Source organism: Spea bombifrons, chromosome 2, assembly GCF_027358695.1.
Source record: "Spea bombifrons isolate aSpeBom1 chromosome 2, aSpeBom1.2.pri, whole genome shotgun sequence".
Taxonomy (NCBI): Eukaryota; Metazoa; Chordata; class Amphibia; order Anura; family Pelobatidae; genus Spea; species Spea bombifrons.
The window spans coordinates 45,961,726-46,033,814 of NC_071088.1; the positions used below are offsets into that span (position 1 = coordinate 45,961,726).

At 39.6% G+C, this 72,089-nt stretch overlaps 1 protein-coding gene across 1 annotated transcript; it reads left to right on the forward strand.

Moving 5' to 3' along the window:
* Positions 1–5,574: 5,574 nt before the first annotated feature.
* SLC16A1 (solute carrier family 16 member 1) lies at positions 5,575–17,995 on the forward strand. The gene is made up of 5 exons (XM_053457741.1): positions 5,575–5,689; positions 12,679–12,922; positions 15,408–15,551; positions 16,192–17,049; positions 17,571–17,995. The coding sequence occupies exons 2-5, from the start codon at positions 12,706–12,708 to the stop codon at positions 17,822–17,824; spliced, it is 1,473 nt and encodes a 490-aa protein (XP_053313716.1). The 5' UTR covers positions 5,575–5,689; positions 12,679–12,705; the 3' UTR covers positions 17,825–17,995.
* The last annotated feature ends 54,094 nt before the right edge of the window (positions 17,996–72,089 follow it).

The following is a 72,089-nucleotide window of genomic DNA, read 5'->3' on the forward strand; positions in this document are numbered from 1 at the left end:
GTGAGGAAAATAGTTTGAAATCCTGATCTGCTTCAGCAGATGGGCGCACAAAGATTAGCGTCATCCTCACTGTTGTCAGTTGACCCAATGGAAAGAATTGAAACAAAGCAATATGGAAATATGTGGAAAACCACAAAAGCATGGGTGTGTAAGGCACAAAGAGGAAAAGGGTAGAACCACGGAGGGGAGACAACTAAAAGCCACAATGGAAGAGACAATAAGTGCTAAAATGAAACAGCAAATACATAAGAAGCATATTTGTTATTACTGATTATTTATTTAACAAACAAATAGATTGGTTAAAAAATGACTGGTTCCTAGTGAGGTAACAGTGAGGTGGGAAACAATTCCTATGAGGAAATGGCTTTTGCTATCTGTGAGTGGATAGACTGAACAGGTTGCCGTTTAATGTGTGGTTGTTTCTTTGTCGAGCTTATACATGCCAGAAAAGTAACAGAAGCTAAATAAGAGCGGTAAGAGCTAAAAATGTGATTGATGTAATGTAAGCGATATAATTGACTCTTGTAAAGCTATAAAATAAATTATGAAAATGAAATTCAACTGCTATCTTATTAAGGAAATAACTGTCATGAAATACAGAATCACAGAAGTCAATGGAGTGGATTAACATAGATCCAAGCCACGTAAAAAACAAATAAAGTTTTTTTTCCAACTTAATTGACTAACTTTTGTTATTTTGTTCTTACTTCATGAAAAAAGCTTAGTCTTGATTTTTATTTAATATGGTACTTAGAGTAATTATGCTCCAACAGTAACATATAATTTCACTATACTACTGCCTACTATATTCTTATGAAGATGATATAAAATGGAGGCTCTGAATTCAGACTTTCAGAACATTACTTATCTTTGAAGGCTTCTGAATATGTTTCCTTTGTTAAATCCTTTCTTAGGAGGATATAGCAAAGTTATTGGCAAGAGAAAACAAACAAAAGATAAAAAAAACACATTTAAGTATGTTAAACATTAAAGGATACAAGATTAGCGCATGCAAAGATTTTATATATTATGCGCTAGACGTGCATATGGACCAAAAGGAATTCGGACAAATCCCTCATTCCTACAATCCAGGGAGATCAAGGTGTGCCCGGAAGCTTCTCCATTTTGAGGAAATTCACCAGGAGGCCAGAATAATTAAGACAGATTTGTTAAAAAAAGGAGGAGCAGCAACTATAGAAAGAAGAACAAGAAGATGCAAGAGATAAAGTAAAGCTGTGGGCAAGGAGACAGGGACACCGAAGCACTCCGCTGAGAAGGTAGGGAGGCATTCAAAGATGGTGTGAGAGAGAATGAATAAGAGTGTCAAAGAGAGTGGGTAAGGGAGCATGAGTGAAATTCAAAAGAAAATTCTGAGCTCTTTACTTCAGTTTCGTTTGTCTTGTTCCCTCCTCGCTTTAAGAGATTTGTACAAATTGACAAAATTGGTAAAGTTTGCTAACCTCTTAAGGACCAGGCTGTTTTTTTTACCCATTGTGTCTAAGACTGTTTTAACATTTTTGCAGTGCTTGTGTCTAGTTGTAAATTTGTACCCACACAAGTTTTGGGAAAAGAAGGGCTTTCTTTAGATATCATTTTTTGACTATATCATCTAATTTCCTATATAAAAAAAATATGGTGAAATTTTTTTAAAAAAAGGACTTTTTCAGCCTTTTATTTGAAATACTTTTGCAAATGATAGGGCAAAGTAGTGTTTTGCTATTTCAAAACCGTTTACCATTTTTTTCAAATCTGGTAACCCTGTCCCCGTGTCCTCTTTAGGACATCTTTGCAGCCAGTCAATTCAATTATCTCCATCAAACCATATATTTTTGACACCCGAGAAAATATGAATTGCTGTTTTTTGTAAAGCTTTTTGTGTACTAATTCTACTAGCCTTTTTCACACACATTGTAATTCAAGTAAAAATTCATATGCTCCTGGCATATGTCACTGTTAAACAACACCCCAGTGTATGTTCAGCAACATATCCTGAATACAGCATTGCCACCCATGCATCAGTTTGTCGGGTTGTTTGGGGACTAAAAGGCCACATTTGGAGGATGCGCATTTTTTAACTTCATTTTGACATCTGGTCAGTCGGTGCCCACCCCCTATTTAGCACATTTAGCACATCATTCAATTTACTCAAACCATTTTTGGGAAGATTCTACACTAGCACTTGCTCATAAAAAATAAACCTTTTCTTTCCTTCTTTTAATATTTTTGTACTTTTTTCTTTACATTGGATGGTTCCCTGATTGTGACATCACCAGCATCCCAGGCAAGTCGTTGGTCGTTAAGGGGTTAAACTTAATTTAACGTACAAGTTTACTATCTGCTGGCCAGATCATGATAATAACAAATGTCTGGCATATATAAAACATATGTAACTTAATGGTTACCTTACTACTCATTTTCTTAAATATTTTCTTCTGGTATTAACCACTTCAGGAGAGGGCTTTTTTACGCTATAGGATCAGAGCAATTTTAGTGTTTTTCTTTTCTTTCTCATGTAGTGTACCCACACAAATACAATGATATTTTTAAGTTTTTAAGGACATTTAAAACAACAACAACAAAAAAAAACATTCTTTTAAAAACCTGTACTGCAGCATGGAAATGCTTTTATTAATAATCCCCAAGAATGAAATGTTTCTTTACATAAAATGGAGTCGTGAAGGAATTCTTTTAAATTATTATTGTAAACATGCGTAACAATTATGACTTTTATAAGTTATTTCAAATTACATATTTTCAGGTAAATACACAGAACTGGGTCACGTCTAGGAAAAGGTAAATTGGCCAAAGTGCAGCATACTAAGAGGTATAAACACTGATTGAAGAAGGTTGTAATCTATAACATCTGACACAGAACAAGAAAAGGTTCATATACCTTAAGGCCTTAATTAAAAAAAAACACTGACCAAGCCCCATTGCAATGACCAATTAGCCCAGAAGAGTAGAATATTTTTCTACCACCAGATACCACTTATCCACAAAATCTTATAGAGAACAGCCACCAGGGTCACACCGGGGTGACGAAATTCATAAAATGATCATAAAGTCAAAAAATATGCTTATGATTTCATACTAGACATGAATATGTGTTCTATGATCTGACAGGGTGTTCTCGTTAATATTAATACATTTGATGGGAACTTGTTAGAGAGTGCCTGAGAAATAAACAAGGAAAGGTTATTTAGTATCTTAGTAAAGCTGGTAACAACTTGAGGGATCTAGTGAAACCAAACTTATTAACGTAAGAGGCACTGTAACAGTTCCATAGGAAATATTATCTGATGAGCCAAGGTTTGGTAATACAGTTTACAAACTGAATCATTAATATTATCATAAACAATCTGAGCTCTGCACTCTCCTCCCACATTACAACAAATGGGCAGCCACCTAAAGACAACTTTTTTCTATAAAAGTCGTGAGGGAAAGTTCTCTGAGGAAACTTTGAATTTCTTTAATTCAATTTGGACAAGGCCTTTAACATCTGGAAATTCCTGCAGACTTCCATTAGACTAACTGGTAATTGAATAGGCTTCTGTGTTTACTCCATGCTTATTTTTGAATTGGCTCCTACTTGTTCATTTGTATGTCTTCATTTTTAGCATCTTTGAAAAAGCATTGTGACTATTTTTAATCAGGGTAAACATAAAATCAGTTCTTTGTACTGTAAATTGAAATGTTAACATGTTTCTATTGTTTTCCTGGAACAATTGTTATATACTGGTTTGATTAAATAGTATAGTTACCAAAGCCTCCTTAGATATGTTTTAATATAAATATGTGATGGCATTGAGTTCATTTGGGGTTTTAGGTAGGGTGAGCACATCAGCTATGCTTTCCAGGACACATTTAATTTTTATATATTGTTGACCAGCACATGTAATCTACTGCCCTGCTGTATATGGGATGGATAACTAATCAATTACCCAGTTATACATCTCCAATACTGCAGTATTTTAACTCTTCTGGTAAGCAATACGTGAAAATTAAGTGTCCTGAAAAACAATGCCAGTGTGGTCACCTGAGCGGGATGGTGAACTGTTTGTAAAAATGTGTCCTGCAAGGAGAGTGTGACTGGTTAACAAGAGGACTAGTTAGTGTTAACACCATCATCTTCCCATGTCTGGCTGGTCTTTCACAGACCTGGTCTGAGCAGTTCAATGACAAGGTGCACCCTACACTTAAGCAGGGTTTTCTGAAGAAACATACAAGATTTTTCATGTGATCCTAGTGGCGTAGTGATCTGTTTTACACCACTAAGTCATATTGAAACTGCATGGTTTATTCACTAAAGAATGAGTTGCAATTTCAATTTATAGACTTCACTATCCACTTTTAACATCTATCCCGATTTTCCCAGCAAATACCCTTGCATTATGCATAGTTCACTCGATGATTAATATTTTGAATGCTCAGGCCATTTAACAAGACCAACCAAGCTCTTCTTGTAAGAGAAGTTCATTATGGTTAGCCATTTATAAAGTGTAGTACTACGAGACAGTTCAAATGTTCATCTCTCCTGCAAACCCCTGTTCTGATATTTAAGTCCCTGTGTGAGTATCTTCTCTTGCTCCTTTGGACTGCAGTAAAACTATAGTGTTTCAATGTATATACATGTCTATACGCCCAATCAATAGGAGCACTTGATGGCTCTGACTGGTGCTTATGCACCGGAGCTAACTGGTAGTGAGTACACCACATGTTTGCAGGCTGCGGGACACGTGTTCGGCCATGTATGCATTATGTGGCATTCTGTAGAATTCTTTAATGCATCGTCAAGGACACATAACAATTAACAAGGACCATTAATCTATTACATGAATTAAAGTGCATATGATGGCTGGTATTAAAGTATTCTGCAATTTCAGATTTTACCTCAAAGCTTTTAATACCATAAAACACATTTACTACAGCCAATGGAATTTAAAAAATGTATTTTATTGAGCATCACCCTTAGATAGAGGGTCGGTTCTAAACTGTAAGATTTATAGTGCCTATCTAGATTAAAAGAATACGAATAATACTTTTATATAATTAAGTGGCACAATACTTAATCACTGAGTTATTTTTTTAAACATAGGATGTAGATATAGCAATTAATTTTGAGGTGACTGCTACATTATTCCTGTAAAAGGGGCTAATTGGTGCCCTAAGCACATACTTAGACCAATTTCCCTTGTTCTTAGGCATTTTATTATGATTTTGATAATACAATGTGACGCATTTATACCCAGCAAACACTGTGAGCTTCTTCACACGGACATTTGGCAGGAATAACCATAGCCATAATAATCTTTTTAACACTTATATGCATTCTTATTGAACATTTATTTCGGTTTCTGAAAAACCAAAAACCGTAAGAATTGGCAGCGCCCTCATAACTCGCCACACATACCGCTCTAAATTATTAACAAGAGGTTCTGAGTTATGTATCCCAGATGGAAGGACTGCGCATGCCCGGTGAGTATAAAATAGCCTGTGACGTGAATAAGTCACGTTCAGAGGGGCCAGCTGTAGTCTGTATCTCCGCCTCCTGTGGGCGAGGCTGGCCGGTGATACGTTGTAACCAGAGGTGGGTTGGAGTGGAGTCATTGTGGTTTTTCAGCCCGGGGGCTGAGCGGAACTGGTGGTATCGCGGCCGGTTGCTAAGGGTTCGTCTGTGAAGCTTTCTTTGGTAAGAGGTTTTCGCTATCTTTGTTTGAGGAGATTAGAGCGGATCTGGTAATGCGCGGCATATGTTGGGATCCACCGTTCTTGGAGGACATGTAGGGGTTGCTGAGCGCCACGTGTGAGACGAGCCCACGTTTTTGCTTGAGAATGTGATGTAATTTATTCACCATAGGAAGCCGGGGCTTTAATTCGCTCTCCCCCGCTCTTTAAATCGTGTGGGTGAATGGGTGCCGTTTACGCTGTGTAAGCGGCTCTTTTAACCCTGTAAGCTTTGTTACAGGAGTTGCGTACTTCAGAGATCTATCCTGATTACCTGGCGTGTATCACGTGTGTAGCGAGTACCTTAATGCAACATGGATGGGTACTAGTGATGGTTCACTGTATTTCACCATTCAGTATGTGTTTTTAGGTCTGCCCGGCTCCCATAAGGCGCATTTGCAACAGTGGAGTAGGAAGTATGTCACATCTATCAGTACATTTTGGGCTGATCAGTGCTGAAGCTCTTAAACATGCATCTCGTGTGATTTTTTTTTTTTTTTATATAGCGCCATCATATTCCGCAGCGCTGTACAATTTTTTTTTTTTTTTTTTGGGGAGGGGGCGTCCTGTAATCTCTAATGGCTGATCTAGAATAGTTTGCCTTGATTTGTAGCCCTTACCTTATCCCCCCCCGTGGTAGAGCAGATGTCCATAGTAAGCGTATTCAGTGATATAACAGCCTGTGTAAATGCCCCACATGTTTCCATTTACTCCTTAGTTTCCAACTTCTGGCTCTGAAGGAGTTGTTTTGATGGGCTCTATCTATTCATTATATATAGTGTTCAGACATTACTTCAGTTTTAAAAGGTCTGTCTGATATGGGCAATAAACAAAGTCTTCAAGGGGATGTATTATGTTGCTGGTTTGGACTTCTCTTTGATTAAACTGTTAATGAGCGCAGCCTAATACAGTGTTAAAATGGGCTCACTTGACCTTGAAATCCGTCTTGATCTAATATCGTAGAAATTTAGATTTATATATAGATCTCTGAATGTAGTGTTCCAATGGCTAAATGGTTTTGGAATTTGTTGATAAGCTTCAGAAACTTAACATGTTACAATCGCGAGCATCTTTATCTCGGAAGGTCATCAACCTATGCTGAGCGTTCATAGAAATATCAGTCTGGCAATTACCCACGTGCCTGTTTTTTTTTTTTCTCCCCCTCCCGTTACACTGTAAAGTTCTAAGTGCATCTGTGAAACATCACTAAAAAAAAATTACACATACAGCTTTTCCTGGGCTGATTGGTTTAGTCTGACGCTTTGGTGCTTCTGTTCTGTAATGGAAACCAGCATGCCTGTACTGCTGGGTACTGAGAAATCCTTAAACTGTCCCTCCAGAGCATAAAAGAAACTTGTTGGTTATCAGGCAAACGTAAGATTTACCCCCCCCCCCACCACGAGCATTTCATTGAATTGGTGTGTACGTGTTACTGCATCACTGCATTATGGAACAGCATCCAGGTAACATGGCAACACTGTCTATGGTGTGTGACACAGTGTCTGATAAACCTGTTTTATCCGGCCACTTCTTTCCATTACTATTTAAGAAGTAAACTGTAAGGATGTGTGACTCACACTCTTTCTATGCCGAATACATGTGTTGCGTCATGTTTCTCATGCAGGAGGCAGCAATTTTTTTTTATCTGATCCGTGGCCCAAGTTTGCAAAATGTACGTAACACCCCGCATCTTCTGAAGCGGAAAGGGTTATTATTTGGGTTCCCCTTGTTCCTGTGATGTACAGTTGGTGCTTCCTGTAATATGTCTGAGCTGTAACGTTAATAAACATTTAAAAAGCACCAGCATGCATACTATTAACACTACTTTTAAAGTAGGTTCCTATTCATTTGCTAAATTGGCAGCCGAATTGCAAACTACCCGTGCTACGCTATTATATGTTTAGGGGTAACCTTGACAGTGGCCTCCTGCTGTTTAGGACAGAGTCTCGAGTCACCTTGTTGATTGACTATATTGTCCTAGATTCCTGAAATGCTTTCCATTTGTATCACATGCAAGACCTGATTTCGTGAGTCCATTATAATGCATACTGCTAACTGCTTTAGCAACAGTTAATTCTATTGTAGCCGCCCTTTCAATAATTGTTAAGCAGACCAGAAATGTGACCAGCCAGTGGAGACTTCTTCGCCCCAAGCTTTCAAATCATCTGGAGACTGCAATTTTTCCAAAGTCATGCTGATGGTATAGAGGGGAGGGAACGTACCATCATGATGAATATTTTTTTTTTTTTTTTTTCTTGGAATCCTGAAGCGTCTTCAGTGTTATTGCCAGCAGACTGGAAGGGTGTCCTTTCATTTCCTTTTACCTCAGAATTGCTTTTGTACTGCATGTAAAGTGGCCATTTTAACATGTGGAGCTCCTCTAAGGAGTCTAAGGTAGATAAGTCTGCTTTGAAACTGATGTCTGCATCAAGCTGCATGACCAGATAGGGTAACTGCAGTAAAGGCCCTGTCAATGGCTTTCAGAAGGCAAGAGTGCTTGGCTTAATTAGCCAACTCTTATTTGGGCCTTCTTCAAAAAGGACAATACCAATATTAACGCTCATGTTGGGTTGACCAATAGTCTAGCAATAATGAATCCAGCTGTATCATTATTAACTCTGACTTCTGGAAACCTTTGTGGGTTATACCTCTTGGCTTAAAGGGAAAGATGTTTTTACGTCACAAGTCGCTATGAAGTGCCAGTGCTGGTTTCTCCATCAATATAAGAAGGCAATTTTTTTTTTTTTTGTGTCCCCCCCCCTTCACCTTGTTGGAACTGTTAACCTGAGTCTGAGTACATTCCAAAATACTATAGCAAAGCTGTATTTATTTACTTAGAATTGCTTGACAGGTGAAGAGTGTTAAATCGGAAAGTAATCTCAATAAAATTAGTTTTGGTTTGCTTTGTATATCTTGTGTCTATACACATGCAGTGTATAGTTTATCAGTGGCTAGAAAAAAAGTACCTTGGTGACGTTGTCCGTTGGTGTAATGTTTCTAAAAGATAAGACATGTTTTACATTTAAACAAGGGGCTGTTTAGTGATCCTCTGGAAACAATCTTTGTAACAGTCTAACAGTACAGCTGCAGTTACTATCGTTGCTGGTTAACATAAGTGTGTGTGTGACACTACATGGAGAAAAGTATTGGGACACCTGACCGTTACTCCAACAGGGACTTTTGTGACACGACATTCTAAATATATACATTAATATGTAGTTGGTCCTCACTTCCCTGTTCTGGGAAGGCTTTCCACAAGATCTTGGAGTGTTTCTGTGGCAATTTTTGCCTTCTAGATTGCAAGGCTATTGGAGCAGCACCCTGCTCGCTTGTTCTGTAAGTCAAAGTGTTATACTACTTCTCATCTTATGTCTACCCGTTGGACACTGCTATGGAATATGATGGCGCTATATAAAACAAATTATAATTCATCCAGCAGGGCATTTGTGAGGTCAGGCACTGATGTTGGACGAGAAGGCCTGGCTCGCGATAGCTGTTCTAGTTCATCCCAAAGGTGTTTCAATGGGGTTGAGGTCAGGGCTCTGCTGGTCAGTCAAGTTCTTCCACACCAAACTCATCCAATTGTTTCTTTATGGAACTTGTTTTGTGCACTGGGGCATAGTCATTCTGGAATATAATATTATAAGGGCCTCCTCAAACTGTTTCCAAAAAGTATAGCATTGTCCAAATGTCTCAGTATGCTTCCAACTTTTTTTTCCCCAAGTGTCACAATACTTGTGTGTGTGTGTTTTATGCTTGGGTTTAGGGAGGACAGATCTGTTTTTGTTTGTTTAAAATGCCTATTGACCCTTAGGGTCTTCAGGCATACTTATAAGTAAAATGAGTGGTCTTTTCTCACAATGTACTTTAAAAATGTGTGACCTCTTAACTCTGCCTGTTATTCTTTGTCCTTCCTTTCCATTTGCTGACTTGCAGCGGTTCTGTGAAATAAGCTGAGCATGCAGCTCCAACTGCACTTTTGTCCTACCTTAAATATCCCATCCCTTTATTAGCTACTTTATACATAACTAGCATTTATGTTTGGCTATTGACAAACCTGTCCGTGTCACAAGACTTGCTGTTGACTTGAACAAGTACACAGATTGTTTCCCCCTCTACTCTGCTCTTTTGGGTGCCAGCCAAAACCTGTTTCAGCCAGAAGAAATGCAGGAGCTATCCAGCCTTTTTTTTTAAAAAAAATTTGTATTAAATCCATTGGCTATATTGTACTATTTTGTAATAGTATTTACATATACATTTTTGTTTTTTTCCCCACTTATTCTTGATTGTGGAGCTCTTTAAAATAAAATGTTTTGGATTACCTTACTCTCTAAAATATTAAGTTGTTTGTCATACATCCTTTTATTAATCAGAAAAGTCCCCCCCATTGACTACCCTTGCTTAAACTCTATTTTAGGTCTAAATTTGCCGGCTCAATGGCTTTTCTGGTTTGGTAACTGGACGTACCGTTCTTTATTGCTAACCAAGGTTCCCGTACTCTGCAAATTCCCTGCAGGTTCATGAAACAGTTAGTTACTAATTGTGTGGGGTTTTTTTGTTTTTTTTTTGCTAACTGTTTAGTTTTGTTGCTGACTGTTAAGAGCACTGATTAACACCCATAGTTGGCAAACCTATTTTTTTTTTTAAGTGTACTCTTTTAAAACATCGGTAAGCCCATCTTGCCAAAGGGACCTATGTATATGGCATGCCTGCCATCCATACTGGTACAGTTTGAACACTAGTTGTAAAGGTCAAGCAGGAATCCAGTTGTGGGACAGAAACATGGTGACCACTCTTGGCAGCTGCCTGCAGTAGTTCTGCCAGGTATCATGTCCAGGCCAGTAGTGTTGGGTCGGATGCCGGGAACACAGTCCAACATAGTAGATGGCAGCAGGCAATCTGCCACATCAAGGCACACTTTCAATAGGGTGAAGAACCTACTCTCACCTCCTACATAGTGGGCACACAAAGCGGTTTATACTGCTACCAAAACCTTATTAATGTATTGGGAGGTGCAATTAAACCTCCTCCCTATTAACCCCTGGACAGCAAGCTGCAACCAGACTGATGAGGAGCCAACAACCTCAAATATGTGCAAACGGCGAGAAGAAAAAATGTTGGTGCGTTAAGCTAGCCACAGGCTCAAATAATACAAATGTATAATACGAGGCCTACCAGACAGTGCGAGCATGCTGCAAATACAGTGTCTTGGCTGTACAATGTATACAAAAAACAAAATACTGTCTGCGCTTCTCACCCTAATAAAGTTGGCAAGAAATATATAAACATAATTGAGAGGTTTTGGTTATATGAATTGGCCAAAGCATAATTAGGCTCACCCGCCACATCAAGGAACACTCTCAATTGGGCTTTGTGTGCCCACTCTGTAGGAGGGGGAGAGTAGGTTCTCGCCCTATTGAGTGTGCCTTGACGTGGCGGGTGAGCTTTAATTACGCTTTGGCCAATTCATATAACCAAAACCTCTCATTTATATTATGTTTATATAATACAGCCAATCCTGCTGGAGTATTTCACTGTGTAGAGGCATCTGCATTTTGAGCTTTGCCATAACATATATAGAAGTCTTGAACATTGTGCTTTGCATGGGACAACCCACATTCACAAATTTAGCCACATCATATGAACCCGCTAACATGCTAGTTGAAAGTTGGCTAATAATTTGCTACCCTTTTAGAGTCTATTACGTCTATAACTGGCAGTTACAAGTTAATTACAGCAAACTTGAATAGCAACGATACACATCAAATCATTGGCTCGTCTTGGGCATTCTGCCTAGTGTCTGAATACTTGCTGTGGCTCATACTCGGTCTGTTGCTGACTGTCGTGTATGTGAATGCAGCTTTCTCTGTTTAGGAAGTTGTGGCTTCAACTGCCAGCTTTTTACTCCCCGTGCACGTCCGGCACGTACCACTGCAACAGTGGTGTCATTTAACAGCGCCAAAAAGCTACTTCTCTCTGTCCTAAGTAAATGGTTCAAGACCTCACTCGTTGTAGACTCTGAAATGCTTTTCGACTAAACTCCTTGTGCTATTTCTATTTTAAGCGTACCTGTCATTTGTGAAGTTACCATGTGTTTTCCTTTTAAGTATTCATTGTATCTATTCCCCAGGGTGTTGTTTAAAGCTAGTTATGCACTTTGTACTAGAACAATGTTCGACTGGACAAACATGGCCCTCTGTGTTTGTGGGTTTTTCTTTCTTTTTTCCTCTGTCTGCTAGTGTCTTTATTATATAGTCAAGTGTTCTACTCCCTAAATGCTTGCCAAATACACGGTCAGGACTTTTTTTTGTTTCTTTTTAGAATGTAGAGCAATTATGTAATGGCAGCTTGCTTTTTAACCTGTTAGTATATGACCTCCTGAATATCATCAGGACGCCTATAATACCAATGACATAACTGCTGCCTCATTTAGAGCACATGACAACGTAATGTGATCTTCGGAAACATGGTTGAGACACCGTGCCATCCAGCCATTTTTTTTTTCCAGTATTCTAAATTGGGTTTCCCTGAAGTGACCTTGAACTTGTGCTTCAGAAGTGGCGGCCTATGTGGTGACAGTACTTTGTTCTAATTCTGTTAAGCAACTATGGTCCTATTAATTCATACTTGCACTGAACGTAGAAGATAGATCAACGAATGCATATACCGTATTTGCTCGATTATAAGATGACCCCCCCCAAAAGAAAATACATTTGAATATTAATTTGGGGGAAAAGCCTTAATATAAGACTACCCTATAGGAAAAAAGTTTCACCAGTAAATATTCACTTGTAAACTTTTATATTTAATAATTATGATTGAGATTTGCTATGAAATGCATTTTGTCCTTGACTCAATCTGGTGGAAGATTTATGCTACAAGTTTGTTTTACAGTGTCTAAACTTAAAACACACCAGAAAACTAACCTTTATCTTATTTTTTTCCTCCTCCCAGAAAAGGAGTCTTCAAGAACTCAAGAAAATGCCACCTGCAATTGGAGGTCCAGTGGGTTACACCCCACCCGAAGGCGGCTGGGGTTGGGTGGTAGTTGTAGGAGCATTTGTGTCCATTGGCTTCTCCTATGCATTCCCCAAATCAATCACAGTATTCTTCAAAGATATTGAAGTGATCTTTGGAGCGACAAGTAGTGAAGTGTCCTGGATATCTTCCATTATGCTGGCTGTGATGTATGCAGGAGGTAAGCCTTGTTGCTAGTATACCATTTTAATATTAAAAGCTTATGACTTAATCTGGTTTTCAAGATCAGCCTGCATATGCCAGGTTTATGTAGAATTTTATTAAATGGCTTGTAAAAGTAAATTTAAGGGATACCCGAACACTCGATTTTCGGAAGATGACAATTTAAAGATTGTAACCCAAGCAAGAGTACATGGAAATTAGTTTCATTCTCGCCAAATTATTCTAGGACAGTAGTTTTGTCATTTTATTAACTTTGCATAATTCCTTTGACACTTGATGGAGTGTCTTCTGGCACACACTGGAGAGATTCTAAAGCCCTCTCATCTTGCCTACATTGCCCCATAGCTTGTGTAACAAACTTCCATGCTAGCAGCATGGGCTGTTATTCTGATCTTTGTTCCACCCAACATCATGGGTAATGCCCTGGTAACTCGTTTGCCGTGGCCTGACTGTCCATCCCTGTACAGTGATGTCAGATGGCAACATGAGATAAAGGTAAGAGCAGTATTACTTTGTGCAGGCAACGTTAGTGTAACAAATGGCTTGCTGTACTGATCTTTTCAGCAAAGTGAATGGCTGGCCCTTTTTAAATTAATGTCTTGCAGCCACTATTTCAGGATTTTTTTTTTTGTGCAATGCAGGAATCTGTGATGCACACCAGTTGCCTGTTTATCATGTGAATATAGCCTTATTTATAGGACTCTGTCGCCCTTCTTCAGGATCACTAAGTTTTACTATGCTTGCAGCTGAGCACTTTAATGTGAAACAATGCTGTGGAGTAGGAAGACTCGAGCCATAAAGAACATGGTGGGTTCTCTAGCCTTCTGTAGGGTGGTGTTTGTAGATGTAAACTGGTTTTGGCGGTGCTACAATTCCATCCTTGCTAAATGTTTCAAAAGTAAATCATTGCACACTTTTTTTTACTGGTAAATTTATAATCTACAAAGTTGTTGTCCACACCAGACCATCAAGTTCTCTGCTTGGCAAGATTTTTAGTTGTCTCCCATTGATGGATATCCCCTGGTCAGTAAGTTAAAATAACTTTCTCACCTTCTTCCAGCAATTGACCTTGGCACGTACCTTTTCATAAGTGCTTAATTTGAAAGCAAAGTGAGTTTATTGGCCATGGCTAAGAGAAGTGTGTATTGACAAAGTGTTGCTATTCATATTATACCTGTAAAGAAGTGGTCAGTGAAGCCTGGTATTATTTCGCCTTTTATTAATCATATCGTACTAGGAAAATAAGCATCAGTTGTTGATCCCTTTCCTTTGTTAGGCAAGTTCATGCTGCTTTAGTGGTATTGGTCCCAGTCCATGACTAGCTGTGTAGACACGGGCTTTCCCGCCCCGTGGACAAAACTGCACAGTTCAGCTCCTGTCAGATGGAAAGCTATTGGGTTGAAATCAGACCTCAAACTCTGATTATCTGTCTGACCTGAGTTGCCACTGATTATGCTGAGCTGTTTTGTTAACTGTGCATGATTAACAGACTGTTGCTTTTACTGCTGTGGGAGATCTTTAGAAGGCTGCTTTAAAGATAACAAAGCTCTATGTTCTCCATACTAATGAATAGTAGAGTGTCACAGCAGCTGTGAAACACAACCTTTGACAATTGCCTTAAAAGGGAATACAAAGAGTTCTTCAGGTATGAGTCCTATCCATTGAATGCAATCCAAAGCCCCACACAAAACTCAGACTAAAGTACTATTTCTTGCATAGGAAATCGGCATCTTGGCCTACAAGACAAACGGCTTTTCTAAAGATATTTTTATATATTATAATATCTCTATCTGAGGCTCACAAAGTCTCACACAGAACAATCTCTCTCTGTAAAATGCTCAGATGCAGCCAAACAGCGTCACGGTGAAATGAACTGATGCACTGCCGGTTGTGCTCCTATGTAGGCTCTCTTCTTAGTGTAGTTAAAATGTCAGCAGCAGCGATGGAATGACTGAACAAAAACTTTCCTTTTTGTTTCTTTGGCCTGATGTTGCACTTATTTGGACAAAACGGTAAAATGCATTCGTACGGAAACAAATGCACTTTAGAAGGCACCATGCAAAAGAGTCTATAAATGAGTTAATATTTGTCTAAGAATCATAGTGGTGCTCCATGAACATCAGGCAACGGTGTTTATTTGAACCTGTTTGCAGACTTGGTGTAAAGCGTTAAGTCTCCCTGTGAAAAATGTGCATTTCCATCTGTAATTGAAGAAAAACAACAAGCTTATGTGTGATCTAAAAAAATGTTTGGTTCACTTGTATACTTCCGGTGTATATTAGAAACGGCATGGTGTGAATTTTGATGTTGGCAGTCGCTTAAAAGCCCTGTTCTTGATAATATGGAAGATATTTGAAGATGACTCTTTGTACTTTAACACTCAATATATGAAAAAAGTTTCTTACACTTACACTCGCCAAATAGATGACTGTATTTGTAAGTCCACCAACACTACAGTCTCAAATTCTTTTCTTTCTCCCTAGGTCCTATAAGCAGTGTCTTGGTCAACAAGTATGGAAGTCGACCTATCATGATAGGTGGTGGCTGTCTTGCTGGAACTGGATTAATTGCAGCCTCCTTCTGTAACACTGTGACAGAGTTGTACTTCTGCATCGGTGTCATTGGAGGTAAGTTAATTTAATTTCCTAGTAAGTCATGTTATGGTTACATAAAACCTCTTCACATGACTCGCTGATATCTTGGTTTCATCATTTTATAGGATGCAATTGGCTGAAAGGAACAATATAATGTCCCTGACAATTCCACCATAGAAGAATGCATATTAAAGCACTCTGTTCTTTAATATCTGTTCTTCTTAAATCAAGGGGGGGGGGAACGCAGAAGAAGCTGCCTTGTTGCTGCAACAGCAGCTCTCTATGATCTGTTTGCTTTTGCCACTGATTGGCTGCTTCAAGCAGCAAAAGTGTTCCCATTAAAATTGCAGAACTTTCCACACATGTGCACTTTGGTCTCAGCAGGCTTTACAGAGCCAGTTCTGGAGCTGACTGGAGGCAAGTGTACAATGTGCAGGAAGATCTGTTCTGATAATCGCATCTCATGCATGCCATATACATAGAGTACATAGAACGCATTTGACCCTTTCCCTGAGAGCTTGCCGTTAGTTTCCAGAAAGAGTTTAGAAATACTTTACCTGCATTTATGATTTTTAAAAAGATGAAGAAAAGGCTCCAATTTAAAACATGTCCATTCATGACTTATGAAACCCTTTTAAATGCATACATGTAATTTTTTCTTTTCTTAAAATAGGGTTTGGACTTGCCTTCAACTTAAACCCAGCCTTGACAATGATTGGCAAATATTTCTTTAAAAAAAGACCGATTGCAAATGGACTGGCTATGGCAGGTAGCCCTGTATTTCTGTCCACATTGGCTCCCCTGAATCAGTACTTCTATAGCATATTTGGCTGGAGAGGAAGCTTTTTGATCCTTGGGGGACTCTTGCTAAATTGCTGTGTTGCTGGGTCCTTGATGCGCCCTATAGGGCCAAAACCTGATCCAAAAAAGAAAGTGACCAAAGAGGTTTTGGAAGAAGCTGGAAAATGTACCTCTAAAGAAGATGGGGATGCAAACAAAGACCTTATTCAAGGCAAGGCAAAAACAAAGCCAACATTCTTCCAGACGATCAACAGATTCTTAGATTTAACTCTTTTCCTTCATCGAGGCTTCTTAATATACTTATCTGGGCACATGATTATGTTCTTTGGACTTTTTGCCCCTTTAGTCTTCCTTAGTAATTATGCAAAGAGCAAGGGCATTTCCAATGAGTCGGCAGCCTTCTTGCTTTCCATCCTTGCCTTTGTTGATATGGTTGCAAGGCCGTCCATGGGCATGGTTGCAAACACCAAATGGGTAAGGCCAAAAATTCAGTATTTCTTCGCAGTATCGGTGCTGTACAATGGAGTTTGCCATCTATTGGCTCCTCTGTCAACCTCATATGTTGGCTTTTGCATTTATGCTGGGTTCTTTGGCTTTGCCTTTGGCTGGCTCAGCTCTGTTCTCTTTGAAACCTTGATGGATCTGGTCGGAGCCCAGAGATTCTCCAGTGCTGTTGGATTGGTGACCATTGTCGAATGCTGCCCTGTGCTGCTGGGTCCACCGCTGCTAGGTAATGTAACCTTGTCTGTTTTTGTTTTGTTTTTTGTGTAATTTTATTATTTTACACATACACACAGGTATGAATGGCTCAATATAAACTTGATAACACTAGTGTTTAGCTTAGAACTACTAGGTTACTAACTGACTAGGTCACATAGACAATCATTTTGTCATATAGTGCATAACATAATTTTACATACAGACCTAAAAATAGACCAAGATTGTAGTGGGTATTTCCTTCTCTGGCCTAATAGAATTTCAAATGATCTATCGGTTAGTGTGCTTTGATTTATCTTAAATGATTATCTTAGAGATTGATGAGCAGCAAGGGCAAGAAAAACTCTAGTATATGGATTGTCGAGTTCAGGTACATCTCTGAAAAAGGCTGTAGTTGAATAACTTAAATGTTTTATCAATTATAAATTGAATTAATCCACCCATTCCTATAATTCCTGCTGTGAGATTTTAAAAATTCCACAAATGTATACGAGTTGAAAGACTGAATTTTTTTTCTTTTTAATGCAATTGTAGGTAAATTAAATGACATGTATGGCGACTACAAGTATACGTATCAAGCTTGTGGGATTGTACTGATCGTCGCTTCAGTCTACCTCTTCATCGGGATGACAATTCACTACAGACTTGTGGCGAAAGAGCAGAAAGCAGAAGACAAGAAAAAAAGCCAGGAAGCTAATGCCGATTCTGAGCACAAATCAAATAACGAACTTTCTGTCCTTCCTCAAAATTCTGATGAGGTCTTGAAAGAAGATGAGAGTCACATATGAGACTTTCTTCTTGGGTTTTTAACTTGGACTGTGTGGGTTACTTCAGCAAATGACACTATCATGTTAGTCCCTCGTTTAGCATGTTTTTATTTGGTCCCCCCCCCATTGTTGACACTTTAGATAGCCGTTAAACATTTCATTAGATAGAAACTGTACTTTGCATTTTTTTTTTTTTTTTTTTTTTTTTGTGTCCCTTTTTAATAGCTCATAATATAAACGAGGTGCCTTAATGCTGTGTTTCTGTTTTTTATCTGCTTTTATTTAAATTCACTTTTTTCCTTCAGTGACTGGAAGACTTTATAGTGTGTGTCTCCTCTATCTTCCTAAGGAACAAGTGTGAAACTTAATTAACCCTTATAGGCAATGCTTGGATTAGGTCTTCCAATAACTTTAACCAGATGAAAATCAGTGCTGCTACAGTATATCAAGTCTGGACTCAATAACAACCTGATGTAGTCTGCTTTATTCACACACCCAAAGCTTTGCAAAAAGTCATCTTGGGATCTATGCCTTGTGATTTTAAATAATGAATAGCTGCATATATGCGATTTATTTTGAATGGTCCAAATGTGGTTTGTAAGTATACATTTCCAAGGATCATGTCTGCCACTACCACGATAGTATGTAACACTTAAATGCTTTGTATGGTGTGGAGAAGATGCAAGTTTTTCTGATCATGTGTGTAATTTGTTTTTTGTTTTGCTGCCTATTTTTTAAGTAGAAAGTATTTTTATTAGTAGAAGGCGGGTTTCACATAAATATATTTTTGGGATCATTCAATTTTGCACAGACAAGTCTCAGTCAACGCAGTAATGTCATAGTTCCATAAACGCTGCTATTTTTGCTACTAGCCATGTTACATGCTTCCACCACCCATTCCTTGCAAACGATGCAGTTGCGTGGCAACTATAATATGTTCCCCCTGACTAGTTAATAGTTATACTTGGCACCACAACTGACCTTTTTATATGCAATACCTACGCCCTTCTCTTTAATCTCCTTGGCATCTTATTGACCAATGCCTACAATCCTCTGTTAATTGTATTATGTGGTAATACAGAGCATCTTAGATGTGATTCTCCCACACCTATGGAGGATTTTTATATTTTTAAAACACTTTGACATGGTCTCGTGAGGCTTATAATGGCTTCTGTCATAAGATTCTGTACAAGAACTCTCCCACACTGCCATATATTGACCTGTTATCTGGATATTATCCAGAACGCTTGAGTTACACTTGAAAGTAAGTAACTCTATCTGTAAGGTAGTTTTTACAGTCCTCCTCCATTCTTAATGTTCCATATGTACCTACATACAGGTTTAAGATGAACAGTAACCTGTTTTTATTTATGCGTACCTGCTTGTGCCTCTGTTTTGGTTTTATGGAATTATGAACATTTGCTTTTGTGCATTATGTTCCATAGGGGAATAGACTAGGCATATTTTTTTTGCACCAGATCAAAGAGCTGATCTCTCCTTTCCTTCACCTGCTCTGTACATACAGTTTGCTTGCCACTTAACTGCTCTGTTTTGAAATGTGTAAGGTGTATGTCATGAGCAGCTTGTTTGTATTGGCTCTCCTTGAAGGTTTAACCTACTGAGTGATTAAGCGCTGCGTGATGCCCATCCCCCTCTAGCATTCAGATTTGTTAGTGTCCACAGTTCTGTATTGTGGAATTGGTGAACTAGACATCCTAATTCAGGGGTTAATGTGTTTAGACCCTGAAATAGCTTGTCTCTCTGAGACTTGCAATTTGTTTCAGGTTGATTGGTAGTAATTTGGGTCTAAATATTTATCATGAGCCATTGGAAAAAGATGTACTGTATGTAACATTTTCAAATAAAAACAAACTTATTTTATTTTTGTTACTTGTTGTGATGCTGAAGGATACAAATACACTGATTTTACTTGAATGCACAAGTATGACTCTTTCTCATGGAATTTTCCTTCAATAAAAATATTTCAAGATGGGGGGGGGGATCTGAAGGGATAATACAATTGCACTACACTATGGCATTGCCAAACATTGGGGCCCCTTGCGTTGTAAACAACTATAGTACAATACAGTGTGTATAATAAAATGGAATTCATTGTTTTATATTACAGATGCACAAGAAAGCCATACTGCCGACTAGAGTTGGGCTGACGGCTCTCCTTATCTAAATGATGTAGCAAAGTTGTTTTGATGAAATGTGATGTTACTGTGTGTGAACCTAGAAATTATACTCCATAAATTGTAAGTCATTGACAAGGTGCAATGAATGTAGATGCCCTACTGGGTGAGAAGCCGGTGTAAGCAACAGCGATCTTTGACACACTGAGCGACGCATGCCTTCTTGCTGATGCAGGTGGGGAGTTACCCCAAGGCTCATGCCTTGTGTTGGAAATAGTTGTGGGTATCAGATGCCATGGCCACCAGCCTTCCTTGATGGCTTATTCCTGATGCAAGCAGCTGCTGAGTGATTTGCCCAAAAAGAGGCAGGAGAGGGCCAATGGTACAGGTACACAAACTACAAAGTTCTTTCAAGAGAAAATTCTGTTTCAGTTGTGTTAATACTCCTTGTTCTGTTTATATTGCACAATATTAAGGCATACACTGAATGTTAATAGAAATAAGTATACAATCATTGAAGCCTCGAAGGTGACCTCAGCCCATTGTAACACTCAAGCTTCTTAAAACCAACTTCAGTTGGCTAAGATTTAAACTATAGTCATCATATTGCTTATCTTTTATGCCTGGTGCATGACGGCTTTGTGGGGGAGTATCCTTAATTGAATCATGCTGTTTAGCAAGAACAAGCTTCCAACTTGTCTCCTTTCCTCGAGTGCTCATTAAAAAAATCCTCATGTTTTGTACTCCAAGTTCCACATAACCAAGCATGCACAGCTAGGAACAATATGCATGTTTTGCAAACCGTAAGATTGGCCGCACAAGCGGCACAGCCTCTTTAAAAGTACTGTTCAACTTAATAAAAATGCTTATATAAGATGAATATATTAATGTTTTTGTAAATTGAATTTAAGTGGAACAGCACCTTTTATGAAGGGGTAGTGCTGCTAACTCGTATTAGCCAACCCCCTCTATTCCCGAATTAAAATGATGAAAATGATTTTAATTTGTGAAGCCTTGCTAGTTAAGGGAGGTGCTCCATACATTTTATATGTGCTTAAATGCATTCAAAGCTACATGGTCTCATGTGCGTTTTCCCCTCGGTCTGTCCCCAGCTATTTTCCCTGCAGGTAATTTCTTCCACTGAATACATGACGCACACTGCCGGGCTGCTCCGGTGTAAACTCTGCGAATGCTGTGGCTGTGCGTATGCCCTGAAAGTGCTCCCATTGATTCTCTTGTTTGCTTGACACCTACCAGACTTGGCAGTGGATTATAGTCTACTATAAAAACAGGATAATTCTTGTTTCATGCCCTGCATTTGTGACTTTGGTCTTGAGTTCCCAGTATGACTTGGTGCAGGAGCCTACATAGTTAAGTCTTCTGTTTCTTGCGCTGCCTGTTCTCCTTAACAAAAGGCATGTAGGATGTCTATTTCCACACGCAAAATGACCTTCATAGAGAGCAGTGTACTTCTACACCACTGGCTGTCCTGACTTCTGTTTTAGACCTAAGGTTTCAAGGCCAAGCTTGATGCCAAATGCAATAGTGTAGAACACTTACTTTCGGGTGGGTCTGTGCCACTGAGTGCCCAGTTCTGCTGGTTTTTTTTTTCTTTTTTCGTTCAATAATCCGAACACGGTATTTTAAAAGGACCTTTAGCATCAATTAAACTCATGCATTTATATGAACTATTTTAGCAAAAAATGCAAGAGCTTAATAAAGTGCTTGTAAACTGGCATACGGTTCCAAAACTTTATAAATGGCTAGATGCTTAACATTCTAAAAATGTCCATGCTTTATAAGGATTCCGCATAAAACGCTTTGCAGAGCTGTTTCCTCTTCCCCTTTTGATTTATAATACACCGGTCTGCTCAGCTGGCTAGCGTTCTATTGCAATGGACGGTTCCATCATGAGAACATAGGCATAGGGAGCGCAAGCTTGAGTGTGCACATGCACAAGAACCAGCAGTGATGGCTGCTTGTCAAGAGTTGGTAATGCAAATGACCTGCGCACGCGGGTCATTTACCTAAATAAAAAATGGCATGAGTTTGCTTCCCTGATGCTCAAGGGCAAAGGGAGGGTTATTGCTACGCATGCATAGCTTCGGGGAACGAGGGAAAATAAACATCCCAAGCTCATAAAGGGATTCGGCCGTACAGGAAGTAAACAGACTTCAATGGATAGAGTACTTGGATAATATTTGATAATCCAAAGCTTATGTGCAAATTTGGAAATAGGTAGACAGGCAATCAATGGGCAAATGTCTTTTAGATTTTAAGAACTGCTGTTACAGTGTGAAGACATTCCCCTAGAATTCATGTCCAGAATGCTGTTTCAGCAATAATCATTGAGTAACGTGCAATAGTCTCTATTATAGTCTGTGCATTAAGTCTAAGTAGAGAGAGTGAATACCTATCGGCAATTGTAACTGTGGTGTGCACATAGCACCAATAGCATGACTCAGAATCACTATTTAGTAAAGGGGTTGTGCAGTGTAGAAATAAAGGTAACTTTGTAATAGTCGTTCAAAGTCTGTATTCCTAAACACAAAATACAAGGAGCTGTGTAGCACACAATGTTTTTTTCAGAGAAACATTTGCTTACTATATACTACAATTGGGTTTGGTTACATAATAGACTGATAGCCTTGTTATCATGGCACCTGTCAGTGGGATATATTAGCCAACAAGCGAGCATTTCGTCCTCAAGGTGGATGTGTTAGAAGCAGTAAAAAAATGGGCAAGCGTAAGGATCTGAGCGACTTTAAGCTACTCATTCACATATACTCATTCACAAATACTCATCCATTTACTCATTCACAGATGAGTCGTCCCACTTGTCTTTTACTCCCCAGGGGAAACTGGAACGCAGAAGGGTCACTTGGCGTAACATAACATAACATGACATGACTCCGCTGAGGTCCTGCATCCCCTGAGCAGAGTGGGAGCAACGCAGAGATAAGCAGTAGACCTATGCATTCCTATAGAAGCGGACCTCAGTTTCGGCGGGCTTAAGGGACAGCTGCTATGGGCCCCCAGGAATGACCGAGCCCGTGGCAGCTGATCTTTTTGCCCCACGTTAAAGATGGCCCTGGGAAATTGAGAACATATTGCTGGTTCTACCACATTCACATATCTCAGCATTCATTAGGTGAACTTTTAACTCTGGCAAGGTTCTGCCTAAACTTGCAAACTAAAAATTTAGGTCTCTCAGCACGTGTGTATCTGTTGATTTCAGTTGGCACTGCTTTGTGAGATAACCTAAAAACCTGAACTTCAATAGGCGTAGTTATCTGCTTGAATGTGGTACACTATTTGGAATGAAGTCCATCGAAGAAATCTGTGAAAAGTCAGAAGGGCTCTTCCTAAACTCTTTTTAACCGGCACGAGGAGACAGAAGTGTATCGGGGTCACATTTTGTGAGCAGCTGGAGAGGAAGGCGCAGGAGCGGTGAGAGGTAAGCGGGGGCGGGTGGGATGTATATGCGTGCATGTATGTATGTGAGCACGGATGTGTACTTGTGTGTATAAGCATGAAATTCTACTTCTGTGTGTGAGCAAGGAAGTGTACGTGTGTGTTTGTGGGCATCCATGTGTTCTTGTATGTGTAGGTGTTTGTGAGCATGTATTTGTAAGTGGGATGAGATGGAGTGTGTGTTTACTGAGTATGAGTAAGTGTGTGTAAAGTTTAAATTTCTTGTATGTTGGATGGGTCAAAGAAGGCACAGCCAAGTTGTTTGGGGGCAATGATGGCACAGACAAGCTGTTGAAGTTGGGGGGCCCCAGGGCAATTTTTGCCCCAGGGCTCCGTGGTTTCTAGTTATGTCCCAGCAGTGTGCTATTTGTATAGAAGAAGTTGTACTTACTTGTATGTTGCTACTTCCTAAGGTTTTTCAATATAGCTGTCCAAGTGCTGTGTATTCTATTACTTAGCAGAAAGGATTAAAAGTGTGCATGCCAGATTAGTGCAGTCATAGAGATAATACGAAGGTGTGGGGGTTTTAAAATGTCTAATATTCTCACTAGTACAATGTGTAGGTGAAAAGGTGCCCTCTACAAAGTGACACCTTGTTATTTGATCAATGACAGGTACACTTTCTGATAAATGTTTTCATGAACAGGATAATCATTATTTTTGATTTCATGTAGCATTCTCTATACGTACATTCTTGTAGCGCAATAGAATCTGCTGTTGCTTATAAATTATATATGACATTAGTAAATAATACTATCCAGGCCCTTTAAAATGTCACAGTAGACACATTTTTACATCTGAATCCATAGATACAGAAATACTGTATAAATATGTTAGATTATGGATCTTCAATGGCAAATGATATGTAGATGGTACAATATACACTCACTTGCCACTTTATTAGGTACACCTTGCGAGTACCTGGTTAGACCCCCTTCTGCTTTCAGAACTGCCTTCATTCTTCATTGCATACTTCCCACAATCTGCTGGAAACATTCCTCAGAGATTTTGGTCCATATGGAAGTCATGGCATCAAGTCCAGTTGCTGCAGATTTGTCAGCTGCACATCCACAATGTGAATCTCTTGTTCCACCACACCCCAAAGGCATGGGGGGGACGGGGGGACAGCTCCCCCCCAGTAACTCATGCGGAGGGGGACCGCCAATTAAGAAATCCCCCCAGGACCGTAGGAACCCCCCAATAGAAACGCCACAGGAGGAGAGAGAGGGGTGCCGAGCGGCCGTTTTCAGCAACCGCTCTGCGTCCTTCTGTCTCCTCTGCTCCCTACCGCCACCCGCCTCATCGCTGCCCCGACTGCAGCAGTGGGAGCGCGAGGCGCCAGTCTCGGTGCCGGCACTTCACGCTGAGCGCCGGCATATGACGTAGATAGTGTGAGAAGGGGGGAGAGGGGGTAGATAGTGTGAGAAGGGGGTAGATAGCGTGAGCTGTTCTTAGCGGACAGGAGTGGCACCCAGTGTGGTCTTCTGCTCGTTCTCCTCTGACATTAACAAGGCATTGTCATCCACACAACTGCCGCTCACTGGATATTTTCTCTTTTTCAGGCCGTTCTCTGTTAACCCTAGAGAGTTGTGAGTGAAAATCCCAGCAGATCAGCAGTTTCTGAAATACCAACAACCATGCCACGTTCAAAGCCACTTAAACCCCCTTTCTTCCCCATTTTGATGCTTGGTTTGAACTTCAGCAAGTTGTCTTGACTATGTCTACATGCCTAAATGCATTGAGTTGCTGCCATGTGATTGGATGATCATTGATTAGCTATTTGTGTTAACAAGCAATTTAACAGTAGTGCCTAATAAAGTGGCCAGTGAGTGTGTGTATATATATATATATATATATATATATATATATATATATATATACACACACATATATATACACATACATATATATACATACACACACACAGATAGATACACACTAATTCACAAATGCACACATACAGATAAATTAACATTTATTTTTTTATATATATATTAACTTCTATTAGCAGGTATGAGCAGATTCAGAGAATGAACTCCTCCATTACACACAGTCATACAAACAAACACAGTGTCATGGACTGGGTCCATACAGACGACTGTAATGACCTAGAGCGCCTAAAGATTGTGTTCAGGAGTTATTGTAAAGTAGCGGAGTCGGACAGGGAACAAGGCAAGGGACACAGGGGATTGAGTGAGGAGCCGAGATCCTCAGACACTTCTCCTTTGAGCAAGGATAGGGCATCTTAACTGGGACATGGGGAGAGGAGAGAGGTACCGAAATCCCCAGATGATTCAGGGAATAGAGGGCAAAGGCACATAAGAGACAAACAAACTTGAATACAGGAACTAGCCTATGACTATATGATAACAATTGGAGATTCCATCACATCATATGGCCATAGTATGCTTAGCCCACCACTACGCCAAAGTACTCCAATATACTGAATTACTAATAAACTGAAACTAAACAGAACCAAGACATACCTTTAGACTGCAGACTGAGACAAACATAACAAACGGGTGGGGCACACCTTATGAAGCAAACAGGAGCTGAAACCAAGAGCAGAACTGGAATCAAGGAATCAGAAGCACAGAGCAGAGCATATGGAAATCCAGGAATGGATTACAGCAAAGGGGAAACTGTAGCGAGACAGGGAAGATTAGAGAAATGCAGCTCCGCAGCCTGGATGGACCCTGACACACAGAGTAACACAAACAGACAAATACAGTCACATACACACAGTCATACCTGATGCTGGCTGCAGCTTACACTGACCTTGGTGTGAAGGAGGGCCTCATTTCTACTGATTGCCTGAGAGTTCAAAAGTCTCTCCTGATTGGCTGAGACCACCTTCACTCAGACTTCTATTTCTGGGAAAATCCATTGAGGCTGCCCTGGACTTAAAGTCCCATTGCAGGACTGTCACCCTATTTCACCACGAGTGCTGCTTGCCTGACTCTCTTCATGCTGGTTGAAATAATTGATTAGAAAGGGCCCTTCCAATTGGTGCAGATCAGAAGGGCCTTTTCAGAACAATTTTGAAGCAGTACGAAGAGAGACAGTAACAAGTAGTTGCAGAGCTTACCTGGGCTCCCTAGAGATGCAGTTGCAACTGCTGCAACCCCTGTAGTTATGCCATTGGATGAGAGACAGGCACAGACAAGACAGACACAGACAGGACAGAGACAGTCAGGACAAACATCATCAGGTAAGGTTACACAAAACCTTCAATAACCCTCCTCCAAAAACTCCTCCCACAAATCCCACAACTGCCCTAGCCTAGCCCTGCTCAGCACTCTTTCAGGGTCCACTATAGCCCATTATGGTACCTGTGGGCTTCATGAGAGTTGTGACAGTTAGCTTGGCAAAGACTGAAATGAATGCTCCGTGCTCATTTGAAATACCTTGGGGTGTCTAGTTTTGAAAAATATATGGTTTCATGGTGGTAAATTGAACTGACTGACATCAAAGCAGTCTCATATAGCACATGGGGGCAGGATTACCAGATATGAAAAAATGGTTTTAAAATACCAAAATGCTACTTGATTTATTGCCCTATAACTTGCAAAAAAAACATTGGCTATTCCTAAGCTCGGAGAAATCATAGAATCTACTTAGCAGGTTTTTTCGTTAGCTTTTATAGATGAGTAAAAGATTTTTCAAATAAAACAGAGAAAATTTGCTTTTTCATTATAGAAAATTATATGATACAATCAAAATAATGGTATCTAAAGAAATCCCTTTTCGTTTAAAAAAAAAAAACCCCTGATATATATTATTATTATGTTTTATTTTATTTATATAGAGCTAACAATTTACTCTATATAACAATTTATCACTAAATGGGAGAGAAGAAAATTACAGCTAAACGTGAGCACTGCAAAAATGTTAAAACAGCCTTGATCCAGAAGGGTACAAAAAGAAAACACAGCCTGGTCCTTAAAGGACTAAATAAAGTACGGTAACTTAATTTGTATTTTTGTTTCTATTGCTCATTATTCTAATAGCAAGGACTAGGTGGGGTTTCAGCAAGAGGTGGGGATTCAGCAAACATTCAGTGAAAGGGACTAGATTTCTTTTAATCTTATTCTTCTGTTTACTGATAGAGGAAGAGTGGCATTTACTGTGAAAATATAACGACAGTGATGAGAGTTGTTTTATTTTTGCTTTAAAATAATCTCATAGCAACTAAACTATAACTGCACTGTATCAAGGCAGTGGGTCTGCATTCTGCGTGTCAGACTAATTAATTTTTCAACTGTGACTATGGTTTGTTCATGAGACAGTAGGACCAGCTAAGACTGGTTCTTGCAGCAAGAAGGCTTTTCTGGGTTACTTCCAGCTGAATGTTCATGGGACCCACACATGATTTTCCTACTAAGTGAGCCAGGCTGCAGGGGTTCTCCCCAAAATACTGATCAAAGCATCTGTCTGGTAAAACTAATTAAGCAACGTGTAACACCAAAACAGCACAATGAGGTTTCTTTAAACCTTAAGTGAATACATGTGTACAAAGAAAAATATGTATCTAGTTTGCTTTGTAATTACTGATTGATTGTATTATTTAAATATGTTCATACCTGAGATCTTTCAGGTTATTACGTAATAGATTGTAAACGCACAAGAGCAGTTTCCTCTTTTGTGTGTCTCTTAGTGTTTATTAATATTATTGTCAATTGTATATATTTTCGGTTTTAATGTTGTTAATTTTGGCCATCCTGACCCTAACACAAGAACAAGGACTGATAGGTCAAACGGCTCCTATCAGCAATGAATTTCTATGTTTCTATGCTATTTCCCTATAAGCTACAACTTTAGATACTCCGAAGTGGACTGTCCATTCTTGGTGAGCCTCTCAAACTTCTTTTATATGGTATTTCTTCCTTTAGGGACCTCTTGGGGCCCACCCCAAGTGAAAAGGTGAGTCTCTTTGCTCCCTTGTGCCTAGAGGGATACCAACCAGACTCCACTAATGTGGCCCATGATTGCTGAAACATACATCTGGGGTTGTTTGTTCCCTTGTATGGTGGAAAGTTGACTCACATTCCAGTTCTGAACTGCCTTTCTGAATAAATATCTGTGAATGAGTGGGTATGTGTATAACATCATGGATGTGCAAGTGGGGGCAAAGATGGCACAGACGGGCTGTTTTGGGGCAAAAATGGCATGGTGAGGGTGTTTGGAGCAAATATGGCACAGACATGCTCTTTGGGGACAAAGATGGCAAGTTCTATGTGTCAAATCGGTGTGCTAGGCAGGTCAGGTCTTATGTGTGCAATCTAGGTGCCAGGGCTGGCCTTTGGGGTTTGTGACCTGTCATCTATGTCTGCAATTTATGGTTTCCATGCATTATTTATTTGATCTATACCTTCAATGTTGAGTTTTCTTGCTATTTTTCAGTTGATCTATACATGCAAGGCTGGGGTTGTGTGCTATTTAGTTGCTCCGTACCTGCAATGCTGTGTTTCCAAGTGTTAATTATTATTACCTGCAAATACAGAGTTGGTATGTCTTATTCAGTTGATATATACCTGTGATTCTATGTGTTTATTTGATCTATACCTAAACTGCATGAAGGAGAGAAAGAAAGGTGTGGTACAGTGAAGGAGGGCACAAAAGGACTCTGGGGGTGATTGCAGGGTAGGGGACACCATGGGCCAACCCTGATCATGCAGTCCGTTTCAGGTCGCCCGCACCATTTATTTGCTATGCGATCTGCATTGTATTGTGCTCATCCCCTGCCCTGCACGTGTGGCGTGAGAAAATCTCATGCAGAGTCACATGATTGTATGCCAGGGAGTGTGGGGTGTAGGGACCTAGTAAGTGCTTTCCCACGGTCCAGTTAATATTAAAAGCGGCCATGTAGCTCAACAAGAAGTATGGTGCTTATTGATTAGTTTTTGGATTTAATCAGACAGTGGGCTGTCCCTTTAAATTGTTTATGAAAGCATGTCTGTGAATCTGTATGGGCCAGGAAGGCTATAATTTTAAATTTGTATAAAACTACATACTGCAGGAAGACATAACACTAACTTGAACTAACTTTTAGAATTTTCGTGAATGTGGCTTAATACTCACCTGACATTTAATCTATCAATCGGTTCAATTATATCCCAATTATACAGTAAGCTAGGAGCTGTATATAAAAAAAGTATAAGTATATGTTTCTTCATGTAAACACCACCTCAGAAGAAAAACAAAATCAAAGAACGAAGAGTTAATAAGTGCAGTATTTTATGTTAGAGTCCTTTCCTAATATAGAGTTATACCTAGTAAGAACAGACTATATTTAAGGGGAAATATGTGGATCCTTACCACCAGTGAAATTCTGCCCCACATGAATACACATTTGTCTTGGCCCAAGAGCGTCCAGACTTCAGAATGTAAAGTATTGCCTTTAACCCCCAGAACTTTCTATCAACATAGACACTTAATGATAGTAATCAAGTATCACTGTGTGGGAAATGTTTATTACCAATATAACAAATATAAGTACATATGACAAAAATAATACACATTGAAAAATGCTGATTGATGTTATAGCTGTAATTTGAAAAGCCATTATATTTTGAAAGCACCAAATTTTAAACTTTGTTAAACTACTTCTTAGAATAGGTGTGAATCAACCATTTAAAAGAACAATGATGTCGGTTGTTTTGGACACCACTTTCTTATTTTTTGAACATCACTCATTTTAAAAACAAAAATGAGCTCCATTTGCATCCCTGAGCAGTTTAATATGAGGGCAGCTAGACCCTTCACTTTTCTAGGGCATTTAGGGTTGAATCATAAACCTAGCTACTCGAATAAACATACTCCCCCCCCCTATCGCGTGAACAGAAATCCAGAACTGTTGACTGACCAAACTGACCAGATTTCATTAAACATGGACCTGCCCCTTTAAAACTGGAAAGTGGGAACTGGTTACCTATGAAATTAGCATGCTGCAGAAGTGTCTTTGACCAATGCAGCCAACTGTTTGTGAATGTGATACAGTGAAAGAAAATGAATGAACTCCATTGTACAATGAGATTTACACACTGCTGATCAAAGATTGCCTTAAAACATATACCGTAGATATTCTTGCTATCCATATTTAAATTGCTGATCTGACAACCCATTTGTGAGATATTGTGCAAAACCAAATAGTATGTTTTAACCCAATTACTTCTGTAGTTCTTTTGTATTAAACTACACTACTGTAGCACTGAGAATAGCTCTGAAAGAACTGTGAAGAACATTTTTTTCTTCTTTTCACACTGGAGAGAACAGAGTCTCTGTGCTTATAGACCTAAGTAGCAATGGGTGGGAGCCAAGCATGAATCAGTATTACAGCCCGTTCCCTAGAATAAAGCCGAACAACTTAGTGTTGCAAGACTTCACTCAGACCATAAACACTTTCGTTGCCATATAGCATAAATGATAAAAAGGCTTGTACACCTTTAGTGAGCAGACACTCAATGATAATGCTTAAATTACCGTATTTGCTCGATAAATTACCGTATTTGATCGACAGAGCAAATGCTTATATTCGAGGTTGTCTTATAATCAGACCACAAATAGAGATCTGACTACAAGACTAAGATCCATATCCCGCGCAGCGCTGCAGGAGACCTGGATCCTCCTCTCTGGCAGCCGGTGGACGTCTGCGCGATGTGGGAATAAGGCATTTCAGGGAGGCAGCATGGCAATTAAGGGGTATAAGGCAAATCTGGGGGCAGAGTGGCATATAGGGGGTATAAGGCATTTTGGGGGGCAGAGTGGCATATAGGGGGCAAAGTGACATAGCATGGAGGCAGAGTAAAAAGCCATGGGGGAGGTTGGCAAATAAAAGGAAATAAAAACAAAAATTCATTTTTCTCAAGCATAGTTTTTATTAAATATGAAAAATTGTTTACATGAATTATTATTTACTAATAAAACTTTTTTCTTATATGGTAGTCTTATAGTAAAGCTTTCTTTTTTTCTGAATTAATATTCAAATTTTGGGGGTCGTCTTATAATCGAGCAAATACAGACCTACAGAAATGATTGCCAACTCCAGGCCTCAAGGGTACGAAACAGGCCACGATGTTTAAATATTCCTTTTGAGCATACGCTGATGTCTCTTTTTTATATTATTACGTCCTACTAAGTTAAATAAATGGATGTTAATAGGTCACAATTTCACAATGTTTTCTGTAAAGCAAAAATATTCCCTTTGGTCTCTTGTATTGCTGGGAGGTATTATTGTACAATCAAGTCGTTAAAGAAACAGAAATCACAATAATTAAACATTATATTGTAATTAGAGGTAATATTAGAAAATATTAACAAACAGACCAATCTATATGTGTAATTTCTCAGTTCAGTTCTCTTCTAACACTAAGAATTTTTTTTTTAATTCAGGATGTCCATACAATGTTCTAGATTAGGAAGTCACCAAAGAGTTACAATCCAGAGAGCTGGTAAATTGTTACAATTTCTACAAAATGTTTTACAATGCCAGCTAAAACATCTAGACAGAAAATCCATTCTGTTTGGAAAATAAGCTATTCCTATAACAGTATCACAGTTTTGCTTTAACCTTATAAATGCGTAATAATTAAGACACTTAAATCCTTGGTTACTGTCTACCGCCATTCCTGCTCTTTAAGTAATAAATGTACCTAAAATATAAATGCACAAGTAACATCTTGTTTAAAAAGATAAAAATACAATAGGATTACTGTTTATTGGTAAATCATTTTCAGTGTGTTTTCTTGCCATTTATTTCTGTTAAAATTTGAAACCATTAGTGGCCTTTGCAGCAACAAAAGGGAGAGATGGAAGGAAAATGTTAGTGGCTAATTAAGGATGGAATGCGCAGGCTGCTTTAATCGGGCTCTATGGCTGGATCGGAAATATTCAAGCAGACAAATCTGATTTGGTGCTTCTTGTTCTGGTAATCGTATTACTGTGAAAGAGGTGTGGATTTATTATAGGCTTGCCCTACATTGGTCAGAAGAGCCTGTGTCTGAAGTTTTCCAGTTTAACATTGTGCTACCTAGGCGGGTATTTATTTTTATACAGAAATGAATATAGCTGTATCAGCTGGAAAAAATGGGGTCTTTAGTCAAGGCATTTATTTTTGGACACAGAAAAAAAAGTAAAGCCTCTTCTTCAGATGGAATGGAAAAGGGACATTTGAGGTCCAGAAAGTTTATGTATATTTTCCTGGCATATAGTGGCAGTACAGAGGGGTGTTGTTCTTCCTAGGGACAAGGACCTAAAATAGAAAGGTTAACCCCCCCCTTCCAACTCCTCCTCCTTACCACATAAGAGACCACCTGTCCACATACCTGTTAGAACACACGGGTTGTGTCCAGGGGGACCCCTCCTCTGATTGCTCCCTGGGTGGTGAGCAGAGCGAGGTATTAACATCCGCATCGGCGGACGTTACAGAACTTTAGAGCCGCTTCATTTTTATGCCGGCAGAGCAAAAGGGCGTACTTCTCTCCTGAATCTGAGTTTTCCTCTGGAGAGGTTTCTGGTTCTACTAATTCAGTTTCCTCTAGTAATGATTCAGAGGATGATACCATCTCTACTCCACAGGAACTTCGTAAATTTTCCAAAGAGGTCTCTTACAGGACGCAGACCTGGAAAAACGCCCTAAAGGGTTTCTTTTGTTGGCTAAGCTCCAGGATCTCATGTATGGAGAATGGCACAATCCGGACAAGAGAACATTTATTTCAAAGCAACTTAAGCAGCTTTTTAGGCTTCAGGATGAAGAGAAATAGGAAGATATCCCCAAAGTAGATGTACAGATCGGCCAGCTCGCTAAGAGAACTTCTATTCCCATTGGTGAAGTGTCGGGTCTCAAAGACCTTATGGATAAGAGGGCAGAGACTTCCAATCGTCTGGATTCCAGTGAAAGGTAGCGCTATCTAGCTCTTCAGTGGCAAAAGCACAGAGCATCTGGTTACAGGCCTTAGAGGACAACGTGTCTGACAATACTGATGCTGATTTATCTAAATTGTTTAAGAATCTGAGGCTTGCCAACAGCTTTCTAGTAGAAGCTACCGAGGAAATATCTCTGCCCAAAATGTGGGTGTATATGTCGGCGTTATGTGATTTGCCCTTTGAAAGGAACAAGCTGTTTGGTTCCCCATTAGAGGAACTTATCAAGCATAGGTCAGGTACTAAATACCATCCTTTAAGGCGCAGATTTTTTTGTAGACAGGTCCAAGACAGGAAATTTCAGGAACGTCCTAAGAAACCAAAGCCTAGGAAATTCTGAGGGTGTTGGAGGTCGGCTGCAATGGTTCCTACCAAAATGGAAACAGACTACAAGCAACACCTGGATCCTGAAGATCATTGCAGATGGATACAGGATCAACTTCCTCAGCTTTCCAAGTCCTCAGTTTCTGATTTCATCTTACCCTTCACCCATAAAACACTCAGCTCTGTTATCAGAATGCCTCACTCTTCTCAAAAAAGGTGTCATAGAACCAATACCAACACATCAAGAATTTCAGGGTGTCAACTCCCGGCTGTCTCAAAACCAGATGGGTCCTTCCGTCCAGTTTCAGATTTAAAAAGAGTCAATGCCTGTATTCCATACCGACACTTCAGAATATAATCTATCCTCACAGTCACCCACTTGCTAAGAAAAGGATATTACATGGTGACCATAGACCTGAAGGATGCCATTTTCCTATTGCAATGACATCCAGAATATTCCTCAGGTTCGCTATAAGGAACGGGACAAAAATTTGTCACTTCCAGTTCACGTCTCTCCCTTTTGGCCTTTCGTCAGCTCCGAGAATTTTCACAAAGATCTTAACTCCTATAGCCGCAGAACAGAGTCACGGCCGTTCCAATCTTCTCTCACACCTCCGTTTTATGATCTGATTCTTGGAAGAACACGGCTGGATCATAAACCAAAAGAAATCCAATTTTATTCCAACCACAAAGATCCAGTTTTGGGACTGATATTGGACTCCAACTCTTTACGTCTCTATCGCCCACGTTCAAAGATCAAAAGTGTAAGAAAACAAGTTTCCACTTTGCAAAAAGACCCCACCTGTTCTTTCAAATAGGCTATAAGCGTCTTGGGCACTCTGACAGCTTGTATCCCAGCAGTAAGTTGGTCCAGGGCACATTTAAGACGGTGGGACGTCCTTCAGAATTGGTCTAGGAAAGAGGAAGATCTGGATGTCAACTTCACAGTGTCTGAGCATGTCTTAACTCAGCTGAATTGGAGGAATGCAGGTCAACTCACCAGGGGTTGTTGTTTTCTACAACATCAGTGGATCACTCTTACCACGGATGCCTCAAAAATAGGCTGGGGAGCTCATTTAGGTTGCCTCTTCTGACAGGGCAAGTGGTCGTTAATCGATCAGACCCAATCCTCAAATTTTCTGGAACTAAAAGCGGTGTTGCTAGCTCTAAAAGAATTTGGTCCGTGGTTAAAGGGAAAGGCAGTAAGAATTCAATCCGACAATGCCACCACGATCTCATCCATCAACAGACAGGGCAGTACCCGGATTCCAAGCCCTTTCAGAAAAAATCATGTCATGGGCTCAAAGGAACCTGGAAGATTTAGCGGCTATGCATATCAGAGGAGAGGACAACGGTATTGCAGACGACCTCAGCAGGTCCCGTTGGTCCCAAGCAAATTGGTCTCTAGACGAGAAAATCTTCTCTATCCTAGTGCTGAAATTCGGCCTTCCAGAGATCAACCTTATGGCTACCAGACGAAACAGCAAACCTCCAGTTTTCTTATCTCTGTACAAGCAGGACAGTCCTCTTTCAGAGGCTATTCGCCTGGCTTACTCTTTCAGCGGTCAGGTTCTCACGTCCCTTGTTACGGCTCACTAGAGCCATGGCAACATCCTGGGCTGAAAGGTCTTCCGCATCCCCTGAAGAGATATGTAAAGCTGCCACTTGGTCCTCATTCAACACATTTGTCCGACATTACTGGCTGGACATCTTCTCCTCCTCTGATGCAGATTTCGGGCATAAGGTGCTCCAGTCACTGGCCTCTTAATACTGTTCCCCACCCAAGGGACATCTTGCTACATCCCCTCTGTACTGCCACTATATGCCTGGAAAAACTTAAATTTTACTCACCGTAAATTCTTTCTTCCTTATTATAGTAGCAGTACGAATTCCCCTCCCTTGTGTTGTTTATATTAAATAGTTTTGCAATCAATCTTGTGTTCTTGGTACTTAATGGAGGTATGTGGACAGGCGGTCTCTTATGTGGTAAGGAGGAGGAGTTGGAAAGGGGGGGGCTAACCCTTTCTATTGCAGGTCCTTGTCCCTAGGAAGACCAACACCCTTCTGTACTGCCACTATATTAAGGAAAAAATAATTTACGGTGAGTAAAATTTCCGTTTTTATCAATCAACTCCAGCTACAAAGTTAATTTTATAGAGTAAAACTGAAGGTTACACATCCTTAATATATATTATTTTATACAACTCAAGTATAGTATAACTGCACTTTACAGATTAGTGAACTTCTGTGATATTCTGTGCCTAAGTATCAGACGCGGTAAAACATGGCTCTTGAACAATATGTAGGAATCTGTTGGAAAAGGCAACAAAGCAGAAATTGCACTGATTATACTGAACACATTAAACATACCGTGATCAGATTATTTTACCCTAAGGCATAAGATATAATGTGTGGAGTTATAGTCCCCCAACCTAATTCAACTTCTAAAAACTTAAAAATAAAAACTCCAAAAGAATTAAGGAGAAAAAAAGGGGTTGCTCCAAGTGCCCACTCAAGATCCAAGCAAGGCTATACATATACAAGAAATACCGTATTAGCTCGGATATAGGCTGCCCCCGTATATAGGCCGCACCCTAAAAGTTTGGTGCTTTTTTAAAGAAAACGTTTTTTAATAGACATGCTGCCACTCTGTCCCCCCCGAGATATGCTGCCACTCCCCCCCGAGATATGCTGCCACTGTCCTTCTCCCCCCCCGAGATATGCTGCCACTGTCCTCCTCCTCCTCCCGCCCGAGATATGCTGCCACTCTGCCCCCCCCGACTTACCAGAGCAGACTCCCGGGTGTCTTGCGGGGCCGGCGGGGGACATCTACGCAATACGCGTGGAAATTCCCGGCAAGGGAGATTGTTAAAGCACATCGTGCAGACGTGCCGGCAGCGGAAGCTGTTTACGCGCATAGCTGCTGCCGGTAACGTCTGCACGATGCGCTTAGACAACCTCCGTGCCGGCCCTCCTCCCGTGGGAAGGTCTGGCAGGGGAGGCTGTCTGAGCTTATCAGAGAGTAGGATGCAGGTCCCCTGCACCGCTGCGGGGGATCTGTATCCTAACCCTGCTGCCTACATGCAGTCCCGGGCGTCGGGCGCTAGACCCCGAAAATAGGCCGCACCCCCACTTTAAAGACTTAAAGTGGGGGAAAAAAGTGCGGCCTATATTCGAGCCAATACGGTAATTACTTACTTGTATACATGGTATTTTATTTACCAAAAACTGAGAGCAATTCTGGAACTAGAGATTATGAGCCTTTTATGATTCCAATACAAACTTTATATAAATACAGTATCTCACAAAAGTGAGTACACCCCTCAGATTTTTGTAAATATTTTATTATATGTTTTCATGTGAACACTGAAGAAATGACATTCTGCCACAATATAAAGTAGTGAGTGTACAGCCTGCATAATAGTGTACATTTGCTGTCCCCTGAAAATAACTCAAATGTCTAAACCTTGGCAACAAAAGTGAGTACACCCCTTCAGTGTTGTCACATGAAAAGATATACTAAAATATATACAACAATGTGAGGGGTGTACGAGAGAGAGAGAGAGAGAGAGATAAAATTTTTCCACGAACATATCCTTGGAATACTGTAGTTCACATTCCATCTAAGAATAGAGTTACATGAATGGCACAGTCATTCTAGCAGCACCTCTGCCAGGCTGGTTGGCATTTCTCCAATTGTATATGTTACATAATCCATGATTTTAAGAGTTTGTATTACCTAAGTAATTTACCTAAGTTTTGTTCAACAATCAGTTCTTACAGAGGCTGAACATTTTTGGAAGCAAACAGAAGCAATATTAACAACATGACAAATGTATTTGTACCCTAAATGATTTGTAACATACATAGAACTGAATCAGACAGCTCTTATGTGTTTTTAATCATTTGAAATAAACTTGAGTGAATTATATTATTATTATTATTATTATCTTTTATTTATATAGCGCCAACAGTTTATGCAGCGCTTAATACAATACATAAATTCAAGGGCTATGACAAGACAAGAATTGACAGACTAAGACAAACCGATACATTCGGTGGAGAGAGCCCTGCTCGCAAGCTTACAATCTAGAAATGAACTTATTGCGCCCAGGTGCATAGGTCCACTAAGCCTTAGTTTAAGCCAGTAGATCTAGGAGAAGGGACACTTTACTATAGGTTTATCAGACAACTGGAATAGTGGTCTTCCTAGTATACCATAGCATTCAATGGGCCCCTTTAATCTCAAATATAGTTGTGTAAAAAAGAAAGTACACCCTCTGTATATTCTATGGTTCCTATCTATTCATCTATTCCTTAGCAAGTCTAATAATATTATATTAATTATTAATAGTATAAGTCTATTAATATTAGGCTCATACAACCTCAGACAAAAAAACAACACATGGCATATTACACCGTGTCATGGTTTGTTCGCCAAAAATAAAACCAAAATGGAGAAGCCATGTGTGAAAAACTAAGTACACCTTATGATTCAATAGTCACCTTTAGCACCAATTACTGTATGACTTTATCAGTGTCCCGCAAAGTTATGGAGGATTTTTGGCCCACTCTTATTTACAACGTTGCTTTAGTTCATTGATGTTTGTGGGTATTTGTTTATGTACAGTTCTCTTAGGGTTCCACAACAGCATTTAAATCGGGTTAAGGTAAGGACTTTGACGAGGCCATAGCAACACCTTGATTTTTTTCTTTTTCAGCAATTTTGTTGTAGAGTTGCCGGTGTGCTTGGGATTATTGTCCTGTTGCTTGACCCAGTTTTGGCCAAGCTTTTCCTGATGGACAGATGACTCTCATATTTGACTCTAGAATACATTGGTCTACAAGGTTCCCAGGTCCTGAGACCTGTCCAAAACAAGCCCAAATCATCACTCCTCCACCGCCATGCTTGACAGTTAGTATGAGTTGTTTGTGCTGATATGCTGTGTTTGGTTTTTGCCAAACATGGCGCTGTACATTGTATCGTCTGTCCAAAGGACATTGTTTCAGAATTCTTGTGGTTTGTTCAGATGCAACTTTGCAAATGTAAGCTGCCATGTTCCTTTTAGAGAGAGGAGGCTTTTGCCTGGCAACCCTTCCAAAGAAACCATACCTGTTCAGTCTTTTACTTTTACTGAACTTTTAACATTTAACATGCAAACTGTGTCCTGTAGAGTGTGAGATGTAACTCTGCATTTACTCTACAATTTCTGTGAGCATTGTGTGGTCTGACCTTGGGGTGAATTTGCTGGGATGTCTACGCCTGTGTAGATTGGCAACTGTCTTAAATGTTTTCCACTTTTCAAAAATCTTTCTTACTGTTGAATGATGGACTTTTAAATGGCTTGGAAAAGGCCTTATAACCATCTGACCAACCTTAGCCACCTGTGGAACTAGTAGAGATTCAGTCCAGTGATATATTTAAGTTAAAATCTGCCTAGGCCTACCCCACGACAATTTCCAGCCCGTCTTCCCAAGAATTACTTTGCAGAGTTTTCTCAGGTAAGATATACTACAATAGTATGTGCAGGTTAAATGATCCAGTTTACAAGAAAGATGTCAAGGTTTCTGCATCCTTCCTAATGTGGGAAAGTCAACCAACCAATGGTCCTGCTAATCTAGGTCACAATATGCCAATACCACAGAAGCCACACACTATTTGGTAACTCCAGGTCGACACCCGATTCCTCTGGGTCTCGGGAGTGGGGTCTTGACATGCCACAATCCCCGTCCATTTCCATTTTAAATAGGGGTGTTTCCTGCACTGGGGAATGCCCCTGATGTCAGCAGAACTGCCCACCGACATCAGCGGGACCACATGCTGACGTCAGTGGGTCCTAGCCTTGTCCCACAAGGGAAAGCTTTTGTTACCCGAAGGCCAAAAGTTCCCAGGTACGATCATGGTCCACATCATAAGAATGTTATGGGTGAAATAGAGGCATTCATGGCAAACCAACAAAGTTGTTTTATGTAAACTAAGTACTCCCTCTCTGTGTGTCCTAAAAAGTAAAAAATAAGTACATATGTGATTTTATGGTATATTATAATACTGACAGAATTATTCACACAGTAGGGTTCTTGTGTATAGTTCACCTTTCTGTTTTTTGCCTTGTATACATTGTATTGATCCAGTGTGTCTCATTTAGCGCTTTATATATTTCCATGTGTTTTAGGCTCAAAATATCATAAGAGATTATTTTAAAAACGTATACATCTCCAGATCCTGATATCTGCAACCATGCAAAACCTATTTAGGAGTTCAGGTCTATTCAGGCCTCATAAGTCTTTTCAGCACCAAACCAATTTTACGCGTGCAGGTCAGGGCCTCTAAAACTTAAGGAGTACAGCATTTGAAATTTAATGTTTTCACTGCCAGAGGAAATAGCACACTATTCCTGTATCTCTTCCAGTATGAGATAAACTGCAGAATATATGTTGTAGTGTATCGTTTTACTGCAAGATTTTTAACCATGCCTTTAACCTTTATATTTATCGTTTCAACGGGCTGCAAATCATCCCTTTGGCTCTCCACCTTGAGCCTTTGTAAAACAATCTGACTATACTTTGTGAAATAGCTTTACTTTTATGTTAAATATGATATTTTAGTTTAACAGGAGTAAAAAACATTAATGCATTTTTATCAAGAATTTATGCATTTTGTAATATTTTATATTTTTGCATTTAAATTATTAATATAATAACCATTTAAAAATATTTAAAAAACATCTAAAATAGTGCTTTAAACAATGCAGACACAGAAAAATTAAGACCAGTACAAAGTACATTTAAAATATTTAAAAATAGACTTGTGCATTTGTATTCGTACCAAATTTTGGTAAAGACCCTCCAAGAATCAGATGAAACCAAAAAACGTGGCTCACATTTATTAATTCACTGATCACTCTCATGCTAATGCTAACTGTTTCCGTTTGCTTCCACTTCTGCAGACCACTCCTGCTTCCGCAACGTTTCCCACATCTTCTATCTTCTCCCTTCTCTTCAATCTGATATCTTCATCCGCATCTCTGCGACATAACCAGACCGGAACTTTTGCTAAAATGACGGTGCTTGGATTTATGTCTTCTCCCCGATCCTCCAATCAGGAGAGTGGATGTCACCTAAGGGCCGTAATTTTGCCCTCACTTGATGACAGTGCTTCAGTGATGCCCTCTCCCCTAACTGAAGGATTGGGGAGAAGACATCACCGAAGGTGCCACAATTTTGCCCTAAGGTGAACTTAGGGTAATATGGCGGCACATCTGGTGACATTCTCTCCACCGTTGGGATGTATACTGAAGGGGACATACCAAGACATTTTGGACAATGCTATGCTTCCAACTTTGTGGAAACAGTTTGGGGAAAGCACTTTTCTACTCCAGCATGACTCTGCCCGAGTGCACAAAGCATGGTCCACAAAGATATGATTTGATGAGTATGGTGTAGAAGAGCTTGACTGACCCATGCAGAGCCCTGACCTTAACCCCATTGAATATCTTTGTTGTGAACTGGAACAGAGTTTGCAAGCCAGGCCTTCTCATCAAACATCAGTGCTTTCATTTAATTGTGAAGTGGAAGAGGACTTCCCACTTTTAGTGCTCAATCCCAGTTTGATTTCTTCTGAACAGTTGTATATTCATATGCAGGTATGAGCATCCCTGTGTTGCACATTTTAATTTCCTAACATTACATTGCCCCATAATAAAATTGTCAGAGCATGATACAGTTTATCTGATTCAATGCAGTACACGACCCTTGTTAACCTAACTTGGGCACATCACACAAGTAGGATATTCCCAATATTTTGAAAGACAAAGATCAAAAAGATTATAACCAAAATCATCCAATTAGAGGTCTATGAAGTGCAAAAATCTGCATTTTTGTCATAAGATTAACAATGCTGCCATCTTCAGGACTGATAAGTTATTACAATTTTTGAAAAAGCCTAAATTATTCAATGTGAGTTAAGACTATTAAAAAAAGAAAAAAGCTAGAGTGCTTGTTTTTAGGCAACAGGTAAAAAATACTGTATTTGCTTAGCTATAAGATTACTCTGATTATAAGATGACCCCCAAAATTTGAATATTAATTTAGGAAAAAAGAAAAAGCCTGAAAATAAGACTACCCTATAAGAAAAAAGTTTTACTAGTATATATTAATTAACATGTAAACTATTTTTCATATTTAATAAAAACTGTGATTGAGAAAAATGCAATTTTTGTTTTTATTTCCAACCTGCCCCCAGTTATGCACATCTCCCCCCCAGATATGCCTTATACCCCCTTATATGCTACTCTGCCCCCCACCCGAAATGCCTTATACCCCCTATTTGCCACTCTGCCCCCCAGACATGCCTTATACCCCTATATGCCACTCTGCCTCTGTGATATTCCTTTTAACCCCCTAAATGCCAGTCTGCTTCCCTGATATTTCTTTTAACCCCCTATATGCCAGTCTGCCTCCCTGATATTCATTTTGATCCCCTATATGCCACTATGCCTCCCTGATATTCCTTTTAACCCCCTATATGCCACTCTGTCTCTCTGATATTCCTTTAAACTCCTTATATGCCACTCTTGCTACTCTGCCTCCCTGATATTCTTTTTACCCCCTATATCCCCCTCTGCCTCTAGAAAGCCCTTATACCCACATTTCTAGACTTGTGCCCCATGCTTCAAATTCCTTGGTGTGTAGTGGTGGCAGCCGGTGGAGGCCTGTGCGATGCACGCATATAACCTCTGTTGCTGCCGGCACTTTCGCCGGGACTTCTATGAATGAGCAGCGGAAGGTCATGCGACACCGGTGCTCCGTCATAGAAGCCCCAGCAGAAGTGCCGGCAGCAGTGGAGGTTGACTGCGTGCATTGCACAGACCTCCGCCGGCTGCCGGAGAGGAAGATTCAGGTCCCCTACAGCTGTTTGGGCTAGGATGCCACATGGAGGCTGTTTGAGGCTAGGATGCTACGTGGAGGCTGTTTGAGGCTAGGATGCCACATGGGTAGGAAAGATGGCAAGTCCTATGCTTGCGCAGGTCCTGTGGATGCAATCTAGGTGCCAGGGCTCACATGATACTAAAGGAGGGCAATATGCAAGGGTTTGGGGACATTAATTCACAAGGGGGTGCTGGCGTCACATAAATTAATACTAAAAGGGGGCTGGTGGTGGGATAAATATATAATGTGGGGCTAGCTGTGGATGATACACAAGGGGCATTATGGTGACCACATCTGCCATGTTTTCCAGGACACATATAATTTTTACATATTGCTGACCAGTCCAGATAAAATGCTGCCCTGCAGTGTGGAGGACTCATGGAAGAAACCAACTAGTCAGATATACATCCCCCATACTGCAGGGCAGTGTTTTATTTGGGCCAGTGGCATCAATATACAAGGGGGGCAGCTGGGGCCATTACATAAATCAATACTAAAGCGAGGGGCTGGCAGGGGGCATAAATACATATAGTACTGGCTGGGTGTGATACATAAGGGGGCAAACACACAAAAGGGAGAGGTCAACGACAAAGAAATGTGACAGAGCCTGTCATGGTGTGTGTGTTTTTTGTTGGTGTGGCAGAGCCTGTCCTGGTATGTGTGTTTGGGTGTCTGTGTGGCAGAGCCTGTCCTGTGTCTGTGTGTTTGGGCGTCAGTGTGGCAGAGCCTGCCCTGTGTCTGTGTGTTTGGGTGTCAGTGTGGCAGATCCTGTCCTGGTGTATGTGTATGTTTGGGTGTTGGTGTGGCAGAGCCTGTCTTGGTGTGTGCGTTTGGGTGTCAGTGTGGCAGAGCCTGTCCTGGTGTGTGTGGGGGTGTCTGTGTGGCAGAGCCTGTCCTGGTTTGTGTATTTGGTTGTCTGTTTCCTGGCAGTTTACTTTCTGTAGGAATAAATCCAGAGATAAAACACCCTCCTGGATTTGTAGTCACTTCAGAGGACAAAACATTCTTGGCCCAGAATTCCGTGAGAGGAAAAGTATAGGTTTTCAATCTGCATATTTTATTGAAAAGGATTAGTGGCACTAAATTGTGGCCTCAGGCATCCCTTTTTTCTTATGATGTACTCCCAATCCCATCAAATTAGATTCTATGCTATACTATCTGCATAGCACTGAGTTAAGATTCTTTCTATTTAAATCTTTAGCACCAGGCTCATGATGCTCTTAATCGGGCCTCATGGACAAAATGTGAGAAATAACATATATGTCATACAATCACTTTATAAACACATACCAAATTCACAGCATATATAGTTTGAAGAAAATATGCTTATAAAATAGGTTTTTTTCCATTTGCCAATTTAAAAAAATGTCCCGGATTTAATTTAAAAAATTTGGTCACCTTATCCTAAATCTTTCACCATTAACACAAATTCTACATTCATTCTTGGCACATGCTTGATTGTGCTGCCATCTGCAGGACATATCAGTTTTTACAGTACTGAACAAGTCATCTTTTTTCTAATTACAGGAAATAAAAAATGTATAAAATAGGATGCTTGCCATAAGGCAACAAGTAAGGATAACACCATCATTATATTAACAGAGGCAACATTTATATTTTCACAGGTATGGTTCCCAAAAGAAATTATCACTAACTAGTGATATATTTACGTTTGGGGGTGCCCTAGACCTGCCTCCAGCTGCCTTGTGGCCAGCATTCTTTTTTTTTTTTTTTTTTTTAATTTATTTTTAAATTTTTAATTCTTGACAAAATCCACATCACAAAACATTTCAACATAACCTCACAAATACAAAAAATAAAATATATATAAACAAAGACATAAATAAATACATAAATATACTTTCAATATCTGAGTATCTCTTTTGGGAGTCGCCATACAAGGAATATATCTCATGTGTCCAAGGGCTGTATATTACTTTCCTTCAAGGAAAGAGTCATCCTATGGATGCCTTTGTCCTGATATCTCATTAGGGAACAAAATAAACCATTTGTTCAAAGCCTGGCAAGCTATTTTTTCCTGTTTACCTTCCAACAGACCTTTTTCCATTTGTAGTTGAAAACTTATTTGTGATTTTAATTTTTTCCAGTGTGGAACCTCTTGGCTTTTCCAGTTACGAGCCAAAAGGATTTTGGCTGCCATTAAGATATGAAAAGCTAGATACTTTTGTGGCCAGCATTCTTAACACATTAAAAGACATGCAGAGTCTTTTAGACACAGAATGACAGGATATGATGCCCTATCGTAGTGTGGCGTCTCTAAAAGGCTGACATAGCCTCCATTGCATAAATAGACCAATTGTGGAGATCCCCCTTGCAATGCTTATAGCACAGGCGCCACAGATCACCCACACCAAGACTACCCAAAAATAAAGACACAGGACACCAGTTGCGGAGTAGGGCTAAATGGCCACATTATTAAACTTTTGTATATGTAAACCTTCCCAGGACCAGCGGTACAAACAACATACGAACATCCCAAACAAATTGCCATCTGTCAAGCACTAAGCCAAACAGATACAATTACCATAACAAACCGAGTACTAGCCCCGCGGTTGCCATAAGCCACCCACAGGACATGCCTCCCCTAGCCCATTATGGTCAAATGTTCCATGTTTATCTGTAATCAGTGCTGGCCATGGGAACCCAGACCGCTGCTGTGACAAGACGGGATTTGAAAAGGTAAACAAATTAGAATAACCGTGAGAAGCCTAAGTGTAACTTCAACTAGCCGAAATAAAATAAAAACAACGACAACAAAGAGGGTAGGTGGGAGGGGAAGTACGCTGGTGATGAGGGGAAAGAGGTAAGAGTTGCCTCTTGCTCCAAATGTAACAATTTTTACCTACCAATAGAAGGCATCCTGACTGTAGCATCAAGCATGGGCCAACAGTCATGACCCCTATCTCTATTGGTCCAGGGGGCCCTTTAAACCTTTAAATGGGAGTGTTTCCCATGATGTCGGGAACGCCCACTGACGGCCACATCCCGCAAGGGTAGGTTCCAGGTAGCCTGAGCCCACAAGTTCCCAGTGATGATCATCAGGACAGTCTTAAGACCAGAGCATATCTATTTAGCCTATATTGTAGCATCCCATTCTCCACATTGTTTGACTTTTGAAAGCACTATGGTCCACTGAAATGGAAGAAGGTGGCCTGGTCTGATGAATCATATTTTCTTTTACATCACGTTGGCCGGGTATGTATGCGTAGCTTACCTGGAGAACACATGGCACCAGAATGCTTGCATGGAGGCCACACCTGGCAACTTACAGGACTTAAGGGATCTTTTGATAACGTCTTAGTGCCAGATACCACAGCACACCTTCAGATGTCTAGTGGAGTACATGCTGTGACGGGTCAGGGCTGTTTTGGTGGCAAAAGGGGGACCTACACAATATTAGGCAGGTGGTCATAATGTTATGGGTGATTGGTATATATGTATATACAGTATCTCACAAAAGTGAGTACACCCCTCACATTTTTGTAAATATTTTATATCTTTTCATGTGACAACGCTGAAGAAATGACACTCTGCTACAATGTAAAGTAGTGAGTGTAAAGCCTGTATAACAGTGTACATTTGCTGTTCCCTCAAAATAACTCAACACACAGAAATTCATGTCTAAACCTTAGCAACAAAAGTGAGTACACTCCTAAGTGGAAATGTTCAAATTGGGCCCAAATAGCCATTTCCCCTCCCCGGTGTCATGTGACTCGTTACAAGGTCTCAGGTGTGAATGGGGAGCAGGTGTGTTAAATTTGGTGTTATCGCTTTCACACTCTCATACTGGTCACTGGAAGTTCAACACGGCACCTCATGGCAAAGAACTCTCAGAGGACCTGAAAAAAGAATATATATATATATGATGTGATGGGGTAAATTGAATTTGCCAGCTTCAAAGATGTCCCAAATATGGGACGTGGGCACAGACTGACCCGATGTATAAATGGCAAGCAAATACACACCTCGCAAAGGTGGCCTTTTACCTCCCAAATAACCCAACAAACCCATGTAAGTGGGGTATCACTGTGCTCAAGAGATGTTGCTGAACACATATTGGGGTGTTGTTTGGCAGGGACATATACCAGGAGCTGTAAATTCATACCTGGAGTACAACGTGTGTGAAAAAAATACAAAATGTTTGACAAAGGCTGGTGGTAGAATTAGTGCATGGAAAGGGTTAAATACCAGCATTTGAAATACCTTGGGGTGTCTAGTTTTTAAAAATATATGGCTTGATGGGGTAAATTGCATTGGCCGGCTTCAAAGATACCCTGGGCAGAATGACCAGCTTTGGGGAAAAAATGGTTTTGAAATAGCAAAACGCTACTGGTACTTATTGCCCCATAACGTGCAGAAAAAAGCAAAAAACAAAAACATTGGGTATTTCTAAACTCAGGACAAATAGTACAATCTATTTAGCAGGTTTCATTAGTTTTTTGCAGATGAGTAAAAGATTTTCCAAAGAAAAATGAGAAACTCATTTTTTTACAAAAAAAAAATCACCATATTTTATCATTTTTTATAGTAAATTAGATGATATGATAAAAATAATGGTATCTTAAGAAAGCCCTGTTTGTCCTGAAAAAACAATATATAATGCGTGTGGGTGCAATGTTAAAAGAGCCTTTGTCCCAAAATGTACTACGAGTAAGAAACGGTCTTGTAAGGGGTTAATTATGAGCCTGGCTGATTCTAATTTCCATTTTATTTCCTACAGTTTATTGGGAATGTGTTTTTTGGTGGGAGGGGAGAGGTAGAGGTCAGCCTCTGAGGGCTGTTTATGAGAATTTAACCCATTAGGTGCTAATGAGGAAAGTTACACAAAAAAAAAAAACATTGACAATATTACATATTTCTGGCACTACAAGGGATGAGAAGTCGTCTCGGTATCTGGACAAAAATTTTGCCTTAGAGATCACCTACAGGTTAATAAAAATAAATGATATTGCAGAAAAAGAATGTAGAAAAAGGATACAATATATTATCATTACAGTGTCATTACGTTTGCTGACAATGGAGCAAAAAGCCATCCATATTTTCACTGCGGTTAAATTCTGTTTTTAATCCTGAATGCTTACTTGTTTATGGAATAACTTTACAGTCTGCCTTCTACCCTGCAAAGGTTAGAGTTATAGCTTGCATGGCACGCTCCTTTTTTAATTAGATCAAATATTAATACCAGTGTAAAACCGACATATCATAATATTGTTCATTAAAATACAGTTTCCTCTAAATGTCTGTTAAAATGACAATTAAACCCTTTTTGTTACTTAATGTCATAATGAAACTGCAATTACTGCCCCTGTTCCAAATGATTATATGTTAAATAGACTTATCTCCTGCATGCTTGTCAGACCTCAATTTGTGCTTTCAAAAATCAATTAAAAGCTGCCATATTGACTTATTTAATCCACTCTAACTGTAGACAGTATAACCTTTCTGTTGCCATTTCCAGACCACTTATTAAAGAATAAATTAATTCAGTGCTTTAAATGTTATGTACTATACTCTTCATGTAGAGCACAATGTCCAATAAATAATTAATTTATGAAATTCTAAATGTAAGTGCAGCTTTTAATATCTTACAGGAAAAGCCAAGCTGTTTACAAGCTCCCCTAAAAAGATTTAGATTTTATTTGATGCCTAACTATCTGTTTAACTCTGGCATGTTAAAGGGACTCTCAGTTTCATAAATTATTTTCTTCATCTACATTAGAATCCATTTTGTATTTTGCTGCACGTAAATGGGTGGAGGTGTTCTTACAACATGTATAAAATGAGGTGTTTTTCCTTCCCTGCCTGTTTCTACAGCATTTGCAGCTGCATATATCCAAAACACCAATATGAGTTCAACTCACATACCTTGTTGAGTTGAGTTGCAATTGTGTTCTCTGCTTCATTAGAAAAAAAAAAACCCATACACAATTAGCTTGTTTCTATGGAAACCAAAAAGCGTCAAAAATTTTTGGTTTTGATACATTTAAACCTTCACAGCACTACGGAATTTGATGGCAATATATAAAACAATAAATAATAATAATAATAATAATGTGAACAATGTGGAAGTGTGCACTGTGCCCTTAATCACAATAGTCACAATCCCCAAAACACAATATATAACAAAAATCAAATGGGTTGTTGCTCAATACACCTAAAATGCATATAATAAATAAATTGCACCTTTATTTTCATGCTACAGGTAAAACATGAAAATACAAATAAAATATATATATAGTGCAATATGTCTTTAAAATGGTAATAACACTCAGAACGCTGTAGGCAGTGAGCACTCACTCTGAATGGAGCAGATCATCGCTCATGTGATCTACATCTACCAGAGACGCGTATGGTTACTATATTCCTTGCTCCGGACCTTGACGCTCAAGAAGAAAAAAATGTTTTTCTTAATGCCAGTGCTTCTTTTATCATTTCGAATGTCAAGATCTAGAGGAGGAAACAATACAGAATTTTACTTTCCATGGGTTATGTTTTTTCATATAATATAGCATTTGGTTTCTTGCACATAGAAAATATGGGTTTTGGCCCAGGATCTTGAAAGGCTTTCAATACAGGTTCCAATGACCAGTCAGCATCTCGTCTTTTCACTTTGTTTTTGCAAGTTGATTTATTTCAAAAGCTGCTATGCTAATTGCTGTGGTCACAATCACAGCTTTTATTATAAGTACATTCAATTATCAAAACTTTCTGTAGTGTACCCGCCATTGTTTTTTAATTAGTGTCATTGTTTAAGACATATTTTTAAAAGTAAAATAAAATTTTACCTCAGTGAAGCTGAGATCTGTGGTAATCATGGTAGAACTCCACGCCCCAACTTACAAAGGCTTCCAGAGTCACCTGTCATCAATGAGGGACAATAACTTAACAAAAGGGGATAAATAACATAATAGTACAGGGTAATACAAATCCAGTGAACAAGAAGTTAAAATGGCTGCTCCAAGTGGCATAATGGGCCTTCTTCTTCCTTTTGGGATGGGGGAAACCCTGCTTTTTTAATTTATATTTGTAATCAGGAGTGTACCAGATGTTTGGGTATTTTTTTATACCTTTTTCATTGCTTTTCTCTTTAACTTTTAATAAGATCCATTTGGGGTCTTTATAGGCTTAGGAATCTTCTTGTAACCAGGCAGTATCCCTGATGTTGTCATGATGATAAACGTCTGCATAATTATTCTCTATTAGTTTCTATATAGGTTTATTTATTTTTTAATGGGCGAAACTCACTGTTTTTCTCCCATCTCACTATGATCTTACATTACATTGAAACGTCTTAACCTCAAGTTTTTGACTATGACTTCTTGAAATAAAGGTCCCTCTGTACTTTGTTAAATCCCTTTAAGTATTTAAATATTTTTGTCACATCTCTTTCTTTCTTCTTTCTGCTATACATTCAGCTCCCTTAGTCTTTCATGATAATTTTTATCCTGCAAACCACTCACCATTTTGGTAGCCATCTTCTAAACACTCTCCAAAATGTCTCTATCCTTGTGGAGATGGGGTCTCCATAATTGTACACAATACTCTAGGTGAGGTCTGACCAGAGATCTGTAAAGTGGAATAAGCACTTCTTCCTGCTAATAATGCCTCTTGCCATACACCCAGAACACTGCTTGCTTTTCGACAGTACGTTGGATTGCCTGGTTACCTTTAACTAAGACATTAAGGTGTTATAAAGACATAAAAAATAAATACCAAATAGTAACATTTTGTTTTAAAACCATAATTTATATATAAAAAACTTATTATAAAACACTACAGTATAATTTTGTCCTTCATTTCTCTAGTAGCTCTGGTGGATTGTCCATCTAACCTCTTAGTTGTTGAAGCTCTTGAAGCACAGAACTCTTGAAGCACAGAAAGATATTTTACAATTCACAGCAGTATTTAAAATGCTAAGCAATGTAAATTAAATTTTGGTTGAAAGTGCACTTATCTATTTTCTGCATTACATTTATTTTAATGTAATGTTCCATTTGCTTTGCTATAATGCTGGGTAGTAAAATTCAATAGAAAGGGTGTGAAAAGTGTCCTCAATAGCAGAAAGATGAGATCAAAAATAAACAGAGCTGCGAGAATTTGCATTTGGTGGAAGGCCATTCCCAGGTTAAGATATACGTACACTGACTGCTGATCCATCATTGATTTTGCTCTTTTACTCCATCCCAAAGATCCACATCTTATCTCTTTTAATTACTTTTTCCTTGATGTCAATGATAAGTGCGTTAAAGCAATGAGACGTTCACGGCTCTCTTAGAGAAGGTTTTTTTTCCCCCTTGTAAGAGCTGCGTAACTTGATTTTCTGATCATCTCCCTTATAATTACAATAGGATTAGGCAAGCCACTCTGATCAGAGTGACCGCTTCATTTAGATGTGAAGGGCTGGGATGGGAAAGGCCAAGGTTATATATAATTCAATGAAGCAGAAATCAATACAGTTCATTAGAGAGGAAAGACATAGGATCAGCTTTGTAATTCAGTTATATCTCAATGCTTGCTCAAGGGTAAAATCTTACACCCCTCTATCGTGATATTACTCCTATAACACCTCTTATTGCTTAATGGTTAATCCCTCTGATTACTTTTAGAACCTATAATATATATCCCTAACATAAGTAATATGAATATTAATTTGGTAAATATTAACATCTCCATTTGGTATTACTTTTAGGTCAGGGACTAAAATGTCAGATGAGCTTGGAATATATAAAATTGCTAAACTTTATGAATAACTTTCACCCTAAATTATTACCATTATTGCTTTTTTAAGATTTAAATGTGGATGTCAAGAAAAGGTTACATGCTCACAAACCAATTACTGCCTATGATCTATCTATGCATATATCTACCGTATTTGCTCGATTATAAGACAAGGTTTTTTTCAGCAAATGCTCTGAAAAATACCCCTCGTCTTATAATCGAGGTCGTCTTCTAATTAGACCTCAAAAAAATGTCTGCTGGGGCCAGGCTGCTTACCGGTGCTTTGGTCCCGATCAGCGTCTCTTCTATTAGCAGCAGGAAGCTAGCAGAGTGTCACATAATTCTGCCTCCCCCTCCTTCCTCTGGGGGCGGGGCCAGAGAAGTTGCTCGCACAGCTGGGCCCCTGCAGAAGTCTGCGAGTGGGAGATCTGCAGTTCAGGTAAGGGGGTGGGGGGGTTTGAGTGTGTGTGTATGTGTGATTAATGGAATGAATGAGTATTTAAATGTTTGTGAATGAGTGTGTGTGTGATAGCATGGATTGTAAGGGGGGGGGTGGTAGCATGGCATAGGGAGGCTGTACTCAAACTCCTATCATCCCCAGGTTCCAGCATGTACTGGCTGCCTTGGCTTGATAGGAGTTTGATTGCTGTTAGCAGTTATATATATATATATATATATATATATATATATATACCTCCAGAAATGCCTTTTAACCCCCTATATGCCACTCTGGCATATAGGGGGTTAAAGAGGCATATCATGGGGCAGAATGGCATATAGGAGGGCATAAGACATGTCTGGAGGCAGAGTGGCATATAGAGGGTTAAAAGGCACATCATGGGGCAGAGTGGCAAATAAAGGGGGATTAAGGCATTTCTGGATGCAGAGTGGCAACCTTGGGGGCAGATGTGCAAAACTGGGGGGGCAGGTTGGCAAATAAAAGGAAATAAAAAATATATATATTTCTCAATCATAGCTTTTATTAAATATGAAAAAAATATTTACATGAATTGATATTTACTAGTAAAACGTTTTTTCCTATAGGGTAGTCTTATATTCAGGCTTTTTGTTTTTTTCCTAAATTAATATTTAGATTTTGGGGGGTCGTTTTATAATCAGGGTCGTCTTATAATCGAGCAAATACGGTATTTATTCTAAAGGAGATATTATTTTTAGTAGTATTTAATTTCTTAATTGGGCTAACATAAAAAAAAGGTTGTATGCTTTGGGACCTCAGAAGCTAATCTTTGTATGGCACTGTATATGAGCTGAACAATTCTTATAAAAAGAAAGAACCTCAAGTCTAGAGTCCTCCCAAAGCAAGCTAGAAAAAACTAGGAGATGACCTTGCCTAAGAGACAGGAAATAAATAAAGCAAGTGGTCAGGGTAGCAGGAATGGGAGGTCTCCTACTAGGGACTAGGCAAGTAAGGAATTATAGGTCTTTCCTGCAGGGTGGCATTTTCTTTTGGAAATCATGGCAAGGCATGGTCTAGATTTTAAAAGCAACATCATTTTAATTAAAATTAAATTTTAATTTTACACTGCAACATTTAATATTGAGAAAATCAGCGTCACATTCCACGTTTTTAATATGTACAATAGTGAATAACAATCATAAATCAACTCTGGTTCTGGAGGGCATTTAATATTGAGAAAATCAGAAAATCAGCGTCACATTCCACGTTTTTAATATGTACAATAGTGAATAACAATCATAAATCAACTCTGGTTCTGGAGGGCATGGTTACAAGTCGGTGTCCCTGCCTTAAATAATGTTATCTGGAGTCAGGTTAGCCCAACTGGGAGAGGGGAAACATGGATCAATAGGTCAAATAGTCAGTTGTTGTAGACCGCTATGGGGAGGGACCTATAGTTGGTAATTGGTTGTAGGAGAGTGCCCAACTGTGGTATTTTGCGGGATACTCCAAAAAATGGCAAACATAACAGGCCTTAATTTAAGTTGATTTATGATTGTTATTCACTATTGTACATATTAAAAATGTGGAATGTGACGCTGATTTTCTCAATATTAAATGTTGCAGTGTATTAAAATTATGTGGCTTTTAAAATCTAGACCATGCCAGAGCATTTATTGTTGTGGTATATTTCACCCTTTAATCAGTGTAAAAATCATGAGAGTTTTTGTGACTCTAAATTTTTCTCTGTGTTTGCCTGATAAAAAAAATCATCATCTCTCTGAGCTTGACCAAGTCACTAGATACATTGTGGGTCCTGCTGTTATTGTTATCAAACTCTTAAAATAAAGACCGACAACCGAATGGATTTGGAAAGGCCACAGCTTTATTTATGATCAAATCACAGTGACACTTAAAACTTTATTTAACTTCACAGCATACATTTTATTGTAAACTGTGTAACCTCCAAGATTTCATGTTCCACCACCCCGATTACAAATCTTCACACCATGGAGGTTACTACCACACCCCTCATGACAACCTTATGACTTAGCTAGGGTTGCAACAACTAATCGATAAAATAGATAATAAGCGATAATGAAAATCGTTCTTTCGCTGGGGTTTCTATGATGGAGCACCAAAAGGTCACATCACGCCCGCGCTCCACCATAGAAGCCCCGGCAGAAGTGCCGGCAGCAGCGGAGGTTGTCTACGCAGCGCTGCAAGGGACCTGGATCTTCCTTTCTGGCAGCCGGTGGGCATCTGTGCGATGTGCGCAGACAATCTCCGCTACTGCCCTCCACTTCCGCTGGGGCTTCTATGATCCAGCGAAAGTGCCGGCAGCAGAGGTTTGTCTACACACATCACGTAGATTTTCCCCCGCTAGGCACCAGGGAGTCTGAAGCAGGAAGTCTTGGGGGGGCAGAGTGGCATATCAGGGGGACACGTCTTGGGGGGGCAGAGTGGCATACCCTAACATGATCCAGGCCAGATCATGCGGCCCCTCCTCTAATTTTGTCTCTCCGGGGCCCACTTTATAGGGATATTTGGAATTACAGTTTGGCATTGGAGGTCTTTCATGATGTACAGTGTATGTTGAGAAGTTTTGTAATTCAATTTGGAGAGTCACCTAACATTAACATTTTCGTATGCCATATCCAAGATATTTTTATTTCATTTTTAGGAGAAGCTGTGCACTTTGACCAGAAGAGGGCTCTTATGACAACAGTTAAAATTATAATCTCTAAAACAAACAGCAGACAATAAATACACATTTAAAATGTACCTTAAGTCCCTTGAAGGAGTTAACATTACAAACACCAGAGACGAAACTTAAATGAAAATGTAAAAATTGAACAAAGCACTTAGTGTAGCTATATGTGTGCATTCTTACCAACTTGTCTCGAGCCATCAGCAGTTGCGGTTGTGGGGCCAGTTGTGAAGATCCCAGATGTCGCTCTAAGCCTGAAGTTATGTTGTGTTCCTTTAGACCTCTGCTTCAGTGGTAACACTGTGTGCAAAGGAGCGCAGAAGCAGAGTTCTAAAGGAACATTAACAAATGCTTAGGTGTCAGAAGAAAATCGCAATTTGTTACATATGGGGCTGAGTAGGGTGCCAATGTGGACCCCTTTCCATTGCTGAAAGTGCCTACAAATGGACACGTGAGCATAAAAACTGGACTACCGAGCAATGGAAGAAGGTGTCCTGGTCAGGGGTGTTTTTGAAGCAAAATAGGGACCCATACAATATTAGGCAGGTGGTCATAATGTTATGGCTGATCGGTGTATGTATGTATATATATATGTGTGTGTGTGTGTGCGTGTGTGTGTGTGCGCGTTACCTGCTGCTTTTTGGAAAGGTAGCCAACAAGCAGTGGTGTCATTAGTGGGCAATGGCATACTTTAGCCCCAGAGTCTCCCTTTGTGGCTAGGGGCCAAATAAAGGGATTGCAAGGATAGTCTCTATAAAGACCTCTGTCTCCCTGCTAACCCTTGAAGTAGAGGACTGCACTGGGAGGCCAAAAAACTTGCGGGCGCTGGCGGTCTTGCTGGGGCTGGGGGCGGGAGCGGGCGGTCAGGCACTGTACCTGCGGGTCCCGGTAATCCCGCGCAGTCCCGCAAGGCTGCCTTCTTGCTGCTCCCTTACAGTGTCTCCTAGCTTGCTCCGCCCAGGAACAAAACGGAGTCACGTGATGTGACGTCACTTCCTGTGACTCTGCCTTGTTCCTGGGCGGAGCAAGATAAGAGACGCCGTGAGGGAACAACTCGAGGGCACCCACGTGGGACTGCGCGGGAAATCAGGTAAGGAGGCGGGCATGATTGGCCACAAATGTGGCGGGAGCGGGCGGGATTGGCCACAAATGTGGCGGGAGCGGGCGGGAGCGGAACACCCACATTGCGGGAGCGGGATTAAAAACCGCGGGAGTGGACGGGAGCGGGATTAAAAAAGTAGTCCCGTGCAGGGCTCTACCTTGAAGCAAGCTGGCTATTAATGTACAGAAATAATTATCTATTTTATTTACAATTTATTGAATGTATCAATTAAATTTTTACACATTTTCTGTATCTGTTACACATAAAATTGTGTGTTGGACACTGTGGTAGCCTAATGATAACGAAACATTCTTAGCTCCTAAAACAGAGGGGCATCAGAGGAAGAAAAGGAAGAGAAAGATTTGGGTCCGAAAGATGAACTGTCTCGCCTATTAGCATAGAGGGGGACCTCCCAGGGTGAGTCATCCAGAAGCTATCCCTCTTTTGTGAGAATGGCTTCATAAGAGAGCATGACTAGCCATCATTGGATGCTTTGCTAGCTGTGCATGGGCCGGGGCTGTCCCTAAATAGTTTTCAGTGGGGGTGGCCAAAAAATGCTCCCGTGCCAGAAGAAGGGGAAAATGACCTTAATCAGTCCTTATAGATTCAGGATAGCTTTATGCTTATCCCATGCATGGATAAATTATCTCATAGTATTAGCCTCTACAACGTCTGATGAAAGGTTGTTCCATTTATCTCACATCTCTCAGTAAAGTAAATGAGACATAAAGTAAATGAAACCTTAATAATTCTTACTAAACTAAACATAGGAATCACAAGAACCACTATAGTGGTCCCTTTCTGCGTGGAAGTATTTTGATAGAAATTAATCACATGTTAATCACATGTTAACCCCTTCAGTCGCAGGGGTTTTTGGTACCTCAAGACCCGGAGCAATTTTGCCATTTTTGGGGTATGTCGGTTCAGTGATTATTTCCCTTTCCTGCTAATAATGTACCGATGTAAACTATATATTGTTTTTTCAAGGAGAGAGAGGGGTTTCTTTTGATACCATAGTTAGATAATTAACTGAAATTTTAAGATGAGACATTTTGTAAAAAGTAGCAAAATTTTCTTAAAAAACTATTTTTTTATATATATTTCCCCTCTGAATCCTCACAAAATTAGGTAAAGTGACGGAAAATCCCCTACAAATTTATCAACTGAGGTGTCCTGATTTCAGAAATACATCATTTATATAGAATTTCCATACTTTCCCGGCACTTATAGGGAACATACTATAAGGTGTACATTATTTTTTACAAAGCCGTAGAATTTTTACATTGGGTATGATAAGATTGCAACTCTAATTTTAAACAAATAAACCAAAAATACCCACAAAAGTATATAGACAAGTATATAGGTACGTCCATAGGGGACTGAAGGGGTTAATATAAATTTAGTTCACATAAAAATATATGACCGCATAGAAATTGTTTTATTGATTGAAAAAGGTGCGAAAACTTAAATAAGTCTGCAGATAAGCAAATAAAAATAAAGTAAAATAATACAATATTCTTCAACATATAAAAGTCTGGAACACAGAACAATAAATATTTAAATTTGCTGTTTCAAGAAATTAACAATTGCACATTATGTATTTATAAGATTTCTTCATTCTGCTGCTGTTCCATGGAAAGCAGAAAGAAATCAGTAATAACTGAATAATCTTGAAAAAAGTCAATTAAATGCATCTTCACAATCATTAATTTGAAAGATAAATAGGATCATTTTTTAGAAAGAAGCTTCAATCTCAGCTTAATTTAAAACTTAACTAACTCTATTATACCACAAGAATTTATGGTTAATTCTTCACATACAAAAAGGGCCCTGATTGTATATGTTGGTAGATATAAAATGAAAATTGTCACAATAAATAAATGCTTATCTACTTGCTTTTGGCACAATTCAATTCTCCATAATGGGTATATTTGCTCAAAGTATGACTTTTGATACATTAGAAAAATCACTGACAAAACCTACATAGGTAGACAAAGAAGTACATATGACCATTCTTTGGAACTTCCCAGGGTAGGCTACCTGGCATTATCCTTCTACAGGGGGGTGGCCTTGAGAAGGTACAACCTTTAGTGAGTGGGAACAGGCAGAAAATGGGCAGGGAGATGGCAGTGGATGGGGTGTGGGCATGATGAAACAATGAAGAAGGTGACCGAGAGACCTGATGAAGAAGGGCTTTATCTTTTGTTACTAGATATGCATTGGATATTGGACAAGGATAGGCAAAGTGTCCGTACAAGGACACCAGTGTCAGTGGCAAGGTTTGTGAAGGTCTATAGAATATCATTAAAGTCTCCACTACATAACTCAGTAAATGTCCTCCATGGGAACTGTTGGTGTCTACCCCTGATAAAGCAAGATAACCTATATGACTGTAATATTTTTTTAAAAAATGTTATTCAGTTATATCCATTAAAATATTTTTATCATTCACCCCCCCCCCCCCAAAATAAACATCATTTTCAAATAGCTAATGAATCAAAAAATGTTTCTGAACTAATTATGGAAATTGTTGTGAACTTGTGAATATTCTTATATGTATGTAAATTATGAACGATGAAGACAATGTTGTTATATATTTGAAGTTGCAATTCTCCATTCTTAGTTTAACAACCAGAGACCACATTAAGCCTGATTTGATCTATTGTAAGCATTGCTAGTTATCAATGTTTTATACAAAGGGTTCTAATTTTATAAGATCTAAGAATGACTAACAATGGGATTTTCTTTTTACTCATAAGCAGCAAGGCCCAGAATTATCAGTAAGACCTAAAAGAGTGGATCACTGAGCAGAAAAAAGGCATTATTTAAAACATAGGCCAAAACATACCTGGAAATAATCTTGGATACACTTTTTAGGTATTACATGGTGTCTGGGCATTACATTGTTCTATGGGTGGGGAAATACTGTTTAGCCCTTGCCCGTCAGTTCCTTCTCGGCTTCTAAATGACCCAGTTACCCTATTATATCAGTAATAAAAAATCAGACTCTAAGTATATTATGTATACATTCACACATTTATATAGGTATATACAATTAATATATATCAAATGCTGACTTTTGAGTAAAGAGAGTCTATAATATACACATATCTATTTGCCAGTATTTGTGTATGAATGATTCTGTTTAAAAAAAATGGTATACCAGATGAGACAATTAAGATAGGACATTTGTGCTTCTACTGTGGACTTATTTATGCAAGAGCATATGCAATTTGCACTGGTTTAACTTCTTCAAACTTGGATGACCCACTATGAGAGGTGAGAGCACAGTAGGGTCACGTATTACAATACCCTGCAGGAGCAGTGCTGTTGTTAAATTATTAAGTTATTGACTGTTGGCTGGACAAAGAAAGAAAAAAGGTAACCAGTCTGCTATGTAATGTACTGCTTTACTGCCTGGAACCAAAATGGTTAAATGGATGCTGTATGTAAAATAACATACCAAATGCATTGAGATTTACTTTAATGGAAAACCAAATAACCAAGAAGTTAGAGCTCCGGTCCATTTTATCAGGGCTACAGAGGGAATTTTTCCAGAAATATTTCAATTTATTCTGGAGAGAAAGAAGTCTCGTGTGGGAATAGATTCAATCTTCCGCGGAAGTTATTGTAATGGAGAGGGTTTTTGCTAGCAATGAACGTCATATTTGGGTACTACCAGGCTGACAAGAGTTTGCATAGCTAGCTGTTCTTGTCCTTTCGTATGTGTACAGCTGCCAGGAGTTATTAGACAAGGCACTTATTCTGCAGTCACCTTGAGAAATGGGACACAGTACTAACGTGTCTATATAAGTCTATATAATAATACACTAAAAGAATCCTTTTAATTTATATAAATAAATATATATATATATATATATATATATATATATATATATATATATATATACATACATTCTAGCTGCGTGTTTGTATTTCGAGAGAAACTTATGTATGTATGAGACAGAAAGGCAGGTAGATAAACAGACATATGTATACACATATGCCTCAGATTAAGGTATGAGGCACAAACACAGATGTTCCTGGCAAATTGCCCATCTGGTTTTAAGATTTAAATAAGGACATATATTCATACATAAATACACAGACATTCATTACAGGTTGTCTTTGAGTGTTAATGTCTTTTTTTTCTAAAGAAATTGATATCTTGCAGTAATCAAATAATCTTGCTATTCTCCCCTTTAGTGTGTTACAAAAAAAAATATAAAAAATACAATATATATGTGGACAAGTTCAGATATTTATGATAAATGTAAATTATCTAATGAAAACAATTGGTATTGACAAAAGCAGTCTAACATGTAGATGCCATGGAGAAATTAATAATTGGAAGAAGTTTAACATTCACTTTCTATTTTAGCTCATTATATGGATGTTGCAATTAGTTTACCTCCTCCCTTGGTCCATCAATCCAAATCAGCCCTCACAATTGTACCCACCAATTTGCAAACCTTCCTTGGGTTCAATACATCAGTCTCCTTCCAGATCCAACTTTACCTCAATCTCTCACCGGCAGAGCCGGCCTTAGGTGTTCTGGCGCCCTGTGCGGACTACTCGTCTGGCGCCCCCCCATCCCAAAAAAAGAAAGGAATCAAAACTTGTAACAAAACCCCAATCACTATATACTACGCCAAACATTGATGTGGTGTAGGCCTACCACTTCATTGTCTGGCTTAGTAGTAGGGATGCACCGAAACGAATTCTGGACTGAAACCAAAAGTGCAGCATTTACCTGGCCAAAACCAAATATGACCCCCCCCCCCCACACCATAACACATAACAAAACAATTAAATAACAATATTTATATATATATATATATATATATATATATATATATATATATATATATGATTAACAGCAATCACATTCTTATCATGCCCGCAGATTCCAGGATGTACTCGTAGACTACGTGGCATGATAGGAGTATGATTGCCCTATGTACCCCATCTCACTCCATTCTCCCTATCTACCCCCTCCTAACTATCTACCCTCTCCCTCTTTGAAGTTCACTTACCTTTCAGAAGTCCTGCGGTGAGGGTGCAAGGCCTCTGCCTCCCAGCTCTGCCACTGTATGGAACAGTATAGAGTGATGGGAGTTATGATGTACTTTAGAGCATAATTATATAATGAAAAATACATTGGAAATGGTACAGCATAACACCCATCACCTCACACCCTTACCAATCCACACACATACACCAATCCACACATATACACCAATCCACACATATATACCAATCCACACACATACACCAATCCACACACATACACCAATCCACACACATACACCAATCCACACACATACACCAATCCACACATATACACCAATCCACACATATACACCAATCCACTCCACACATATACACCAATCCACACACATACACCAATCCACACACATACACCAATCCACACATATACACCAATCCACACACATACACCAATCCACACATATACACCAATCCACACATATACCAATCCACACATATACACCAATCCACACATATACACCAATCCACACATATATACCAATCCACACATATATACCAATCCACACATATATACCAATCCACACATATACTCCAATCCACACGCATACCAATCCACACGCATACCAATCCACACACGTATACACCAATCCACACACGTATACACCAATCCACACACGTATACACCAATCCACACATTTACACCAATCCACACATATATACCAATCCACACATATACACCAATCCACACATATATACCAATCCACACATATACACCAATCCACACATATACACCAAACCACACATATACACCAATCCACACATATACACCAAACCACACATATATACTAATCCACACATATATACCAAACCACACATATATACTAATCCACACATATACACCAATCCACTCTCACTGTCACTCTATGCTTTCCTACCTTTCCTCTTTCAGTTTCTTTGCCTCCTCTTCGCTCTTCTTCTTAGTTCTTCTGTCTTCTCTTCTTCCGGGTCAGAGGGCACGGAGACCGGTGGGCGCGGCTTCAGTGCTGTGCGCCGGGATCTGACAGCAAACCCCGGCGCACAGCAGCTGTTGCCGCGGGGATCACAAGGGAGCGGTATCGGAGGTCTGTTAAAGACCTCCGATACTGCTCCCTTGCGAGCCTGCTCCTCCAGCGGCGGACATTACTGTCCGTCTCTGGAGGGGTGCCGGGTGCCCCCATACTGGCGGCAGCGGACCCCGCGGCGGCAGGGGCGTCGGGCCGCGCTGCGGCGGACCCCGCGGCGGCAGTGGCGTCGGACCGCGCTGCGGCGGCGGCGGCGGACCCCGCGGCGGGGCCCCCTGGAGTGTGGCGCCCTGTGCGGTCGCACAGGTCGCACACCCCAAAGGCCGGCCCTGCTCACCGGTTTCTGTCATAGCACCCAGATTGCACACATAGGACTTGCCCCAGCACTCAGATTGCAACCATAGTGCCTTCCTCTCAAAGTCTCAGGTCTCCTCTCAGTCTGGCTCACGTACTCTTTAATCATTCAATATCTTTGAGGCCCAAAACAGGAACAGTTAGAGGTAACATAGCCTAGAACCTGAGTCCTTAGCAATGCGAGGACCTGCTATAACCAGAAGAGAACAAATGTAGAGCAACTGATGCCCAGATCAATGGACTCCAGAACAACCTCAATTATAAATGTTTGGTAGGGCCACCTGTGGACAAATTCATGTGTTTAAAGGAAAGGAGTAAGAGGCCTGGTTGAAGTTCAGTGTTTGTGGATTATTCCTGCCTTTACATTATATAAAAAAATCAACTCCTCTTTGAAATCAAAGATGAGCAAGTAGATGTTCTGAGTGGCTTTAAAAAAAGGTGAAAAACGGCAGGATTATTATTAGGCTTAACACAGCAGATAAAATGCAATTACATGCCTGGTAAAATTTCTGCTTCAGGAGAAGATAAAGAAGCAAATGGAAGAAATAAGTAAACATTGACACAGAGAAGATTGTGAGCAAAAATTAGATCTGATGACAGAGTAATCGCTAATTGGATTCATTTGGAATTATAGAGACACGGCTGACTGCCTGTTGTTAAAAAAAAGGAGGACTGTACATAAAAGAGTACTAAAGAAAATGTAGGCACTTGCAAAGCTGAAGAACCTTCTTTTGGATTTGTACATCCAGTTGATTAGTGTGGTGGGAAAATAAAACCCCAAATGGGCATAAAGTAAGACTTTTTGTCCTGGATAAGCTACAGGAACCGTTGTTGAAGAGTCTGATATTTCCCCTCAGCTTATTTGTCAAATGAAAGGGAATGTTGCTTGTAATGTGAAGTTAATTTGTAGGTAAATTCAGTTTAAAATCATTGAAACAAAATGCAACAGGATTAAGGCAAATTTGGAGTATATACTGTACTTTCAGGATCTTAAGTAGGAAGATATGTTGTGATGATTCAAAATGAAGACAGGGCATTGTTAGATTTACTTGTGCCTTCATGGGAGACTCTTTAAAAATCTGACACTGTTGCATACCTTTGATTTGGTTAAGAAATTACTTATCTAGGCCCCAAGTAGTTCCACACTCACAGATAATGGATAATGGTCTTTTTTCCATGGATAAAATAAAATGTGTATTGTAATATGTAGTAATATATATTGTTATTGGATTAACTTTTAGTTTTTTTTAAGACAAGTTTCTGAAAATGTCAGTCTCTCTTTATGAAGTACAAACCTAAAATAAAAAAAAAACAAATAAAAAATTCAAAAGATCACCCTAAAATCTAAACATTAGCCAAATAAAAAAGATTACGACATGTTGACATCCACATAAAGTCCCCTGAAGTAGTTAGTTAAGTTAGTGTTGAAGCATCAGTGAATCCTTTTTTTCCCGTTCATCATTTTAAAACTGGAGTTATTACCTAAAAATAATTTAATCAAATCCTTCCGACAAAACAAAAACCAAACACACATAGTTCTGGCAAGGTATTTATTTTGATGTTCTACTAACAAAACATATACTGACTTTTACAGTCAAAACAAGCTAGATCCTGTATGTTTATTCTCATTCCTAACTTGAATAATCAGTACATTCGCTCATGATTGGAAATAATTAATATGGAGAGAAAATAGAAGGGTAAAACAAGAACTTTTAAGGCAGCACATCAAATTTACTTGGTATAGATTCTAATTTTATAAATTGGTCCTCTGATTTTATTTTTGCAGCAACCTGACACCCGCACTCCCCTCCCATTTTCAATTTAAATGGGGGTGTTTCCCGCTGACATCGGCAGGAATGCCCCTGATGTCAGCTGGACCTCCCACTTATGTCAGTGGGACCGCCCACTGACATCAGGGGAATTCCCACGTCAGTGGGCAGTCCTGGCCGCGTCCCGCAAGGGAAGGCTCCGGATAGCCGGAGCCCAGAAGTTCCCTGGTATGCTGACTACCTTATAGTAGTTGGGTGCGATAGGCCATTAAAGCACCTTGGCTTAGGTACCCTCATCTCAAAATATCTAGATCATTATTTTGCTACTGCACATAGTGTCCGACTGGTGATGTAGAGGTAGTCCTGGCACTTTAAGTCCAGTGACTGCCTGATGGTGTAGGTGCGACTGATGGCTGGCACGCTACATTGCCTGGTGTGCCAGATTGCCAGTCCAGGCCTGACAGTAGAATTAAAAAGGAGTGTTTTATAGTACAATGCAATTTCCTACCTCTCGCTAGCCATTTGCTTAAGGTCTCAATAACCCTCGATATGTAGAGTGATTAAATTAATAAAGGAACACTGGAGCTACAATGATTTTGTCTACACCAGCAAATATCTAACCTTTGCCTTGAATCAATTGCTACTAGTTGTGATTTCCTAAAATAATTTTTCTCTTCTCTTTAGAATCTCAATAGAAATACTTCCTTTTCTGAACATTAATTTGATCTATTCATTTTATAAACATCAAGGCAATATTTTTCTATATTTTAAATATATGGAAATTGTGAAGATCTGTCTTATTATTTCTTTCTGTTAAGTTATCTCTTATTGTTAAGACTGTCGCATTGCTTAAAGACAGGAAAATGATTACCTAACGCTAGTTATGTCACCTTGTGCCACATATTATCCAGAGTTAATATTCTAAAGTAAATATCTCCAACTGACCAATACAAGAACAGATACAGTTACCTTTAATAATTGTTCTTACAGTATGCAAAAGCAATGACATTGAAGCTTTCCCTTTAACGTTTGTGTCTATGTAAATGGTTTAAGGTGCATATTTTGTGTAGCGTTTGCCAGAATTTGTCCTTGAAATCTGTGTAAACCTGAGAGCTATTTGACTATTGATGATTAAAATGAAACAGGAAAATATTAATTGACCCTCTGTAACATAATACTAAAAAACAATATTCCGTCAGTGTTTACCAATAATATGCATCTGATTACATTTCATGATTATGATGGTGTTAAGTGGCCTTGCGTTATACATTCCGGTCTCATTTACCTTCTGTTCAGTTTTGTTTTATTAGGGTATTAAGTCCTTCCTGCCAGTTGTTACTGTGCTTTTTTTTGCTATATATAGCTCTAAAACACATTACGATTCTACACAATTAATTTCAATGTCCGAATTTGTATAACTTTTTTGTTTCCCATATTTGTTCTATTGCATGTCTCCAGTCAATATAACATTTTTAAGGCTTAGGGACCTTTCCTCCTTTGTGAACTTTTTGCTGTCCCTTTATTCAATTCATCACTTATCATCTTTTGAGGATACAGTGGCGCTGATCTCTCTGGAGTAGGCTCAATGTAAAACATCATCTTTTCGCAAGTGACTGATGATACATTTGGCAGTGGGCTGCAGGTCATCTGATACACAACAAATATTTTGACCTCTATGAGCTTAACTGCCCCATCTGATCATTGCTTATTCCTCTAAAACCGTTGACATATTGATTCATGACTGACAGTGTATTAGCTGTGAACAGAATTCAGTAGAAAAACCCAAATAAAGCAAAATGGGTAAAAAAAAAAAAATATTATGTAGGGAAAAAAAATGTGTGTGTTGGTTATCATTACAAAGAAACCCAGAAATTGTAGCATGGGACAAGTAAATGAGCACCTTTATAAGTGTTTCATATTCTGTATCTTCATTAAGGACTAGGTTTTCTTTCAATTTAAAATATTATCAATTCATTTGGATTTTCTGAAAACTTCTACGCAACAGTGTGATATTGCCATCACAACCTATTACATTGTCCATTTTAAACCAATCCTCACTAATGAAATTGACCATACTGGAGGCCTGTGGTCAGTAAATAATCTCCTGCAGGGGGTGCCCGTGTATATCCTTTTGGTGGCCACACACTAAAGGACAGGATCTCCTGCACAAGCGGCAATAAAGGTAAAATGGGAGGCATTTTTGTTCAATGGCCAGTCCATGCCTGGTAGAATTTCCTGGGTCAGGTATCTCTTGGGGTCTAGCAGGGGAGCAGGCAACATTTTGTGTAAGTGGATGCAGGTTTTGATAAAAATGTGTTAGTGCTTTTCCCTTAATGAATGGTAACATGCCGATTTCAATTTGAGATCGTATTCATTTAATCACATTACACACAAGCAGCAAAATCTTAATGCATACACAAAAATTACTTTAGCCCTTGAAAAGAAGTCCCATGGGGGAAACAATGATCATTGATAAAATACGGTGCTATGTACAGTAATGTAGGTAAGCAGGGAAAATAACCTTGTTTTATCTTATTTTGTCTACAGGAAGGCTGCCATTGTTTTCATTTATGTGATACTTCAAGTGACTTTCCATTCCTCCACGACTAGTCACAGAGTCTGGTCAGGTGATTTCTACTGATGGCTATATGACTGTGTGAGATCATCTCTAAAACTACAGCTCTTGTGGGGTGTTCCCAGTCTGGAGTGGTCAGTACATATTAAAAGTGGCCTAAGGAAGGAAAATCCGTGAACCAGCAACAGGGTCATTGGAGGCCAAGGCTCATTGATGCACATTGAAGCAAAGGGTGGTCCACCAGATCTGGTACTGTAGTGTAAATTGCTGAAAAAAGTTAATGCATCACTGTTTGTTACATATGGGGCTGCATAGTGTGCCCATGCTAACCCCTGTCCACTGTCGAAATTTGTATAACTTTTTATTTCCCATATTTGTTCTATTGCATGTCTCAAGTTAATATAACATTTCTATGGCTAAGGAACCTCACCTCCTTTGTGAACCTTTTAATGTCCCTTTATTCAACTTATCACTTATAATTTTGAGGATACAATGGTGCTGATCTCTCTGGAGTAGGCTCAATGTAAAATATCATCTTTTCGAAATTGATAGAGTTAGCAGTGGGCACACATTGAAAGAAAATGCAAATTATAGTCAATTGTGTAAGGACAGGTGAAGTGGATAACACTGAAAATCTTTTTATCATAGAACAGATAAGGATCTGAACGACTTTGGCAAAGGCCAAATGGTGATGGCTATATGACTGTGTGAGATCATCTCTAAAACTACAGCTCTTGTGGGGTGTGGAAAGCGCCAACAATGGGCACATGAGCATGAGAACTGGACCACGGAACAATGGAAGAAGGCCTGGTCTGATGAGTCACATTTTCTGTTACATCACGTGCTTGGCACCAGGATGCACTATGGGAAAAACGCAAGCCGATGGAGGTAGTGTGATGTTTTTGGCAATGTTCTGCTGGAATTCTGCCATTCTGCCCTTCTTGTGGATGTTACTTGGCTGACATGTACCACTTACCTAAGCAGTGTTGCAGACCATGTACACCCTTTCATGGACATGTTATTCAGTGATGGCATTGGCGTCTTTCAGTAGGATAATGCACCTTGCCACAAAGCAAGCATGGGTCAGGAAGGGTTTGAGGAACATAACGAGTTTAAGCTGTTGACTTTGACTCCAAATTCCCCAGATCTCACTAATCGAGCATGTGTGGGATGTGCTGGACAAACAAGTCTGATCCATGGGGCCCCACTTCACAATTTACAGGATATTCTGCTAACATCTTGGTGCCAGATACTAAAGCACACGTTCAGAGGTCTAGTGGAGTCTATGCCTTGAAGGGTCAGGGCTGTATTGAGAGCACAATGACTTACACAATATTAGGCAGGTGGTCATAATGTTATGGCTGATCATTGTATATACACATTCATTCATTCCTTCATTCAAATAGTATGCGAGTTTGACTCCTATTGGCTTCAGAGGAAGCAGATAAAGTGTCAATAGTAATTTTGTAACTCCTGCAATGTGCGTTCAAAAAATAAAAAATAAGTCCCTACCATGAGACTACTGTAACTTTCTGCTATACCCCCAACATTTCAAGTGTTTCAGCGGCCGCTGTCCTTATGGTGTAAGCCAGGGGTGCTTTTCATCCCTAGTCTAGTGCTGATAATGGTCCTGTCTCTTAAAAAATTACAAAAGCCTCAGTTTACTGTATTAACATGTATTTTTTTCATTTCAGACCACCTTAAGCTTCACTCCTTGAAATTGCCATTGATTTGCAATGCATACACATTTTTATTTTAAGGTATTCTAACCAACTTGTCACAGGTATGGTGGAACAGCCAAACCTCTGTTAAAGGCTTTGTGTTCCTGCTTTCTAAATAGAAGATGAATCGGACCTTTGTGTCTGTACAGAGATTTCACGCTCTTTGCAATGTATAGTGTGTGTGTCTGTGTAGGGGTTGCAACTAATACAAACATGGGAAGCAATGATATTTGCCAAGGCAGAGTACCCTATGGTTATTACATATAAATCAAGGAGGGCAGAAAAGAAGCATTTCTGCACTGATATGATATGGCATGAAAGGCTGTTATCTCACCATCCACTCCATATCTCGGCCAGACAGAGAGCAGAGATTAACTCTACCTAGGAATAACTTAGCTGTGAATGATTGCAATTCTCTGCCTTCAGCGTGTCTTTTTCTGCAGCTATCTGAGCCTTGCCTATAAAAAACGTAGTTCCAGATATTTAGCTCGTGTAGGTAACAACCAAAAGAAAAAAAACAAACATATGAAAGCTCTGGATCCCTAGAAATTAAAGATGATTTTCCTATGCTGGGGTATGGGGGTATACATTGACAGAATAATACCTGTCAATCAAAGTACTTGTGATTTGCTCCTATTTGTTAGTGGATGTGTGAAGACAAAGGGACATGATTTGAGACATAACTGCAGAAATTAGCTATTTTATAGTTAGGACTGGGGAGGAACAGGTCGCCTTGGACTATTTCTATCCTAGACACTAGATACAGTATCACACAGTGTTCAGATGCTTTCAAAACTATAAGAAATCATTTTGAAAAAAGTAACACTGAAAAGGCCATTTAGTGATCTTTTTTTCCCCATTTAGAGCATTTTTATTCTTTATAGAAAAAAATACTTCTCCATTGCCCCAAATAAACACATTGCACAACCAGCACTTCATTAATTTGAAGAAAATTGTTTTATTATGCAGACATAATTTTAGATGCGGGAGGCATCTAAAGTTTTTAGTTCATTTGTGTATTGCTAATTGCTGTGTTCTCCAGAGGTGCACTGTAGTGGAAATGATGTTTTGTAAAAGTAAGGCTATGCCCAGTGTGAACTCTTTCTAAATCACAACGGTCAGTGGTGAGTGAGACCACAGGTATTCGAAACTTGTTATTTTGTTGAATGCAAAGGAAAAAAAGAAATTCTAGTCGTATAGAGAGATTGCCAAGACTACAGGTCCTAGTAACACAGTGTCCAAAAGGCAGTGTTCACCCATTCAGTGTATGGAGAAGATAACCTTTAGATTTTCCCTCCAAAACACAAATGAAACCAGCATATGCATCAATCAAAATCAACAGAGGTCTGTGTCATAATAAAAATATATTAATTATTAGATTCACTTGTAGTATATAAAGGCTTAAGCCCTTCTCTTTATTTAATATTTATCATAGAAAATATTTTTCCTGATTTTTATTCTGTCATATTATCAGTTTAAAAACGGTATTGACAGTAGTACTGATGCATACATTTTAATTATTTTTTAAAATTAGCTTAAATGTAAATGGTATTTCATATGGATCAATACTATAAGATCCAGCGTTCAGATCAGGAAAGCAGTATCCTATCCAAAATCTGTGTGTTTATGTGAACAAAATTTGGAAAAAACAATGTTACAACTAGATGTTACCATGGAAAAAAAATATTCTACTTTTACAAGGCCTGTGGATAGTGCCCCTTTTACTGTATTGAATTTATTTTGCATTGTACCCAGGTAATTTCCTTGAATATGCATGAATGAAACATCTTTTGCCTATGTAGTATTCATGTAAATGTGATTTTTTTTGTTCATTAATAATACATCAATATTAAAAAGAAACATTTAAGGAATATTACACAAATGTGTAAAATTGACACACATACCAAAAGATGAACAAAACACACACACGCACAAACAGTTCCTTCAGAGAACTAATAGGTGGACATAAAAGAGGCAGAAAAAGCTGAAATGTTATGATAATAGTGGCAATCATAATAGCCAAGGGGAAAATAATCATAAAAGATACTATATTCATATACAGATATATTGATGTTATCAGAGTTTAAATGCAACTGTTCCCAATTGTATTTTTTCCTTCAATTGCTTTTTTGACCTCTCCTAATTCCTCCCCCACTTTGATGTCTGGCTAGGAACACAGAGTAAGTACTGAAAAAAACTAAAGCTAACCAAGCTTTGAACTGCTATAAACTCTGTGAAAATGAAATCGATTCCGCAGTCTGATGACTCTGTAATGAACATTCAAGTTCCTCACAGCAGCATGTCAACCAACGACATCTTTATCCTTTTTATCTGCATTGAACGAGTGGATTTGCTTGTTCCGAGAGAGGCAACAGCAAATGGGCCCATGATTATTGTTTTTCCCACAGAAGTCCTTAAGGTTAAGTTCTTGATCTTCGGTAAACCATTAAAGCTAGAACAAAGCTCAAAAAGGGAAAAAATATATAGGTATATACATAGCTTGTAAATTATACATTGATTTATAGCTATTCAGATATCATATCCATATCATAAACGTATTGTTTAGCAATAGAAGTATGTTTTTAAAAGTGCTCGTTAAAAGTCCAGGCACATTTTAACATATATGCATCCATACTAGTGGACTGCATCGGGATGCGGGTCCCGTCGAAAAACTTGTGGGTGCGGGCGGTTTGTCGGGTGTTGCGGGCGGGAGCAGGCGGTCAGACAATGTACCTGCAGGTCCCAGTAATCCCGCGCACTCCCGCAAGGCTGCCTTCGCGTTGCTCGCACACAGAGTCTCTTCTCCTGTTCCGGCCAGGAACCCAGTGGAGTCACGTAAATTAACGTCACGTCTCATGACTCTGCTCCCAGCGGGACAAGAGAAGAGACTCTGTGTGCGCGCAACGCGAAGACAGCCTTGCCGGAGTGCGTGGAAAATCTGCAGTTCAGGCAAGGGGGTGGGGGAGTTTGTATGAACGAGTATGCGTGATTGAGGAAATGAATGAGTATCTGTTAATGATTATATGAATGAGTGAATGAATGTTTCTGAATGATGTCCGCAGGATCGGGTGGGATTGGACACATATGTTGCGGGAGCGGGCGGGAGTGGAACACACATGTTGCAGGAGCGGGCTGTAATGGTCAGAAATTTTTTGGGAGTGGGCGGGATTAAGAAAACAGTCCGCGTAATCCATACCATACCTTAAATATAAATATATATTAAATATAATTTGACTACATTTATGGCTAAACTGAATCAATGCTGCAGCAAAGTACAAACTTTGGAGTTATCACCATAGATAGTAATGCATTTCTGTTGGTTATTCCAACTAAAATAATGTATCCTTAAACTTAATTGATTGCTACTTATTTAACAGTGAGCAAAAGAATTGATTCATATACCGTATTTGCTCGATTATAAGACGAGGTTTTTTAATCGGGGTCGTCTTATAATCAGACCTCAAATAGGTCTGACTATGAGACGACTAAGATCCAGATCCCCCGCAGCTGCAGGGGACCTGGATCCTCCTGCCCCCCCCCCTCCGCCCCACTTACCGGTGCTTCTGAGTCCCCGGTGTGTAGCTGGGGCAGCGTGTAGATGTCTACGCGATTCGCGTAGACAACTTCCGCTGCAGCAGGAAGGAGGCGTGGCTAGCAGCGGGGGTTGTCTGCGACCATCGCGCAGACCTTCCCCGGCTGTCAGAGATCAGAGTTCCCCACACCGGTGCGGGGAACTCTGATCTCTGACAGTCGGGGAAGGTCTGCGCGATGGACGCAGACAACCCCCGCTGCTGACCACGCCTCCTTCAGGCTGCAGCGGAAGTGCGTGGGATCTACACGCTGCCCCGGCTACATGACAGCGGACTGAGAAGCTCCGGTAAGTTTGTGGGGGGGCCGGGGGAGTGTTAAATGGGGGGCATAAGGCATTTCTGGAGGCAGAGTGCTCTGTGAAATGTCTTTTAACCCCCTTAATGCCACTCTGCCTCCAGAAATGCCTTTTTAACCCTCTATACGCCACTCTGCCTCCTGAATGCCTTAAACCTCC

Coding starts and splice junctions, on each gene's coding strand:
- SLC16A1 (XM_053457741.1), top strand. CDS start 12,706: ATGCCACCTGCAATTGGAGGTCCAGTGGGTTACACCCCACCCGAAGGC. Junction 15,552..16,191: donor CTGCATCGGTGTCATTGGAG/GTAAGTTAATTT, acceptor TTCTTAAAATAG/GGTTTGGACTTGCCTTCAAC. Junction 17,050..17,570: donor GCTGGGTCCACCGCTGCTAG/GTAATGTAACCT, acceptor ATGCAATTGTAG/GTAAATTAAATGACATGTAT.